This window comes from Aquarana catesbeiana, linkage group LG04, assembly GCF_042186555.1.
Source record: "Aquarana catesbeiana isolate 2022-GZ linkage group LG04, ASM4218655v1, whole genome shotgun sequence".
NCBI lineage: Eukaryota > Metazoa > Chordata > Amphibia > Anura > Ranidae > Aquarana > Aquarana catesbeiana.
The window spans coordinates 383,239,518-383,311,606 of NC_133327.1; the positions used below are offsets into that span (position 1 = coordinate 383,239,518).

General features: G+C 40.7%; 1 protein-coding gene across 2 annotated transcripts; it reads left to right on the top strand.

Moving 5' to 3' along the window:
• Positions 1-19,296: 19,296 nt before the first annotated feature.
• Positions 19,297-47,796, top strand: VGLL2 (vestigial like family member 2). Of its 2 annotated transcripts, none has more exons than XM_073627145.1 (4): positions 19,297-19,583; positions 34,965-35,268; positions 41,748-42,269; positions 46,588-47,796. In XM_073627145.1, exons 2-4 carry the CDS (start codon positions 34,986-34,988, stop codon positions 46,626-46,628), a joined length of 846 nt encoding a protein of 281 aa, XP_073483246.1. In that variant the 5' UTR covers positions 19,297-19,583; positions 34,965-34,985; the 3' UTR covers positions 46,629-47,796. The 2 variants fall into 2 exon arrangements, with proteins under 2 accessions (XP_073483246.1, XP_073483245.1); XM_073627144.1 differs by lacking the exon at positions 19,297-19,583 and adding an exon at positions 28,415-30,212 and having other exon boundaries at positions 46,588-47,795.
• The last annotated feature ends 24,293 nt before the right edge of the window (positions 47,797-72,089 follow it).

Consider the following 72,089-nt stretch of genomic DNA (forward strand, 5'->3'; position numbering starts at 1 on the left):
CAAACAAAAAGGTTAAATTTTGATCTCATCTGACCAGAGCACCTTCTTCCACATGTTTGCAGTGTTACCCACATGGCTTCTCTCAAACTGCAAACGGGACTTCTTATGGCTTTCTTTCAACAATGGCTTTCTTGTTGACATGCTTCCATAAAGGCCACATTTGTGGAGTACAAGACTAATAGTTGTCCTGTAGACAGATTTTTCCCACCTGAGCTGTAGATCCCTGCAGCTCCTCCAGAGTTACCATGGGCCTCTTGGCTGCTTCTCTAATTAATAATAAATGCAAAAAATACTAAAGCACTGAAATAGATATAGTGAGAATAAATCCTGTGAATTATATATCTAAAAATGTGACTGAAAAAATCATAATGCTGCAAACTATAAAAAGTGCTCAGACACCTATAACAAGTAATTATTTAAAAATAATAGTTGCGCTGATATTAACCCAGTCAATCTGTGCACAATTAATAGTAATCCCTCCACATTAAAATAAATATATATATGATAAATAAAAAATATATATGGGTCTGGTCAGGTCAGAAACATTAAACCAAAAAACAATGATCTTATATCCACAATGTGAATCACAAGCAACCGCCTGTGCTATTGGATCTGTATAAATATAAATAAATGAATAATAATATAAATAAATAATATCATATAGTGTAGGAAAATATCTGTTGAAAGCTGTTCTCAATTGTATATAAAAAATTAAATATAGTATCAATAAATTATATATAGAAGATGTCTGTTGAAAGCCGTTCCTAATTATATATAGTATGCTTTATAGTAAGGCAGGAGATAGGTCTATTCACAAAGATCTCCCAAATTTTCTCTGTATTCTGAGGATTTCCAGATGAATGTTCTCTGGTATTGCACACATGTGAAATAAGCAGAAAAGACATGATTGCTCAGTAACTAATTACTTTGAAATAGTAACACTTCACTGGATACACTCACATGAGCCTGGATGGTAAATGCCTGGATGAAGAGAAAAACAATCAGCCACTTTGGGCGCGGTGAGTCTTTACACCGCTCGTAACACGCCGCTGACCGGCCTCAATACCACACGTCACTGACTCCTCTGAAAAAACAATCAGCCGCTTGGGGCGCAGTGAGTCCTCACACTGCTCTTGACAAGCTGGTGACCGGCCTCAATACTGCACGACACTGACTCCTCCTACGCGTTGCGTCACACGACACGTGACTTTTTCAAGGTCAAGGTTCAAAGTGACCTTGAAAAAGTCACGTGTCGTGTGATGCAACGAGTGTTACGAGTCTTTACACCACTCGTAAAACGCTGCTGACCGGCCTCAATACCACACGTCACTGACTCCTCCAAAAAAACAATCAGCCGCTTGGGGCGCGGTGAGTCCTCACACCGCTCTTGACAAGCTGCTGACCGCCTCAATACTGCACGTCACTGACTCCTCCTACGCGTTGCGTCACACGACACGTGACTTTTTCAAGGCCAAGGTTCAAGGTGACCTTGAAAAAGTCACATGTCGTGTGATTTTGCACTTAAGGGCTGCCCTGCCGCCGTATATGTACGGTTCCTATGGTCCTTAAGCGGTTAATGTTTAAATGCTAAGACCTAAAACATGTCCATGTATTCTTTAGGTACCTACAGGCGTTACAGAATGTTTGCCAGATCTAACTGTTGTTTGGTTGGATCTGAAAGTGCTCTTATGCCTGTAAGCCTTCTATGCTGCCACCTGATGAGGTTGCTTAGGGAAGAAGTGGATCAGCCAAGATGGATTTTCCCAATGGATCGCACAAACATAAAAAACCACCAGATGCAAACTTACCTGTTTTAAAAATGAATGTTTAGCAGCCAGGTTGTGCATGTATTTCTGATGACAGCTCCAAGAATTGAGTCCTACAGTTTCTTTATTTTCCAGCAACAATTCTGCCATGATTTAAACTGAGCAATAAACAAGTTTCTGTGTTGGCCCACATAGACTCTCTGACAATGTGATGTGGTTAGATTAGCCACAGCAGCAGCAGTCCGAAAAAAACAGATGTCCTGACCACTCAGCTCTGAAATTACTTTAGACCTCCTGTATGAATTCACTGCTGAATGCTTGTACCTGCTCATTTTCATTTATTACATACAAATACATGTATGATACAAAGCATGGCAACGTTATTTATACAATAAATTAAAATGTTCTTTGTGTGAATTCCAGGTAGATATAAAATACACAAGTTCACAAATTTATGCAGCTCTGTAATCAATAATATGTCATGAAATGTATTTTTTTTTTTTTATGCAAGCGACGTTAACGTGATATTAAACCCTTTTTTTTTAATTTAAATGGCCTTTTTCTTTCTCCTGCAGCCAGTCCCCAAGCCACAGGCGCCCCCTTCCTATTTGCAGATGTCTCCCTGGCTTGCTGACTGGTAAGGAGACACCCATGCCTGTGTGCTCCTGGCAGCAAGAGCATTCCCTGCCTAGTAATGCAGATTGGAAGACCCAGTGACAGTGAAGCAGGACTGTATGGGATTGTTTGGGCTGGGGGAGCAGAACAAGGTACTGGCCATTTTTACTTAAATGCAGAGAATGTATTACGATAAAAAACGCTGAGCATTTAGTACCACTTTAGGCATAGTTCCCAACTGTCCCTGATTTTGTAGGACTGTCACCGATTGGAACAAAGTCCCTCTGTCCCTCGTTCCTCCTCATTTGTCCCTCATTTTGGTCTGATCTATATAATTGTATATAAAATGCACTATTTATCTTTCAAAAAGTGTTTGCCAGTGCTAAATCTTTCATCCAATTACTAAATTGGTTTATTTGCAAACTTCAAAAGCCAATATAAAGGAAAAGCAGTGATAAAAATAAAGCACTTGTAGATTTAACTATATTTTTTTCTATAATTCTCCTTTAAGGGGGCGTGGCAGGGGGTGTGTCCTATTCCTACATACACTTGCTAGATGTCCCTCGCTCCAATCTCAAAAAGTTGGGAGGTATGCTTTAGGTACCAACATTTGACTTGGCATCTTGTCAGGAAACTCCTGCCAGTAACAGTCGATCTAGACCTGCTGGTGCGCGTTTGCGGGGCGCCAATGCGCATGCGCGTGCGCACACCATTAGCTCCAGGTGGGCTATTTAAACCTGACTGACACAGGTGAACTTTGCTGTCTTCTCTACAGCGTTCCGTGTGTTCCCTGACTATCTGAAACCTGTTCTTGTGTTGATCCAGCTTGTCTGAAGACTATTCCTGCTATCCGCCTGCATCTGACCCCCAGCCCGTCTGACTACTCTTCTACCTGCTCCTCTGATCCTTCTGCCATCCACCTTATAACTGACCCGGCTTGCCTGACCTTCTACAAGTCTCATCCAGCCTGCTGTACCTGTTTGCTGAGCCATCCTGCTCCTGGTTCCAATCTGATGATCTAGTTCCAGCCTGCTGTGTCTGTTTACTGAGCCATCCTGCTCCTGGTTCCAGTCTGCTGATCCAGTTTCAGTCTGCTGTGCCTGTTTGCTGAGTCATCCTGCTCCTGGTTCCAGCCCACTGATTCCGCTTCCAGCCTGCTGTACCAGTTCCTACCTGAATCTCCTGAACCTCTGGACTGCTGTTGATCCTGCCAGGCACTCGTACCACTCCTCACTCCTGTGCTTCCTGTCTATCCTATCAGGGGCCTCGAGTCGGAGGCGTAAGAGAGTCCATTCTCTGCAATTCGGGCTCACCTACTAGATACGCAACACATCTGCTTGTTGCAGTCTACAGAAAAGGCTATATGGCAGAGCTCAGACTGGGGAAGGAAAAGCAGCATAAGAAGTAAATTAGTTAAGCTTCAGTGCACAAAGCATGCTGATGAGAAGGCAAAGTGACAAAGAGATGAGCTTATCCATTTGTTGCTTCTCTTTTCATTGTCCAGTCAAAATGTAGGGTTGGGGAGAGGACCTGTGAGGTGAAACATCTCTCATATTTATGTTTCATCTTTGTATTTAGCTGTTTGACTGAAGTTCAGGTTAAAAAAAAAACGAAAGTAAAAAACGGCAAACACAAGCTAACAAAAAAAGAGAGGAAAAAGTTTAAAAGGGCTGGTTAAGGTTGTCTAAGTGTTAATAGGTGTTAGGGGTTTTAGGTAAAATTACATTTTCTGGGGAGGGGTACAGATCAGTTTGGTAACTTACCTGGAATGAAGTGTATCACAAGGAATTCTCTGATTAGACGAGGTGGAGAGCATTACATCACCCCCCACCTCTCGACATTAAAGTGATTGTAAGGATCACCTTTTAAAACAATTAATTCAGTTTAAAAAAGAAATGAAAGGCAAAACATTTGTGTATAGATAATATATACACCCTTTTCCCTTTTTTATAAGTGATCACATTCCCTCTGTTGTCAGCTGCATAAGAGCTGAGGAGAGGAGAAGCAATAGCACGCTGATGATAGTGAAGGGCTGTGCAGGGAGGGTGTGTCAGGACAAGTCTGATCATTGGAGGAGAGCAACCTGAGTTCCCAGCATAGCTAGAGAACTGACCATGGTGTGTTCTCCTGCTTAGTGCGGTCCGTTTTTTTAATAAGAAAGCAGAAGTACTAGCAGGAACACCGGGCATTTCACACAAAGGAAGCATTACAAAGATAACAGGATACTTTTCTATACAAGTGCATGGTACAGCAGATGCATATCAGGAATATGAAATGCTGGGGTAACAAACACTTTAAGCAATCAGAGAACGATTTACATGCATTCAAAAAAGGCAACGCATTCTCTGAATAGCGTCCATGCTGAGCAGTTGGCCTTTTGTGTTCACAAAGCATCGAGCCGGTCACTCAGCATTGGACCAAGACATAGCAAACAAACAATCATAAATATTGCGCTCTTGATGTATCACACAAAAATATAGAATATATAAATTGAATAAAGCTGCACCACTAACAAGAGATATTTTACACAGTAATAACAATGCATATACAGTATGTGTTGTGCTAAAGTCCAAGTAAAAAGTCCATATAAAAATTCAAAAAGTGAAAGCAAAAATTATATAAAAATATATAACTCTTAAAGCGGAGTTCCACACAAAAATGGAATTTCCGCTTTAAGTGCTGGTGACCCCCTGATATGCCACATTTGGCATGTCATTTTTCTGGGGGGGGGAGCGGGTACCCTGTTTTTACAGGCACCCAACTCCCACTTCCTCCCCTGGCGCCGCGGCCCTGGAAGGAAGCTCACCTCTCCCTCCTCCCTCCCTGCAATCTTCTGGGACACGTCACAGGTCTCAGAAGATTGCCCGGCCATTCACAGCTTGCAGCACGGCTCGCTCATGCAGAGTGCATGCCCCACTGTGAAGCCACAGCCGGGCCCCCCACAGTTAGAATGCCAGCGCCGTGGAGTGGAGGGGGAGAGTAGCGAGGCTTCCTGCACCCGCATCGCTGGACCCTGGGACAGGTGAGTGTCTAATTATTAAAGTCAGCAGCTACACTTTTTGTAGCTGCTGTCTTTTAAATGGGTGGAACTCCACTTTAAGGAGGTTTTACACTACGAGAGTCTTCATTTGGGATGTTTACTACTGATACAGATGGTCCTGAGGATTGGGGTTATCCAATGGTCTGTTTTGGGATGTTTTCCATTTGGCTTCCATATGAGACCGGTGCATGAGGAGACATCTAAGCTTCCGTAAAAGGAGGTCCATACTTTGTGGTAAGAGTACATCCTGACTTATGGTAGTGGTGAACTCACGTGGTGAAGAGATTCATCTTGTTTTTGGCACACAGGATTCACTTTGTTTTTGTTTTTTACTTTTTTCACTTTTTATATACTTTTTGCTTTCACTTTTTGAATTTTTACTTGGACTTTAGCACAACACATATATGCATTGGACCAAGAAGCAAGTGAAGATCACTGAAGTAGCAATGTATACTTCAGAGATCTCCAGCTTCCAGGGACATTGGCCAGGTATGGAATATTCATAAAACATTGGTCCAATGTAAAAGTATACCACGCCCAGAATTCTTCTTTAAGTTTTAATTAGATTCAATTATATTAAAAAAAAAGCAGCTTTCTTTTATTTTCTTAAAAAAGCTGGTTTAATTGGCCTTATTCATGTAAGTAATCTACTTGGTGAAATTGAGGCTGATTTTGATGACATTTCACATAAGAAACAAAACTTTTGGAAAAGTGGATGGTTTGTTATGCTGTGTATACACGACCGGTCTTTTCGACAGTAAAGGTCCGACGGAACGAATCCGCCGGACAATTCAATTGTGTGTGGGCTTCATCGGACCTTTGCTGTCGAAAAATCAGACGGACTTTAGAAATAGAACATGTTTCAAATCTTTCCGATGGACTTTAGTCCGGTCGAAAAATCCGTTCGTCTGTATGCTAGTCCCACAGACAAACAATGACGCAAGGGCATCTACCGGCTACTGGCTATGAACTTCCTTATTCTAGTCCGGTCGTACATTCTTACGTTCGAATCAGTCGGACTTTGGTGTGATCGTGTGTAGGCAAGTCCGTTGTGCCGGAACTCTGTCGGAAGTCCGTCAAAAAAGTCCTTCGGAGTTCAGTCTGTCGAAAGTCCGCTCGTGTGTACATAGCATTAGAGGTTTTATTGCGGTCTGAGTCCCTGTTAGGGAGATTTACCCCTCTATTTGTACTGGTGATTATTGTCACTGAGTCAGAAAATGAGGGGAAATCCAAAATTTTAGAATTGTCTCTAGAACAAGCAGTAATGGGAAATGTATTTTGGACACCTGTCATGAGGTCAATTGTCTAAAAGAAGAATTCACCTCACTTTGCGAGATTTTCTTTAACTTTATTTCATGTCTCTTGTGAAAGAAGTGAAGGTAAACCTCCCCAATTGTACAAAAAATAACCTGGGATGGGATATCTAACGAAAACTAAACAAAAATAGTGGCTATAGATGCATAATAAGATAGTACAAGACACAATAGTGATGTGAAAAGCATTGTATACCCTGAGAAACAAATGAACTCCTTCTTAATGTTTCCTTACTGTCTTCTTTGCATGAGTATCATTCTTTCTGTGCAGGCATTAGGGTGACACGTTTAAATACCAATCATCAAGAGTCCTGCTGTTTCTTACTGAGGATCTTCTAGAAGTGAAGAACCCTTTTTGTCACTAAAAGAAGAGGTAGGAATGATCTGGACAAGGTGATCATTTTATATGGAATATCCCATTTAATAAAAGAAAAAAGAAAAAGCTGCGCTATCAAGTGAAACAAACTAAGACTGAAAACAACTGCAGCTGCTAGCACACAACAAACCAAGTCCCAAATAATATCAAAATAAAAAAGTGCAGCGCTAACCTATAAGTGGAAATAAACAAGTGTGTGACTCTATATATCAAGAATCAAGTGACAAAGGTAAAAAAACAATAACATTTCAGAAATGTGCAAGTTAATGTCTCTAGACAAAGTGGCACTCTCAAAAGTCTATAAACAGTGGAAACAGAAGGTCCTCTCCCAAGCAGGGGAGTATCAATGTCTTGGAGGGGCTATGGGCACTTGTAAGGGGGCGACCACAGGTTGCAATAACACTCCAATCTTCAAGAAAAAAGGTGGGTACTCTTACCGGAACAGTAGGACGCATCTGCCATATAGCAGTGCATCAGTAAGGCAAAAAGGGGGTGGTCATCCAGGATATCCAACCAGGTAGTGTCTTCCGGGTCCCGACCACCAATGGAGGGGTGGTTGGCCTGAACAGGCTGTGGATCTCCAATACACCCGATCTCCGATACCGGAATTAATCGATCAAAAGCAGATGGTTCAATTCTTAGATGTGATGGCTGCATTAGTTCTTTCCTTTATTTTCTCCTAGCGATCCTGTTTTTCAACAGAACAAGCTGTCCTGATTATGTCCCAATAATCCGAGATTTTCAGCTGCAATGCTTACAACAGGTGATGGCATTAGAACTTTTGCCTGTGTTACTAATGAGCAAACCTGTGCTTGCACCTGGAAGTTTGGAGAATTATTATTATTATAATATTATTATTATTTTTATATCCCATTTAATGCCTTCAATATAACAAGGATGTGCGAACAAAATCTATTCTCATACTTTTGGACAATGTATATGAAAAGCCTAAAGTGGCAAATTATTTTTGCTCCTTCCAGGCATTTTTTCTTGTAATCTGCTACGTAAAAAAGATTACTTAAATTGTACATGTCACATGAGGTGTATGCCATTTTTAGGTATCTCTGCCCTTTCTTTACTATTTACAATATCATTCATGCTGGATAGTATAGTTTTTGCTATGCTGTGTCTATAATTGCAACTTTTATGCCGCATACACGCGATTGGATTTTCCGACGGGAAATGTTGGATGTGAGCTTGTTGCCGGAAAGTCCGACCGTGTGTATGCTCCATCATACAATTGTCAGACTTTCCACCAACAAATGTTGGCCAGCATGTTCTCAAATTTTCCGCCAACAAATGTTTGTTGTCGGATTTTCCAAGCGTGTTTACACAAGTCCGTCCGACAAAAGTCCAAAGTACAAACACGCATGCTCAGAAGCAGAAGCGGCCGGTCTTGTAAACTAGCGTTCGTAATGGAGAATTAACATTTGTGACATGGCAAATTATGAAATCTACGAATGCAGCGTACATTCTCTTCTTCTTTAATGGGATAATAATGAAGCTGCTTTGCTGGTGATACTGATGGAGTTATCGCAAATGAAGTTTCAAAGGCTTTTTTTTTTTCTAGTGATATCAAGAATAATATTATTATGCTTTATTTATTTATTTTTGGGGAAGTTGTCATAACACCATTATCCAATAGTTTTAAGGATCAAAGAAACAACTATGTTGGTGTCCCTTGTTAATTTTACATTGTATGTAACTGCCTACTCCCAAACTGTCATTTGAAGTAAAACACATAGCCAAGTATTATTCTCCACAATTTTTTATTGTGCATTAAAAAAAAAAATAGACATGCTATCTGCCAATAGAACTTAACCAAAAAGTGCATCCAAAAATATAGAAAATATACCAAATCAAATCCTTATTGAACCAAAAAAATAATGTCAAAGCAATAACTCCAAGGCCAATAATAAATAACACGTTATCTCCTCCGATTCCGCAACATGTCTGGTTGACGAACGGCCGTTCAGAAACGAACTGAAAAGCACGAAATGAAAAGCGTGAATCAACACTCACCAAACTTCTACTAACATGAAATTAGCAGAAGGAGCCCAAAAAGGGTGGCGCTAGAGAGCTGAAAAACCACGTAGTACGTCTAGTACGTCACTACGTTCCTAATTGTTGACCAACATTTGTGTGACCGTGTGTATGCAAGACAAGTTTGAGCCAACACCCTTTGGACAAAAGTCCACGGTTTTGTTGTCGGAAAGTCAGATCGTGTGTACGGGGCTTTAGAGCTGCGGCTATCATACACAGACTTAGTACTGTTGTTTATCAGTGAACCACTTAGTTTTTTCAGTGAACTATTCAGGCAATACAAGGCTTTCTGTGAATAGATTAGCGAAGAGGAGGGGGGACAAGGAGGAAATATGCAGCTCTTGAGGTAGCAGCACCAGATTTTATTAAAAGCTATATTGTCTGTCATGAATTCAATTATAGATAGTAAATAAAGGTCGGTGATTACCTACAGTTCTGCTATAACCATTTCAGCTCTCACACCTGTACACCCCTATAGACCAGAGCAATTTTTTATTTTCTGCTATGGACCTATGTGGTTATTAGTTACTTGTCATTACTGAAGACAACAAGATAATAATTATATATACTGTATATATACAGAGGGTAAAATAAGTATTGAACATGTCATCATTTTTCTAGGTGAATATATTGTTGTTATTGATAAATTGCCCCACATGTCAGTAACAACCCATGCAATCCATACATACAAATAAACCAAAACAAATAAATTCAGAAATTAAGTTATGTGTAATAAAATAGAATACACAAGGAAAAAGTAGTGAACACATGAAGAAAGGGAGGTGCAAAAAGGCATGGAAAGTCAAGACACCAGCTGAAATCTATCAGTAATTAGAAAGCAATCCTACCCCTTGCCAATGCAAATAATATCAGCTGGGTCAGTCTCAACTGATGGCCTATAAAAAGGCATCTCATTACCAAAGTGTCACACAAGAAACATCTCATGATGGGTAAAAGCAGAGATTATCTCAAGACCTTTGCAACCTTATTGTTTCAAAAAATACCGATGGTATTGGTTACAGAATGATTTCTAAACCTCTGAATGTTCCGGTGAGCACTGTTGGGGCCATAATACAGAAGTGGAAAGAACATTATTTCACCATAAACTGGCCATGACCAGGTGCTCCTCACAAGATTTTTGACAGGGGAGGGAAAAGAATGTTGAAGCTTGTTTAAAGTTAGACACACAACATTTAGACGGGCCTGTGAAATACTGGGAGAATATAGTTTGGTCAGATGAGACCAAAATTGAACTCTTTAAATGTCATAATACACACCATGTTTGACGGTCAAATGGCACTGCACATCACCCCAAAAACACCCCCATACCAACAGTGAAGTTTGGAGGTGGGAACATCATGGTGTGGGGCTGTATTTCAGCATACGATACTGGCATATCAATGAAGGAAGGATGAACAGAAATATGTACCAAGACTTTCTTGTTAAAAACCTGCTGCCATCTACCAGGATGATGATGATGAAACAAGGGTGGATATTTCAGCAAGACAATGATCCCAAACACAAAGCCAAGGAAACTCTCAATTGGTTTCAAAGAAAGAAAATAAAGCTGCTAGAATGGCCCAGCCAATCACCTGGCTTGAATATTATAGAAAATCTATGGAAGGAACTAAAGATCAGTGTTCATAGAAGAGGCCCACGGAACATTCAAGATTTGAAGACTGTTTGTGTTAAAGAATGGGCTAAAATCACACCAGAGCAATGCATGCGACTAGTTTCTCCATACAGGAGGCATCTTGAAGCTGTCATTACCAACAAAGGATTTTGTAGGAAGTTTTAAATCAATTTCAGTTAGCATGTTCAATACTTTTCCCTGTGTCATTCCATTTTATTACACATAACTTAATTTCTGAACTTTATTTTGATTGCATGGGTTGTTACTGACATGTGGTGAATATTGCATGTCAATAGCACCTTTAGAAATATATTTGCCTAGAAAAATGGTGATGTGTTCAGTGATGTCATCATGCACTGACTGCACTGCAGGCGGCCGTGCCACCACAATACTCTGTTGTAATAGTTTTTAAGTGCAATATTTTTAATAAACCTTCGGTTTTAAATAGTAATGCATCAGTCCTCATTGTTTCTTTCCCTCGCCTGGTGAGCCTGGAGTCTATGTTGATTTGGAGCTCTAAAGAGGAAATAACCCAGACTGCTATTGCCTCAGCTGTGATCAGCAATATGCTCATTGACCTTTTAGGTCTGGTAAGCGGCCATTTAATTACCTGTGCATGGTGGTGATGCATGTAGCACTTTGAAAGCTACTGAATACTATAATATCAGCACTTTTCTACAGTTTTTCTTGGGACTGTGTCTTCTACATTTTTTTTTCTTTTATTGTTTGAAATATTTTTCATACACATTTGTATTATTTAACAGTTTCTTGGGACTGTGCGCTTACTTGTTCACTGTTGTTACCTCATACCTGCTTGGTAGGGATGTGAATGACTTATCATTCGTTATTTATATTTCAGTCTAGTAAGTTGTTGTTCACAGTTGGACTTCTGCAATTTAATTTGTGTCATGTAATTTTGCACGGACGTTAGTCCCATTAATAGCTGTGTACAGCTTTGTTTAATCATATATTTATTGTCATCACTCATATTATGTTAGTGTGATATATTAGGACAGCCCACTTCAATCACTTTCACATATCAATGCCTATTTTACCCTTTGTATTTAAGGAAAACAAGGCTTTCATTTCCTCATGTTGTCTGGACAAAATATATATCATTGTAATGTTTAGACAAAACTAAAAAACGCAAAGTTGCTAATGAAATTACGTATTTTTTTCAGTTTTGCTCTTTTTTCTTTTTCATTAAGTACACCCCTCACATTTTTGAAAATATTTTATTATATCTTTTCATGTAACAACACTGAAGAAATGACATTTTGCTACAATGTAAAGTAGTGAGTGTACAGTGAAAATGTCCAAATTGGGCCCAAAGTGTCAATATTTTGTGTGGCCACCATTATTTTCCAGCACTGCCTTAACCCTCTTGGGCATGGAGTTCACCAGAGCTTCACAGGTTGCCACTGGAGCGACGACATCACGGAGTTGGTGGATGTTAGAGACCTTGCGCTCCTTCCATTTGAGGATGCCCCACAGATGGTCAATAGGGTTTAGGTCTGGAGACATGCTTGGCCAGTCCATCACCTTTACCCTCAGCTTCTTTAGCAAGGCAGTGGTCGTCTTGGAGGTGTGATTGGGGTTGTTATAATGTTGGAATACTGTGCTAAGGCCCAGTCTCTGAAGGGAGGGGATCATGCTCTGCTTCAGTATGTCACAGTGCATGTTGGCATTCCTGTTCCCTCAATGAACTGTAGCTCCCCAGTGCCGGCAGCACTCATGCAGCCTCAGACCATGACACTCTCACCAGCATGCTTGACTGTAGGCAAGACACACTTGTCTTTGTACTCCTCACCTAGTTGCCGCCACACACGCTTGAAACCATCTGAACCAAATAAGTTTATCTTGGTCTCATCGAGCCACAGGAGGTTCCAGTAATCCATGTCCTTAGACCAATTTGATGCAGTGTGCGGCATATTGTCTGAGCACTGACAGGCTGACCCCCCATGCCTTCAACCTCTGCAGCAATGCTGCCAGCACTCATACGTCTATTTCCCAAAGACAACTTCTGGATATGATGCTGAGCACGTGCACTCAACTTCTTTGGTCGGCCATGGTGACGCCTGTTCTGAGTGGAACCTGTCCTGTTAAACCGCTGTATGGTCTTGGCCACTGTGCTGCAGCTCAGTTTCAGGGTCTTGGCAATCTTCTTATAGCCTAGGCCATCTTTATGAAGAGCAACAATTCTTTTTTCAGATCCTTAGAGAGTTCTTTGCCATGGGGTTCCATGTTAAACTTCCAGTGACCAGTATGAGAGAGTGAGAGCGATAACACCAAATTTAACACACCTGCTCCTCATTCACACCTGAGACCTTGTAACACTACTGAGTCACATGACACAGGGGAGGGAAAATGGCTAATTGGGCCCAATTTGGGCATTTTTACTTAGGGGTGTACTCACTTTTGTTGCCAGCGGTTTAGACATTAATGGCTGTGGGTTGAGTTATTTTGAGGGGACAGCAAATTTACACTGTTATACAAGCTGTACACTCACTACTTTACATTGTAGCAAAGTGTTGTTTCTTCAGTGTTGTCACATGAAAAGATATAATAAAATATTTACAAAAATGTGAGGGGTGTACTCACTTTTGTTAGATACTGTATATATATATATATATATATATATATATATATATATATATATATATATGCAGTGCCTTGCAAAATTATTCACCCCTTGGCTTTTTACCTATTTTGTTACATTACAGCCTTTAGTTCAATGTTTTTTTTAATCTGAATTATATGTGATGCATCAGAACACAATATTCTAAGTTGGTGAAGCAAAATTAGAAAAATATATACATAAAACTATTTTTAAGAAACAAAAAAATGATAATAGGCATGTGCGTATGTATTCACCCACTTTGTTATGAAGCCCATAAAAAGCTTTGGTGCAATCAATTACCTTCAGAAGTCACATAATTAGTGCAATGATGTCCACCTGCGTGCAATCTAAGTGTCACATGATCTGTCATTACATATACACACCTTTTGGAAAGGCCCCAGTGGCTGCAACACCTAAGCAAGAGGCACCACTAACCAAACACTGCCATGAAGACCAAGGAACTCTCCAAACAAGTAAGGAACAATGTTGTTGAGAAGTACAAGTCAGGGTTAGGTTACAAAAAAAATATCCAAGTCTTTGATGATCCCTAGGAGCACCATCAAATCTATCATAACCAAATGGAAAGAACATGGCACAACAGCAAACCTGCCAAGAGACGGCCGCACACCAAAACTCACAGACCAGGCAAGGAGTTCCACAGCAGAGACTGGAGTATCTGTACATAGGACGACAATAAGCCGTACACTCCATAGAGCTGGGCTTTATGGCAAAGTGGCCAGAAGAAAGACATTACTTTCAGCGAAAGTAACGTTTTGAGTTTCCAAAAAGGCATGTGGGAGACTCCCAAAATGTATGGAGGAAGGTGCTTTGGTCTGATGAGACTAAAATTGAACTTTTTGACCATCAAAGAAAACGCTATGTCTGGTGCAAACCTAACACATCACATCACCCAAAGAACACCATCCCCACAGTGAAACATGGTGGTGGCAGCATTATGCTGTGGGGATGTTTTTCAGCATTTGGGACTGGGAAACTGGTCAGATTTGAGGGAAAGATGGATGGTGCTACAAACAGAGATATTCTTGAGCAAAACTTGTACCACTCTGTGTGTGTGATTTGAGGCTAGGACGGAGGTTCACCTTCCAGTAGGACAATGACCCCAAGCACACTGCTAAAGCAACACTTGAGTGGTTTAAGGGGAAACATGTGTTGGAATGGCCTAGTCAAAGCCCAGACCTCAATCCAATAGAAAGTCTGTGGTCAGACTTAAAGATTGCTGTTCACTAGCGCAAACCATCCAACTTGAAGGAGCTGGAGCAGTTTTGCAAGGAGGAATGGGCAAAAATCCCAGTGGTAAGATGTGCCAAGCTCGTAGAGACTTATCCAAAGAGACTTGGAGCTGTGATAGCCGCAAAAGGTGGCTCTACAAAGTATTGACTTTAGGGGGGTGAATAGTTATGCACATTGACTTTTTCTGTTATTTTGTCCTATTTGTTTGCTTCGCAATAAAAAAAAAAAAAAAAAAACATCTTCAAAGTTGTGGGCATGTTCTGTAAATTGTACATAAAATATTCAAAATATATAAACTCACGCTAATGGTGCGGTAAATATGACAATAAGAATAATGCCCCGTACACACGGTCGGATTTTCCGTCGGAAAATGTGTGATAGGACCTTGTTGTCGGAAATTCCGACCGTGTATAGGCTCCATCACACATTTTCCATCGGATTTTCCGACACACAAAGTTTGAGAGCAGGTTATAAAATTTTCCGACAACAAAATCCATTGTCGGAATTTCCGATCGTGTGTACACAAATCCGACGCACAAAGTGGCATGCATGCTCAGAATAAATAAAGAGATGAAAGCTATTGGCTACTGCCCTGTTTATAGTCCCAACGTACGTGTTTTACGTCACCGCGTTCAGAACGATCAGATTTTCCGACAACTTTGTGTGACCGTGTGTATGCAAGACAAGTTTGAGCCAACATCCGTCAGAAAAAATCCTAGGATTTTGTTGTCGGAATGTCCGATCAATGTCCGACCGTGTGTATGGGGCATAAGAAGTGCAGTTGCTGTACACAAAGTGCTATTCCCTTCACAAACAGAATGAAATATAAACTACAGCGCTAGCAAATACAACATCAATGAATATAATAAAAAATAATAAAAAGTGAATGTCCATATAAAGTGACTGATGTGCTGCAATCCAAAAAAAGTGCAAAGTGCTCCAGAGTTTTCAAGGTACGTAAAACACCCCCTCCTGTGTCCCCGCTCACCGGATGGAATGGACCCCTAGCTTTTCAGTCTAGGGGTCACTTCAGGCTTATAATGGTGGCCAAGAATGGCAGCTTAACATCAAATCATCAGGCAGATTTCACTTGTTACAGATACTCAGCCAAGGTAATTAGTACCCAAAAATTAAATAAAAGGAAGGGACTATAGTGAAGTACCATTTGGCAATAGATTTATTGCGCATATATAAATGAATACTCACAAGAAGCAAGATAAAATCAGGCATAAAAGATCAGAGAGCTGTATGTACAAAACCGCCACTCATGGCATGCGTTCTACCAATAACCAGAAGTGATGTCTATTGGTCTCGGAACCGGAAATTGCGTCAACGCGTTTCACCCTCCCACAGGGCGTCATCAAGGACCTCCGGATGTTCTGTAAATTAAATGATGCAAATCCTCAAACAATCCATGGGGGAAAAATGCCAAGCGGGGTAAATACTTTTGCAAGGCACTGTATATATATATATATATATATATATATATATATATATATATATATATATATATATATATATATATATATATATATTATAATGTTTGGGGGTTCTGAGTAATTTTCTGGCAGAAAAATTATGATCTTTACATGTAGGAGAGGGGTGCCAGAATAGGTTTGGGCTGGAAGTGGTTAAAACACAACTAACAAACCAAATAAATACAAAAGTTGCCATATTAACAGTTTTTAAAATATTAATAAACAAATAAAATTAGCAGACTTTATTTAATTTTTTTTAAATCTTTTGTTTTTACTTGTCAGGTTGCTTTAAAGCAGAACTCTGGGATTTTTAAAAAATCCCCCATTAGTACCACCCCCCACACACACACACACACTCACACACACACAAAACACTAAATACATTTAATACAGTTAATACATTTGTGACATTTCTTACCGTTTAAGAGGGATGTGTGATTTAATTTTCAGGAAGTCAGCTCTGTGATTCAAAAAATGCACCAACTTTTCTGGCAGGTAGGAGGTGTTAGAACAGGGATTGCATCATATCCTATTCTCTCTCTCTAACTATAATCAGCCTACATTTCCCATGAATCCTTGGGATGGTAGTGAATGTCGGAGGTACACTAGTCTTGTACATGTAAATGTGAACTCACCCACTTCACCATAAATCACGCCCCTCTTTCTGCAGCCAGCAAACCATACATAACACACGGTATGATAGGTTACAGCCTTATAAATACAAAGCATTTTAATATAAATACAAACCAGTGCAACGTGTCAGTGTCCACCAGAGCCAAATGTCAGGGACCACCAGAGACAAATATCAGGGACCACCAGAGACAAATATCAGGGACCACCAGAGACAAATATCAGGGATCACCAGAGCCGAATGTCAGGGACCACCAGAGCCAAATGTCAGGAACCACCACCAGTGCCGAATGTCAGGGACCACCAGTGCCAAATGTCAGGGACCACCACCAGTGCCGAATGTCAGGGACCACCAGAGCCAAATGTCAGGAACCACCACCGGTGCCGAATGTCAGGGACCACCAGTGCCAAATGTCAGGGACCACCAGTGCTGCATGTCAGGGACCACCAGTGCCGAATGTCAGGGACCACCAGAGCCGAATGTCAGGGACCACCAGTGCAGAATGTCAGGGACCACCAGTGTCAAATGTCAGGGACCACCAGTGCCGTATGTCAGGGACCACCAGAGCTGAATGTCAGGGACCACCAGTGCAGAATGTCAGGGACCACCAGAGCCAAATGTCAGGGACCACCAGAGCCGAATGTCAGGGACCACCAGTGCAGAATGTTAAGGACCACCAGTGCTGAATGTCAGGGACCACCAGTGCCAAATGTCAGGTACCACCAGAGCCAAATGTCAGGGACCACCACCAGTGCTGAATGTCAGGGACCACCAGTGCCGAATGTCAGGGACCACCAGTGCTGCATGTCAGGGACCACCAGTGTCAAATGTCAGGGACCACCAGAGCCAAATGCCAGGGACCACCAGTGCCATATGTCAGGGACCACCAGAGCCGAATGTCAGGGACCACCAGTGCAGAATGTCAGGGACCACCAGAGCCAAATGTCAGGGACCACCAGAGCCGAATGTCAGGGACCACCAGTGCAGAATGTCAGGGACCACCAGAGCCAAATGTCAGGGACCACCAGAGCCAAATGTCAGGGACCACCAGTGCAGAATGTTAGGGACCACCAGTGCCGAATGTCAGGGACCACCAGTGCCAAATGTCAGGGACCACCAGAGCCAAATGTCAGGGACCACCACCAGTGCCGAATGTCAGGGACCACCAGAGCCAAATGTCAGGGACCACCAGAGCCGAATGTCAGGGACCACCACCAGTGCCGAATGTCAGGGACCACCAAAGCCAAATGTCAGGGACCACCAGAGCCAAATGTCAGGAACCACCACCAGTGCCGAATGTCAGGGACCACCAGTGCTGCATGTAAGGGACCACCAGTGTGGAATGTCAGGGACCACCAGTGCCGAATGCCAGGGACCACCAGTGCCGAATGTCAGGGACCACCAGTCCTGTATGTCAGGGACCACCAGTACTGAATGTCAGGGACCACCAGTGCTGTATGTCAGGGACCACCAGTGCTGTATGTCAATGACCACCAGTGCCGAATGCCAGGGACCACCAGTGCCGAATGTCAAGGACCACCAGTGCCGTATGTCAGGGACCGCAAGTGCCGAATGTCAGAGACCACCAGAGCCGAATGTCAGGGACCACCAGTGCAGAATGTCAGGGACCACCAGAGCCAAATGTCAGGGACCACCAGAGCCGAATGTCAGGGACCACCAGTGCCGAATGTCAGGGACCACCAGAGCCAAATGTCAGGGACCACCGGAGTCGAATGTCAGGGACCACCAGTGCAGAATGTCAGGGACCACCAGAGCCAAATGTCAGGGACCACCAGTGCCGAATGTCAGGGACCACCAGTGCCAAATGTCAGGGACCACCAGAGCCAAATGTCAGGGACCACCACCAGTGCCAAATGTAAGGGACCACCAGAGCCAAATGTCAGGGACCACCAGAGCCGAATGTCAGGGACCACCAGTGCCGAATGTCAGGGACCACCAGTGCTGCATTTCAGGGACCACCAGTGCCAAATGTCAGGGACCACCAGTGGCGTATGTCAGGGACCACCAGTGCCGAATGCCGGGGACCACCAGTGCCAAATGTCAGGGACCACCAGTGCTGTATGTCAGGGACCACCAGTGCCAAATGTCAGGGACCACAAGTGCCAAATGTCAGGGACCACCAGAGCCGACTATCAGGGACCACCAGTGCCTTGTCAGTGCCCATCAGTGCGGTGTCACCATTGCCTTATCAGTGCTCATCAATGCAGAGCAGGGATAGTTACAGATTATCTGGATGACAGAGCAGGTCTCAGGCTGACAGATCTGTATGTGAGAACACCGCTTGTCGTACAGCCCGACTCCCTGCACCGGAATTGTGATAGATAGCGCAGAGCGCACTGTTCCAATGTGCAGGGAGGTGGGGCTGTACCACGAGCGGTGTTCTCACATACAGATCTGTCAGCCTGAGACCTGCTCTGACCCGATTATCTGTAAGCTCCCCGCACTGGAGAGAGATGGTGGGCAGGCGGTGGCAGTGGGGGGATGGGGGCGGTGCTGGCAGGGAGGAGGAGGAGGGAGCAGAGGAGGAGGACACCACCTCTATGGGCAGCACAGACCAGGGGCTGAGAGACCCCCTCTGCCTACTACAGCGAGTCAGGCGGAAGTAAAACTCCCTGCTTTCAGAGCACTACAAGGGGGCGTGTCAGACTGCTGGCTGAGGTTACTGGAGGGATGTACCAGCCAGCGGTCTTGCAAGCAGGAAATCAGCAGGCAATAACGGTTTTTCAGAAAGTTCAGCAGGTTACTGCAGAGAAAACTACAGAGCTCAGAAGAACATGGCTAAAATAGTTGGTGAAGGTAGGAGATCAGCAACGAGAACTTGGAAAAATGTTTTTGCCCGGAGTTCTGCTTTAAGCATCATACATAGATTGAAGCTCATTCCTTTAAACTGCAGATGAATGGAAAAAAGTAGATTCAAAAATAACAATGTTACTTTGTATTTCACTGTTTCATGTTTGATGAGTGTTGATAAACATAAACACTGAGCCAGACTTTTTTTTTTGACAACCTGCTTTTTTGCCTGTAGAGGCTGCTAGATTGGTTGTATTCACACAGCAACTCCCAGCTTTTACTTTAATGCCTCATACATACAATCGGACTTTCCGATGGGAAATGTGTGATGAAAGGCTGTTGGCGGTAAATCCGATCGTGTGTATGCTCCATCGGACAGTTGTTGTTGGATTTTCCACGGACAAATGTTAGATGGCAGGTTTTAAAATTTTCCGCGAACAAATGTCTGTTGTCCGATTTTCCGAGCGTGTGTACACAAGTCCGTCGGACAAAAGTCCAAAGTACAAACACGCATGCTCGGAAGCAAGGACGAGCCAGAAGCGATCGGTCTTGCAAACTAGCGTTCGTAATTGGAGAATTAACATTTGTGATGTGGCAAATTATGAAATCTCAAAATGCAGCGCACATTCTCTTCTTCTTTAATGAGATAATAATGAAGCTGTTTTGCTGGTGATACTGATGGAGTTATTGCAAACAAATTTTCAAAGGCTTTTTTTTTCTAGTGATATCAACACCATTATCCTGTAGTTTTTAAGATCAAAGATACAACTGTGTTGGTGTCCCTTGTAAATTTTACATTGTATTTTTTTAAATGTAACTGCCTACTCCCAAACTGTCATTTGAAGTAAAACACATAGCCAAGTATTATTCTACACATTTTTTTTATTGTGCTTTAAAAAAAGAAAACAAATAAAATTAGACATGCTATCTGCCAATAGAACTTAACCAAAAAGTGCTTTCTATGCATCCAAAAATATACAAATAATAACAAATCAAATCATTATTCAACCAAAAAAATATGTCAAAGCAATAACTTCAAGGCCCATAATAAATAACACGTTATCTCCTCCGATTCCGCAACATGTCTGTTTGACGAACGGCCGTTCAGAAACTAACTGAAAAGCAGGAAATGAAAAGCGCGAATCAACACTCACCAAACTTCTACTAACATGAAATTAGCAGAAGAAGCCCTAAAGGATGGCGCTAAAGAGCTGAGAAACAAAGTAGTACGTCACTACATTCGTATTTGTTGGCCGTCAATTCCTTGCCGTTTGTATGCAAGACAAGTTTGGACCAATGCCCTTTGGACAAAAGTCCACGGTTTTGTTGGCCAACAATCCGATCGTGTGTGTGAGTCAGGAACTGCTGGCATGTGATGGCTGGGAAGGGGTGTGGCATCAGTGCAGAAGGACTAGATGTGCTACACATATTCAGTTTTTGTTTTTGTTGGTATTAGTAGCATGCACAGTGTCCTTAAGGCCCCTTTCACACGATCGATGTTTGGATCTGCTCGTCCATTTTTCAGGCGGATCCGAGCGGGACACTTATTGACTTCTATGGGCAGGCGGATGTCAGTGAATATGTGTCCGCTGTCATCTGCCCGCCATCCGATCTGACAAGATCGATTTAAAACAGACAGATGGCGATATGTTCACCATCCGTCCAGCGGATTGGATCGGATTTGATCGGAAGAAAACGGACAGGCTGTCCATTTTCATCCAATCTCCCCATAGAGTACAGAGGGGCTCTGACAGGTCCATCTCCGCACAGTGAGCAGAAACAGTCATCCGCCTGCTCAGCGGGCTAGCAGAGTCTGCCCAGCAGATCTGCCCCATGTGAAAGGGGCCTAACTCATATGTAACTAAACTAATTTGTACATGTTTGATATATGTGATGTATATAATAGTGTAAACATTATTGTCCACATATCATAGCATTTTAATGATTGTAAGTACTTTTATTGTAGATATTCTTTAATTTGGCCATGTGATCTTTTCCCAGGTCCTGTGCAAGTTATTTATTTTCTACTGATCTAATTTTAAAAACAAACATTCACTACATATAGGTGGGTGAAATAATTTTGGAGCAAAAGAAGAAAAATACATTTTTCAGTTTAATGATATTACAAAGTCGTTCTAAAGGTACTTTTTTTTTCCTAATAAAAAAAAAAAAAAAAATGTTACCTGCCCTATTCAATGATATTGCATAGATGGGTTGGTCGGCACTGTGCTATTTTAACTGGTAATTGTGCAGTCATGCAACACTGTACCCAAACAAAATTTATATAATTTTTTTCACACAAATAGAGCTTTCTTCTGGTGGTATTTGATCACCACTGGGTTTTCAATTTTTTGCGATATCAATGAAAACATACCAAAAAATTTTAACAAAAAACAATATTTTTTACTTTCTGCTACAAAACATATCTAATAGATAAAATGTAAAAAACGAAATTTCTTCATAAATTTTGACCAAAATGTATTCTGCTACATGTCTTTGATTAAAAAAAATCCCAATAAGCGTATATTGATTGGTTTGTGTGAAAGCTATAGTGCCTACCAAATATGGTATATATGTTGGAATTTTTTTTTTATATACTACTAATGGCGGTGATCAGCAAATTATAATGGGACTGCGAGTGCAGTGGGCAATCTGACACTAATTGATGCTGGGGGGGAACCAACTCACTGCCACTGACATCACCAGTGACATTAATACAGTGATCAGTGATAATACTATACAGTGTCACTGTACTAATGACACTGGTTGAGAAGGGGTTAACATCTAGGGCAATCAAGGGGTTAAATGTGTGCCTAACTATGTGTAATATGTGTAACGTGTGCTGCTTTTACTAACAGGTCTCTAAGTTTCTCATGCCTTCACAGGTATGAGAAACAGAGAGATTGTTCTCTCTGTACAGAGCTCTGTGTTGATTGTCAGTGTTTATGAATCATTGGATGAGACTTGCTGACAGGCTCCTGCTGTGTACAATCACAGTGAGTGCTGGCGGAGGGGACCCTAAACCCAGAAGCAGGCATCGACATACAGGTAGGTTGATCTGCCTGTGCGGGCCGCCCATCCGCAATACATTGCTGGCAGGCAGTCCGCAAGTGGTTAAGCTAAACATACATGTTACACATCTGGGTGTACAATCTCTATACAGTATGTAAATGATTTTATAATTTTGGGAAAATCCTTGTACTATATAGTTGTTAGTAGATCTAAAGGAGATTGCAAAAGTGGGATTTTGATGGGTGTGGTGCGTAGAAATGAACAGCCCTCAGGCTGGTTGTTAGGAAGCCAGCAGCTGCCAGCACCCTAACAACCACGATTCATCGCCATCTGGTCCATTCAGCTGTCAACCAGGGAATTCTGGCTAACAGTGGGATGTAAACGAAGGGGTAGGGGTTGTGGTTGTTGTGTACATATCTGTGTGTCCCCAATATTCATATTAGACCCTTACCTGAGCAATTTGCGAACACCCGCAAAAATTAGCATTTTTGCACGTGTTTGTGAAACACATGAAAAATACAATGTGTGCTTGCAGTACCATTCATTCACCCCAAGCGTGGCAAGTAGATGCGCATCAAAAGAGTTAAAATGCACGGTTAAAAAACATGATATATACGAAGTCAATGGGGGAAAGCCCTATGCAAAAAACAAAAAAAGAATAAAGAAAGTGTCCTCCCCCTCCCCGAACATCGTTACTACATCCTTATCCAAGCATGTAGCCTGAATTATACTAGACCCCACACCCTCAACTTGGGGGTGCCTTGCCAGGGGGGAACTCCCTGGAAAAGCACCTTGACCCGATGTTGATGAGGATAAGGGCCTCTTCCCCACAACCATAACCTGGTTGTTGTGAGGTTTTAAAGGCAGGGGAATTATTAGAATATGGAAGCTCCCTTTAAAAATAAGGGGCCCCCGTATACTGCCTCCCATGTGAATGAATAAGGGGTGACTGGTACCCTACACCAGGGGTCTCAAACTCAAATTGGCCGAGGGCCACATGACAAGTTTTCATATCCCATGGGGGCTGCATGCAAACTTTCAAAACCTCAAAAAACAATAAACTATACCAGCAATAATATACTATACCCAGCACTGATGTCAGCAAACGCATTATTAACCTCCAGCACTGATGTCAGCAAACGCATTATTAACCCCCAGCACTGATGTCAGCAAACGCATTATTAACCCCCAGCACTGGTGTCAGCAAAGGCATTATTAACCCCCAGCACTGGTGTCAGCAAACGCATTATTAACCCAGCACTGATGTCAGAAAACGCATTATTAACCCCCAGCACTGGTGTCAGCAAACGCATTATTAACCCCCAGCACTGGTGTCAGCGGACGCATTATTAACCCCCAGCACTGGTGTCAGCAAACGCATTATTAACCCCCAGCACTGGTGTCAGCAAACGCATTATTAACCCCCAGCACTGGTGTCAGCAAACGCATTATTAACCCCCAACACTGGTGTCAGCAAACCCATTATTAACCCAGCACTGGTGTCAGCAAACCCATTATTAACCCCCAGCTTTAACCCCCCATACTTCAAAAAAAAACCCACACTGCACACATTTCTACCCCAGTCACCCCACTAAGGACTTTGCTTAAGTGTGATGGCTCACTCACCTCTCCTGACAGTCAGGATCATCCAGCTCCCGAGTCTTCTCCTCCTGGCTTCCACACATGCCTAGTGACAGGGGACCCAGAGAACACAATCTCCCGCCCTGAGGTCAGTGCCTAGGTGGGCGGGGTGATGGGCGGATCCTTCCTCCGCTCTGTTCTCTCTCTGGGCTGTACCAGTGTGCAGCGGAGACGACAGAGCAGATGAAGAGGTAAAGCTCTTCTGCGCCTCCCCCTCTGTCAGCGCAAAAAGACATCCTGGAGCGGCCCTGCCTGCGGGCTATTTTTAACCGGTCCGCGGGCCGGTACTTTGAGACCCCTGCCCTACACAGTCACAAAAAAGTAAACAAATAAACACACTTTTTGACAAGTCCTTTAATAAAAAAAAAAAATACCAAAATGTAAATCCATCTTCAGTTCACATGTTTTGCAGCTGACCACTTTACTGCCATTTTGGGTAGGGTTGCCACATTTTCTTCATCCTAAACACAAACACTTTAGCGGTGCATTGCAAATTATTTTTTGTAGTATACACTATACGTATATTTTGTATATAGCATTTTTAATTATATGAATTTAACCACAAGAGCCCCCCTTACATCAGAGTCCACAGAGGTCCCCCTTTACATCGGAATCTGCAGAGTTCCCCTTTACATTGGAATCTGCAGAGTTCCCCTTTACATCGGAATCTGCAGCATTCCCCTTACATATGAACTTATGGAGTTCCGTTTAATTGTAAGGGGGGACTCTGCAGACTTTGATGTAAGAGAGATATCTGAGGGCTTTGATTTAAGGGGGAACACTAAAAATTCTGATGTACAGAGGGAACTCTGATGTAAGGGGGAATTCTGAGGACTCTGGTGTAAAGAGGAACTCTGATATAAAGGGGTCTCTGGTAAACAGAGCCCTCACGTACATCAGAGTTCCCAACATTCCCCTTCAATGTGGGGTTCCCAGGGCCCCCCTTACATCAGAGTCCACAGAGGTCCCCCTTTACATCAGAATCTGCAGAGTTCCCCTTTACATCGGAATCTGCAGAGTTCCCCTTTAAATCTGAATCTGCAGCATTCCCCTTACATATGAACTTATGGAGTTCCGTTTAATTGTAAGGGGGGACTCTGCAGACTTTGATGTAAGAGAGATATCTGAGGGCTTTGATTTAAGGGGGAACACTAAAAATTCTGATGTACAGAGGGAACTCTGATGTAAGGGGGAATTCTGAGGACTCTGGTGTAAAGAGGAACTCTGATATAAAGGGGTCTCTGGTAAACAGAGCCCTCACGTACATCAGAGTTCCCAACATTCCCCTTCAATTTGGGGTTCCCAGGGCCCCCCTTACATTAGAATCCACTGAGTTCTCCCATTCATCAGAGTCCACAGAATTTCCACTTACACTGTAAGGGGAAGCTCTATGGACTCTAATGTAAAGGGGAACTCTTCTGTAAGGGGTGCTCTGTGAACCCTGATTTAAGGGGGGGCTCTGATGTAAGAGGGAATGCTGTGGACTCTGGTATAAAGGGTAACTCTGATGTAAGAGGGTCTCTGATCACTAAAACCCACTTACATCAGAGTCCGCAGAACACCCCTTACATCTGAGCCCCCTTACAATAGTATACCTACTCAGAGGCAAGAGAGAGAAGGGAGGGAGGGGGAGACTTCAGTCACAGTGGATGGTGAGCTGACTGACCTGAGGATGGAGGCTCAGGCAACAGTTGTCGGCGCCTTTCATCTCCATCATGCATCATTTGGCTGCTGGGCTTCAAACCCAGAGGCACTCAGGTGACTGCAGCAACAACCCCGCTGGGGAGACCTTTGCGACCCTAGTAGTTCCTCCATCGGGTCTGGCACAAATGAGGGGAATCACTAGCTGCTCTGTTTGCAAACAGAAGTATGTGGCACAACAGTTGTCATTTCCTATAGCAATTTATCCACTTGACCTCTGGAAGGTTTTACCTCTTCATGACTAGGGCATTTTTTGCTATATTAGCACTGTAATACTTTAACTGCCAATTGTTATGCAACATTGTATGCAAATTAAATTGATATCTTTTTTTTACACAAATAGAGCTTTCTTTTGGTGATATTTGATCGCCACTGGGTTTTTTATTAGGTCAATTTTAAAAAAAAGTACCATCAATTTTGAAAAAAATATATATATTATTTCTAATTTTTGTTATAAAACATATCCACAAAAAATTAAATTTCTTTAAAAATTTAGGCAAAAATATATTCTGCTACATGTCTTTGGTAAAAACCATACTGCATTTTTGGAGACACTATATTGGTAATAGCGGTGATCAGTGACTTACAGGGAGACTGTGATAGTGTGGCGGGCAATCTAACGCTAACTGACACTGGCTGGGAAGGATGCTAACTAACTAACTGACATTGCTAGTGACACTAATACAGTGATCAGTGATAATACTGTACACTGTACTAATGGCACAGGCTGGGAAGGAATTTAAAAGTATTTAGCATTTTGAATGTGTATTTAAAGCATTGTTTAAACCGCTACTCCCCGGCAACTTGAATTTTTTTTGCATTGGTACAATTTGCATGTAGAGACAGATCTCAATAAATATGGTACAACATCAAAATGTAAATGAAAGAAACAAAAAAGTTAAGGATTTTGAAGGTTGCCATGAATAACCTCAATATAGAAGGACTTTTAAAATTATACAAAAGTTTACTTCATAACAGTGTAAAAACCATAAAAACATGTGCAGATTACATAAAATTATCCTGTTTGCATTTCCCAACTGGCTAAATATAGCACTCTGTGAGCAGAATAGAACCGTACCGGATGACCCAATCAACTTATTGAAATAATGAATAAAGATTTCCACAAAGGTAAATGGCAAGGTAAATGGAAACTAATATTAAAAATGTAGTAATGTAAAGGGTGCATGTCAAACACTATACTTAAAGCGGACCTTCAGTCATTTTTTCATCTTTCCATCTATTAAAGTTTCTGCCCTTGTTGTTTTAACTTTGGATAGCAAAACATTTTTTTTTCTGCCAGTAAATACCTTATACAGCCCACTTCCTGTTTCTTGTCTGGTAAAAAGCCTAGGCTTATGACATCATGCACAGATCTCTCACTCACTCTTGTGAGAATTTGCCAGGAAGGGAGGGGGATGAGTCATAAGAGGACCAATAAGAGCTGCAGGGCTGCAGAGCTGGAGGTGTGCCTCTGTGTGTCTGTGTTAATCCAGGAAGTGAACAGGCAGCAGCTTCAGCTGCCCAAAGTTGAAATGGCTGCAGCCAGACTCAGTGAAGGAAGATTTCTGTAGCATATTTGGCAAGTACAGAATCACAGTATATATAAAATAATATGCAAAGTGGTTGGAGGGAAGCTTCAGAATGGCAAAGATGTTTTTATTACAAATTATGTTAGCAGACTGCAGTTCCTCTTTAAAGGAGTTGCAAAGGTAGCAGTTTTTGTTTATCGTAGCCTCCCTGGCGGTATAATTATGTCAGATTTTTGCGTCTCAAAGCGGTACAATTGTTTTACATAGAATTTTGGCCTTTTATATTGCAGGCCTGTAACACTTAAATCTGTCCAAAACAAGAGTCTAGTAGATATCCCGGGTATGATAAAGTTTGAAACACAAAATCATAAATTATAATATAATAAATAAATATAAATAATTTTAAAAAATAATAATATAATAATGAGTGCAGCGCTAATAATACAATAGCAAAAAAACACAAAAGTTTAAAAATGTGTCAAATATTCAGAAGTAGTGAAAATTCTGAGTAAGCAAAAAAGAAAAAGTAAAGCAGAGTCCCCAATGTAAAATATATGATATTACATAAATAGTGAACCTGATTGGACAATACGTAATCTATAGATGGCAAATGATATGAACAAATACCAAATATTGTAACAAATAGTCCAAAAAGTATATAAATGGTGAAATCCACAAACATGATTCAGATGAATGAAAACAGGTATCCGTGGAGCATCACATAAACTTAACGGTGAAATAATACAATCAGAAAGTGATATAGAGATGTGTATATTGAAGCTTCACTAAAGTCCCAATAGTAATAAACAATAATTCAGATGGCATCCATGTGGGTGTGAAGATGAATTGTAGCCATAAGCTTATAAAAAAGAACCCTTTCTCCAAGTAGATAAATACACCCGAAGTGAGTTTGTAGTCTCCTTACCCCAAGGAATGACCACAACGGCGGTCTCACCAAGCACAGGGAATATGGTATCCCAGAAACCTAGCAGTGGATGTCTCCAGCTCCTGGTTCTTTGTCACTCAAAGACATAAACAAGAATTGCGCCCATAGTGCAGTATTTAAAAGAATATTTATTAAGCTCAATCAAATTGCACTTACAACATGGAGCTGATAAACGCGCGGTGTGTCAATGTGTATTATGGCGGCGTCTCCTCGGGCTTCCTCTGCCTGCTGCTCGCTGTACCATCGATCTCCGTAGAGAAAAACGTGATGACGTCAGTATCACACACCCACTCTTCGCTGTCAATCAAAGTCAGTCAGGCAAGGAGGAGAGAAAGAGGGCAGGGGCTCCATGTCTGAATGGAAACAGGGAGCTGTGGCTCAGCTCGGGTGCCCCCATAGCAAGCTGCTAGCTGTGGGGGCACTCAGCAGGAGGGCGGGACCAGGAGCGCCGAAGAGGGACCAAAGAAGGAAGATCCGAGCTGCTCTGTGCAAATCCACTGCACAGGGCAGGTAAGTAAAACATGAAGAAAGAAAGAAAGAAAGAAAGAAAGAAAGAAAGAAAGAAAGAAAGAAAGAAAGAAAGAAAGAAAGAAAGAAAGAAAGAAAGAAAGAAAGAAAGAAAGAAAGAAAGAAAGAAAGATTGAAGCCATCTGATAAGCTACAAAATAAAGGACTGATAAGATTGCACTCCTCCTCCTATGGAAAGAATAGTTGCAGGAAAGAAAATCACATGATTCCTCCATCAACACAGTCAATGATGATGGGGAATCCCTCCTGCGAAGCTATTGTGTTTTTTTTTGGGGGGGGGGGGTGCACTGAGCCTTCCCTGCTGGGAGAACACAAGGATTCCTGCTAGCGGCTATAGTTTCTGGCAATAATCGTATGCTAAAAATCCGATATGCTTATTGTGCTTAGGTACAATTAACCTGCCCATATGACTGGCTTTAGTTATGTTCACTGAACCTGACTCAGACTGAATGGTCGTTTTGGCTCATCCCTAGTGGTAACCTACAAAGTATCAGAGTACAGAGTATAAAAAACAAATAAAAGAAAATCAAAGAAAAGAAAAAGGGGAAGGAAAGAAAAGCAAAAGAAATAAAAGGAAAGAGATAGATAGAGAGATAGAGAGATAGATAGATAGATAGATAGATAGATAGATAGATAGATAGATAGATAGATAGATAGATAGATAGATAGATAGATAGATAGATAGATAGATAGATAGACAGGAGCCATGTGATTAGCTACAACATACAGAAGTGATAAGAATGCACTCCCCCTCCAAGGTATATGCAGTGATGACACCCTGGGACAAGCCTAATAATAATAGTATGTCCATGACACAATGACAGCAGACAGTGATTGGTTTCCTCTGTGCCCACCTCTCCTGGACCCCCCTTCCCCTTCTCCTGTCCAGTCTAGAAGGAACGTAATGACGCGTACGTGAGATTTAAATCCCCAATGTTCAGACAGGCAGCCCGTGCACTGAGCCAGTCCGATGTGTAGTTGTTAGTCCTCCTCCCCAGTGACAAGGATCGCACACAGCAGCAGTAGAGGGACATCGCTGCCAGGTAGATCGCGCATGCTGCTGCTCCAGCTACATACTCTAAGGGACTTTTCCATCAGGACATTGAATTTCTTTGCAGCCCTGGACCTTAATGAACAAATACAGCAAATTATCAGAGATTACCCACAAAAGCACTAAAGAATCAACGTGGTCTCGCCATGAGCTGTTTGGATGTAATGTACCAAGTGTATGGTCCTCCTCAGCCTTACTTTACAACAGCTTATAGTCCTTACCACCAGGTGCGTTCTGCCAGGATGATCCGATCCATATCTCTGCATGTATAGTACTAGCAACCATATAAATGGAATACTACGTTTTATAGATATAAGTGATCATTGTATTTAGCTAACTCTTAAACGGTTTAATACTGTATGTACTTATACTGGGGGGGGGGGTGCATGGAAATGGCCGTGCTGATCTGAAAATGCTAGTTGCCTGGATGTCATGCTGATCCAATGGTGTGGGTACTTTCTGAGGCACCGGCTTGTAACAAATCCGCAGATCAGTGGCTTTGACTTTCTAATGGGCATGTTTGCAGCCAGAGACAGCCAGGCAAGGAGGGTTTGTAGGATGCCAATTGTCAATGTTTTATTTGCAGATTAAACTGGAGCTGTCATTCCCACTTTGCTGCTGCAGACTTTATTTACAGAGAGTGCAGGGAGCCGCTAAACTCATACACAAGTGATCTATTGTACACCAAGTAATAATTATTGGACATCCAGTACATAAATATATCTCATGTGGTTAGAAGAGGGTGGCATTGAGTGTCTGGGAGGACCCCATACATTGCCCCCAATATATGAATGTATACAGACCATCCTGAGTGTGTCGGACTGAGGGGCCGCATTTCCCACACTCTGCACCTGTTCTAGTCTATTTCTCCTCTTAGTACATTCACCAGAAACCCTGCAATCTCCCATTGTTTGCTCCCTGGGCGAAACCAATCGCTCACCAGTTTCCCATCACTGGCTACTAAGGGTGTCTAATGCACTTCCAGACGGGACATTTCTTCTGTGCTCTATAGTATGATCACTTCTCTGCACTCTTCTCTATGAATTCTCTGCACTCTTCTCTATGAATTCTAGGCACTCTTCTATACTATGTAGCATGCTCTCTGCACTCTCCTGGATTAATTCTCTGCACTCTTCTATACTATATGGTATGCTGACCTCTCTGCATTCTTCTGTGTTTGTTATATACGGTAGAATGATCACTTCTCTGCACTTTTCTGTACAAAGTAATATGTTCACCTCTCTGCACTCTTCTGTACTATATACTGTAGTATGATCGCTTCTCTGCACTCTTCTGTGCTATATAATATGCTTGCTCACCTTTCTGCATTTTTCTTTACTATATAGTATGCTCATATGTCTGCACTCCTTTATACATGTAATATAGTATGATCACCTTTCTGTACTCTTTCGTGCTATATACTGTAGTATGCTCACCTCTCTGCACTCTTCTGTGTTATATAATATGCTTACCTCTCTGCAAACTTCTGTACTATATAGTATGCTCAGATCTCTGCACTCTTCTATATAGTAAATATGCAATATAGTATGATAACTTCTCTTCACTCCTCCATATGAATTCTCAGCACTCTTCTGTACTATATATTATGATCATTTCTCTGCGCTATTCCACACTATATAGTATGATCATGTCTCTGCAATCTTCTGTACTATATATATATATGAGCATTTCTCTTCCGTACTACATATTATGATCATTTCTCTGCGCTATTCCGCACTATGTAATACGATTATTTCTCTGCACTCTTCTGTACTATATAGAATGATCATTTCTCTGCACTCTTCTGTACTATATAGAATGATCATTTCTCTGCACTCTTCTGTACTATATAGAATAATCATTTCTCTGCACTCTTCTGTACTATATAGAATGATCATTTCTCTGCACTCTTCTGTAATTAAATAGTATGATCGCTTCTCTATACTCTTCTCTATGAATTCCCAGAACTCTTCTGTATGAATTCTCTGCACTCTTCTGTATTAATTCTATGTTCTCTTCTGTACTTTATACTGTGATCACTTCTCTGCACTCTACTGTACTTTATAGTATGATAGTTTCTCTGTACTCCTCTGTACTTTATAGTATGATGACTTCTCTGTGCTCCTCTGTACTTTATAGTATGATGACTTCTCTGTACTCCTCTGTACTTTATAGTATGATGACTTCTCTGTACTCCTCTGTACTTTATAGTATGATGACTTCTCTGTACTCCTCTGTACTTTATAGTATGATGACTTCTCTGTATTCCTCTGTACTTTATAGTATGATGACTTCTCTGCAATCTTCTGTACTTTATAGTATGATGACTTCTCTGTACTCTTCTGTACTTTATAGTATGATGACTTCTCTGTAGTTTTCTGTACTTTATAGTATGATGACTTCTCTGCACTCTTCTGTACTTTATAGTATGATGACTTCTCTGTACTCTTCTGTACTTTATAGTATGATGACTTCTCTGTACTCTTCTGTACTTTATAGTATGATGACTTCTCTGCACTCTTCTGTACTTTATAGTATGATGACTTCTCTGTACTCTTCTGTACTTTATAGTATGATGACTTCTCTGTAGTTTTCTGTACTTTATAGTATAATGACTTCTCTGTACTGTTCTGTACTTTATAGCATGATGACTTCTCTGTAGTCTTCTGTACTTTATAGTATAATGACTTCTCTGTAGTCTTCTGTACTTTATAGTATGATGACTTCTCTGTAGTCTTCTGTACTTTATAGTATGATGACTTCTCTGTACTCTTCTGTACTTTATAGTATGATGACTTCTCTGTACTCTTCTGTACTTTATAACCTGAAAGCGTGACGTTGGTGTACTATAGCTGGCTGCTCCGCACTCTACCACTCTTTATAGTGTGGCTTTGTACTATATAACTGTACTTCTCTGTACTCATAATGCTTTACAGTAAGTCTTCTCAGGACTCTGAGTTTATAGTACAGACGAGTCACACTATATAGTATAGAGAAGTGCATAGAAATAAGACTATAGCCATGCTATTTAGTACGGAGGAGCGCAAGGGACAGACTGCCAAGCACTCCTCTGTATGTACCATAATTTGTCTGAACTATATTTCTGTGAAAGTCTCTATACTATGTGACTTGTCTGTGTCATAAGCTTATTTCTCTGCACTCTTCACTGTAACATGTCTATATATGTAGTCTCATTTGCAAGCTTTTATGCTGGGGATTTTCTGTACCATATAGTCTGATTTCTCCTCTGTACTTTATAATTGGATGTCTCTGCACTCTTTTGTACTATATGGTGACTTGTCTATACTATATAGTTAATTCTCTAGTGTGACTTGCTATATAATATAGTCATTTCTCTGCACTCCTCAATACTATATAGTCATTTCTCTGCACTTTTCTGTACTATATAGCCATTTATCTGCACTTTTCTATACTATATAATCATTTCTCTGCACTCTTCTGTACTGTATAGTCATTTATTTGCATGTTTCTATACTATATATCCATTTCTTTGCACTCTTCTGTACTATATTGTCATTTATCTGCATGTTTCTATACTATATAGCCATTTCCCTGCACTCTTCTATACTATATAGTAATTTCTCTTCTGTATTATATAGTCATTTCTCTGCACTTTTCTATACTATATAGTAATTTCTCTGCACTCTTCTGTACTATATAGCTATTTATCTGCACGTTTCTATACTATATAGCCATTTGCCTGCACTCTTCTATACTATATAGTCATTTCTCTATTTCTGTACTATATAGTGATTTTTCTGCACTTTTCTATACTATATAGTCATTTCTCTATTTCTGTACTATATAGTCATTTCTCTGCACTTTTCTATACTATATAGTCATTTCTCTGCGCTCTGCTGTACTATATAGTGGGACTATTCTGTAACGTATAGTCTTATTTCTGGTCTGTACTTTCCAGCCTGACTTCGCTCTGCACCTCTTTGTATTTTATAGGATGCTTCGGAGAAGTTACTTTGTATCAGCTAAACTCTCTATTCTAAACTTTGTATAATAAATGGGTCTTATCTGAATCAGTAACATGATACATTCTGACGAATACAGATCACTAAGTAGATATGATAACTGTGAACAAGAAAGCACAATTAAATCGATAAGACCATAGACAGATAGATAAACAGACAGAACAATAAAAAAATAAATAATCGTTTGCTTTAATTTGATCATTTTCATCGTTTGCTTCCCGTTGGTTCACCTTTATGTGATCTTGTTATATTATCCCTGGTTTGGCAATCCTGTCTACACATTCATTCTATTATTATGATATAAATATTAACTGATTAGTTTATCTAATGTAATCTTGTCTAAACTCACTTGCTGTCAAGGAGGTTTATATCCGTTTATGATGTGAAATAAATACTAACCAATTTTCTGCCAATAATGTACCCAATGCCACAATCTACAAACTCATCAGCTGTCAAGCAGGTTTATATATTGGTTTATGATAATCTGATATTAACATTAACCCCTTTGCCGCCAAGAATCTTTGGCTATTTGTTTATTTTCATGGGAAATGATCAGTAACCCCTTTGATGAAATGTGTAGCGATCGGTTTGCATCCATTTGATATTAACCCTTTGCTGCCAAGAATGTCAATGGCTTTCTCAGTGTAAAGAGCTATAGAGCCACAGACACTAGTGCGACAAACAAGTCTTGGCATTGGGTTCACAGAGCTGGTGAAGGACTAGGGAAATGACTATTGGATGTGAACATTTGTTGTTCCATGTGAGATGGACCATAACAAGAGCGCCTGGCTGTCATAGCTCTCAGCTCAGGAGATCTGTTGTTGCATAGAGTCATTCTACATGTGGCTGGTGGGACAGGGGCTGCCTAATCCATCTCAGTACATACTGTACATCTCTCTGTTACTCTCCTGATCTGTACTGTTCCTTAATGAATTAAAACTTGGCTGATGGTCGTTGTCTGTTTATATTACACAGAAACTAGCCTTTTACTCCAAGATGCAGGAAGCCCCGGAGAGTGGCAGCAACAGCAATGGTAGCAGTGGCAGCTCCTTCTCCAGCAATACCCCAGCCAATATTAAAGAAGAGGACTGCAGCCCAGAGAAGGAGAGCCCTCCAGAAGCTGAATACATTAGCTCCAGATGTGTCCTGTTCACCTATTTCCAGGGAGATATCAGCTCAGTGGTGGATGAGCACTTCAGCAGAGCTCTCAGCCAGCCCAGCAGTTATTCCCCAAACAGTGCTGCTGCCAAGACTGCCAGGGGTGCCAGCTCATGGAGGGGTGAGTGCAGCATCACAGTGCCCGGATTATTGGAATGTCCCTTTGTATTATGCTTCAACCTATTAAATGAACATGTGTAATAATTTTATCATTTATTGATAGCTTGTCAAAAATAAAAAAATACTGTATCCTGATAACTGTATGCAGATAATATGTATTGATGTATTATTGCAAGTATTTATATAGCTCTGACAATTTAAGCAGCACTTTACATGCTTTGCATTCACATCAGTGCCTGCCCTCAAAGAGCTTACAATTTAATCTAAGGTCCCTAATCACACATGCATACATACACATAGAAGGACCAATCTAGTAAAAAGAGTCAATTAACCTATACCATATCATTTAACATCCCCCCCCCTTTTTTTATTCCACATGTCTATATTTGTAGACTATGCCATATATATTTTGCAGACTAATCTGTCCAGCAAAAGTCAGGAGCAAGGACAAACCAGACCATAACACAGCCAATAATGTTTTTTTATCCACATAGTGTACATTTAACCCCCCCCCCCCACCACCACCACCCCAATTCAACAGTTACAGCAACTATTTAAGCACCCCATAGCATTGTTATGGTAATCTTAACCATGCCATGTACATGAGCAGAAAAATATCAATGCAAAAATTATTCTGTTGAAAAGGATTATTACATGCATTAGCTGCATGCAGTTATCAGAATAAAAAACAGTTTCCCTTTAATTTAAAACATTCAAGTTATTAAAACTGGAGTGGTGAATGGAGCAGAACAATTTGTGCAAAGGGTTAGCTGTTTGGTTATTCAGTGTAGGCATTCTGAAAATGATTTGATAGTATCTATTAAGTAATGAAAATTCACTTAAACTTTCTATCTGTATGTCAGAATAAGCGCTAATGGATTTAAAGAAATACATAATCCTTACTACAAAAATAGTACCTTTTTTTAATATGTTATTAGAATACATTCCTTGTTATATTTAGTGTATAACTATACAACAATACATTTGAACATATAGAGAGAGGAGGACTACATATGTGGAAAAATATGTTTAAGCCAGTAATCAAGTTTATTTTTACCATTTATCTTTGTGCTATAAAGTTTGCATTTTGAATAATAAGGTACAACTTTATGAATATGTACCTTGCTGCATGTATTTATATCACAGATGTGCATGCATTATACATATGCAACGGGGTTGTTTTACTAAAAGCAAATAGACTCTTTACTGATTACTTTCCAAGGGAAGTTGCACTTTGCAAGAGAATGTTCCCTGGAGCTTAGTGTTTGAGGTGAAGCTCTGCTGGATCCCATCATCTAATCATGAGAAAGCAAAAACAATTTTTTTTTAATTTCTCTTGCACAAGATTGGGTATTATTTGCAAAGTGAAATGTAACTACATTCATAAAGCTCTGGGGAAAATTCCCCTGCAAAGTGCAACTTCCCTAGCAAAGTTAACAGCCTATTTCCTTTAGTAAATTAACTCCAAACTATCTTAAGCTGTCTTGCATACATGACAAACATGTTCAATAAAACTATTCTGTAATAATACAACATTTTAATGCTTACGGTTTTTAATATGTGCTTCTCAAAAAGAGTACAAAAATCATGGTAGGTTACTTAGGAAATATATGTTTACAAATGCAGATGTTAGATATTATAATTGAAGAGAATGGTATATCAAGGACTGAGGCAGGGGCAAGAGAAGCATTTGCCTTGGGTAGCATGCCACAGGGGTGCAGATGTGGTGGTTGCCTGCCCTATATCTACTGTTTTTGGTTTGTAGACCATTTCTTTTCATGATATTTAAAGTCTGATTGTTTGCAGTTAAATGCATTTTAGCAGTATTAATCCTCCTATATTATAATATTTCTTACATATCTAAATAGGCGTTTCTACTAAGAGGTCATGAGTTCCAACTTCATTTGATATATTTAAATGAAACAAATTTGGATACTGTTGAAATGAGTTTGACTGATTGACAAAACAGTTTACAGCCAGTAAGAGACATTTGTTATGTCTGTCTTGGATGAATACTTAGTACTCTGGTTTCAAACATGCACAGAAATGCAGGACATTCATTTTTATGGCAGAGGACACCTCAGTGAGTTTTAAAAAGGCTAAGCTGTCCGTTAAGACAGATTAAATCTATGATGCTTTGCATGCTGTCTTGATGAATAATACCAGCACCGAACCTAGAGGAGAAGAAAAGTACAACTGCAACAGGCTACAGTAATGGTGTGAATACAATAAATGTAAATGTGGTATAAGTCATGCAAACAGCTGCTGCTCACTTAAGAGTTCAAATAATAATAGTTAACTTATTAGTTGTTGTTATTATTATTATTTTTGTTGTTACACATTATAGTGGCGTAATTGGGAAAATAAGTTTGGTGCCCATTTGGTGGCCCATGGGTATACTACATGATAAATCATGCCATTTCCTATATATATAGAAACACTGTACTAAAAGCTCAAAATCATGGACTTTAAAGGCACACATGCATGGGATGAAAAAATTCCAAATGTTATTAATCTACATTAAAAGTTATTATTACACACCACAATTTAATATAAAATATTATCTAATATAACATTGGATACTGTAAATTACAGGCAGATTGTGAAACCCCATTGGGGATGTATACCGCACACATGATGACCGGGGTGTGCATACAATAATTGAAAATGTGATAATGTGATACGATGTCATGCAAACAGCTGCTGTTCAAATAATAACAGTTACCTTTATTGTTGTTATTATTATTATTAATATTGTTGTTACACATTATAATGGAGTAAACTATTATGCAGTGTTCTACTAAGGATATTTAAGGACCTAAACCTAGTTGTAGAGGTTGAACTAATGATAATTGTTTTTTCCCCACTTCTTGCATAAATATGCATAATAGCATCTTAAAACTAGGTATGTTTATATATGCTTGTGTACTGCAGGCTCCTGCTGCTCTATTCTTATCACATTATCTTATCACTGGCATACAGTAGTCCATGCTGACAGCCTTTTCATCAGTTAAGCTCTAGCAATGGTATATGCTAAAGCCATGGGTATTCTATACATTTTTAGTCATTTTGTTCTGAAAAAATTGCTCAGATCATATGTCAAAAAATTGCTCAGAGAATGTTGCTGGACTACATTTAAAGTACATGTAAAGGTGATTTAAAAGTACACCCTTGGAAAAAGTTATACTCTTTCATGTGCCCATCACATACAATCTATATTTACATTATCGGTTGCATGCATGCAGTAGGCAATGTTACTTTTTTTTTTTAGGTTTTGATTGTGCTTTTTTTAAATTACATTTGTAAAGTAAATGTCCAGTTCCCCAGACACGCAAAACTAAGTAACAGCACATATCACTGTACACTAACGAAGGGGTTGGTTTACAAAAGGAATCATTTTAGCCTTTGTTCATGTCAAGGCAGCTTCAGGTTAATTTATAGAAAAGAATGTTTCCCTGAATTTAATTGGGGATTTAACTGAGCACAGGCTGAATGGAAAATGACTATTTTACTAGATCAGCTTTTATATGGGATAATTCAGTGCAGAGTTGTTAACATTAAATTTGTATTCTTAACAACAAAACAACTTATAATTCCCTTGGGTGAAATCAGATCAGTACATGATTAGTTCTAAGTGGCTATTATGGGTTACTGTACTTATGGATTACAATGTAAGAATCAGGAACTCTAAACAATATAAAGCTGAAGGTGATTAGAACAACACATATGACTAGGTACCCTATATGTTGAGGCCCTAATTTGCCTACATTAAAGGGAGTCTGTCATAAACAAAACAAAACAAAAAAAAAATCATGGACTCAGCAATCATTAATTGCATAAAATAGCATATTTTTGCTGAGTCTGTCAGTGTTCATTGTGAAATTAGACTGAAATTGACCCTCCCTCTTAGATTGTAAGCTCTAATGAGCAGGGCCCTCTGATTCCTACTGTATTAAAGTGTATTGTATTTGTACTCTCTACCCTCAAGTTGTAAAGCACTGCAAAAACTGTCCGCGCTGTATAAAATCTGTATAATAATAATAATAATTTTGAATGCACTGTGGGCACCATTGTGTAATGCTGTCCAGGCACATAGCATTGTCAAAAAGTCCAACTCTCTGTTCACAGGCTGCTCCCTGTGAAAAATTTTGGAGATTTCAATTCCAAAATGTCTGACTTTCCACTGCAGGCAGCTTGAAATTGCCATCCTGAATATAGACAGGAATAGCAATTTCTGCATTGTGTCAAGTCTCTATTCTACAACACTAATGTTTGCTCACATATGACTCTTGATATGCTTAGAATAACAAAAGCAGCTATTGTTTGTCTCTTAGTTTTATAGAGCAGATGCTTTTTCTGTAGCTTTTAAATGCAGAAACCATTCACATCAGTCCTTGACAGAGATGCTTCCACCCCAATTTCCTCTGTCATGCACAAAGACACACAGTAGAACCAGTTACTTAGTAAAAGCTAATATACTTACCAATATGTTTTTCAATTGTGGAAGGAAATCTAAACAACTGCAGGAAACACAGGGAATACATCCAAACTTCATGCAGATAGTAAACAAATAGTTTCCAAAGTTTTATTCAGTTTTACTGCATTTTACTGTTTTATGCAATTTTACTGCATTACACAAAGGATTTTAATGAATTGAGCAAAATATGTGTCATGTTAATTTCTGTTTCAAAATACAAGAGCTCAACGATATTACAGTATCTAACTAATTACAGGCTGTCATTAGAGTACTTTTAAAAGTCAATCCAACTGGTTTTAGAAATATATTGCATACAAATGTTTTAATGAAAATAACACTGGTAACAATATTTAATTTTACTGGTATGTATGCATTCAGACCAACATATTCACAGTGTGGGTGATGTGCTCAAACAGGTAAGTGCAAAATCTGGTGCAGCTCTGCAGAGAAACCAATTAGCTTCCAGGTTTATTGTCAAAGTTTATTTGAACAAGCTGAAGTTAGAAGCTGATTGGCTACCATTCCCAGCTGCATCAGATTTGTCACTCTCCAGTTTTAATACATCAACCCCAGTGTGTTTTAAAAATGGTTTCCTGAACACATTGGGGTTTTTTCCATACGTTTAATGTATTTTCCTTGTAACATTTTACAGAGGCACTCTAATACCAGTTTCACCTGCAGTGGAGGTGTAGCTGAAACCTTAGATGGCCTGTTTAGACCTAGCAAGACAAAAGGAGCTAGGAAAGGTGATCAATAAATGTTGGCATATTGAAGAGAGTCATAATGGATTTCCATGTATAAGACTGTGGTCTGAAGATCTGACTGCTGCAATATCATTCAGAAAATGGTCATCCCAATCTGAAAAATAGTGGCCCTTACTATAGAAATATCATCAATAGATGTGTGCATCTAATGCCTTTTTTAAATCCCCATATTGCTTTGGGTAAAATAGAAAAGAAAATATATGTACTGATGTGGGCTTTATACAGTTGTTTCACCCATTTTTCAATTCAATATCTATGAAGATATTGCTCTATCTCAAAAGGGATATCAGGCATAATAAACAGATTATTGGCCCAGGTATTAGCAGGATGCCTTTCATTGTGCTTTAACATTAAAGTTGTTTTGCATAAACATTTTGGCTGTCATTTACCTTATATTTTCTATATATTAATCCATAATATCCAATAATTAAAAACAAAGTAAAAGGACGTATATATTTTAGGCACACATTCATTTGAAGGGTTGTTTTAAGAAGACACCAGTATGCATAGGGTTGAGTTTAAGCAGGTTAAGTAACTTCTAGTTCTTTACGTTAGTTTTGCATTTGCTCAAAATTAAGTTCAAAATTACGTTTACATTAGATTCTGCAATGCAATGTTTGTGTGAATTTTGCTTAGTAATAAGCAGTTGTAAAATAGCTGTGAGTGTAAAAATAAACTATGAGGCAATCATCTAAGAGCTAATAAGTCTGTTCTGTCTTCTGTGTCACCATGGATGGGCAGAAAAATCATAGGTCCAGACTTGACAAGTTTCATAGTAATTTGTGAGGCTGACTGTTTGCATCAATTAATATTGTTATATTTTCTGAAATATCAACATCATAAGCGCACTAGGTAATATTAAAAGAGTGCTCTGTATTAAAATGGATTTATTAAGACTGGAGAAAGGTGGATTTGCTGTCCAGAGCAATCAATCAGATCTGCATATCCAACCTGCACTTTATCATCTGGAATTTGGTTGCTTTGGGTAGTCATTCTATTTCTATAGTTTTTATCAATCAATTAAAAAACATAAATGCATTGAAAACCTCACCTAAGTAATACTGTAGGATTGTAGACAAACATTATTTTTGCCCATTTCAGAACTGTTTTTCAATGTATGAGGCGGTATGAGGTGGTGCTCCTTTGTTTCGGAGAGTATTAATAGCATCATTAATTATGACGAAGGGGTTTATTTGAGTTTAATAGAATGTTTATGTTTTTTTTTTTGTCTCTTAACAGAAACGACTTTTCCTATGAGTCAAAGAAGTTTTCCTCCATCCTTTTGGAACAGCAGTTACCAGCCCAATGCAGTTGCTGCTCCCTCATCGCTGGGCAGCAGCCTAGGCAGTCCTCTTACTGGTCCTCACAGTGAAATTCCTTTTGGAGCAGATCCTTATTCCCCTGCTTCTCTTCATAGTCACCTACACCAGGGTCCACCTGAGCCCTGGCACCATGCCCACCACCATCATCACCATCATCACCCATACTCAATCGGGGGAGCAATAAACAGTCAGGGTTCAGGTTATCCCCGGCCTGGCATGCATGAAGTTTATAGTACGCACTTCGATCCTCGGTACAGCTCTTTACTTGTTCCTGCATCAGTCCGACCCCACAGGATCACTCCTGCAGGTTCAGCTCCTCCTGCAACACAGTGTGATTTAGGCAAGGGAGAAGCAGCAACCTCTGCTTGGACAACTCCTGGACCTTATCCAGGACCCGCAGGAGACATGGGACAAAGCCTTAGCCTAAATGTGGATGCAGGTAAGCAGTGTCTTCAAATTTAAACTGACCTACAACACTTGTGAGATTTTACATGTAATTATTATTAGTATTTCGTGCAGGACATTTTAGACATATTTTTCAAGTGCTTTTTATTAACAAAAATACATATCGAGTATAGCACACTTTTTCTCAATAAATATCATTCACTGTGCCATCCTTCTCTGCCATACATTGTATGTGTAATTGTAAGTTTTTACATACATATGCTTGAAGGGGCATATGTGGCCATGATATTTTAGGGCAGTGAGGGTTTATACCCTTTTTGAATTTCTCACTGTCTCTTTTCTATGGTCAGTTTGACAGTAGGCAGCTATCATTTAAACACTTGAGCAGAACAATCACCATTTACTAGTGTTAAGATGTTACAAAAGGTAAAAGGGTTTCATAAAGGAAAGGGATATTATTCATTACTCATAAACAGTTATCCAATTTTCCAGATGGGGTGAAGAGAAGATTAGGGTGCATTTAAAATTGCTTTCACACCACTGGGTTCAGAAAGGTTTTAAATTATTTTATACAAGATCATAATCCTTCAAAACCAGTAACCTATGTGTTAACCTTCCCATATATTCATACTGTACTTGGTAGTCCTGCAACAGATTATAGAACTGTTGTTTCTGCTACATACTAGCCACACATATGGAAGTTTACCTACATACCAATCATGACTTTAGTGGCCCTGAGGGTCAACGTTCATTAGGCATATTTTACATATACTGTATACTTTTGCTTTATAGAAATGCTACACAGGCCACCAGTTTCATAGGCTAGTTATCCACTAAATGACAATTATAAAAAGCACACTAGCCATTCGTTTGTGGTCTTGTTATGCACTGCCATTTGTTAAGAGTCCTTGCTAAACATTAGACCAAAATATAATGATTCTTTTAAATACTCTGTACTATTTACATAATAGTGTCACCTAGTCAAATTGCTTTACTAAAGGCAAACAGGTTTACCACTTTGGAAGGGAAGTTGCATTTTGCAAAGGAGTTTGGCCCAAGATCTAGTGAGCAGGGTGTTTCATTTGCAAGCATTTTTGCTTGCATATGATTGGATGATGGAGGTCAGCAAAGCTTCACCTTGTTCACTAAGCTCTGGGGCAGATTTCCTTGCAAAAAGCAAATTCCCTTACAAAGTGAGCAGCCTATACCTTTAGTATATCAACCCCTTAGTCTTCCCGTGTCCAAGACCTGGGGAGATGTCCACTAACACACTGAATACTATCCATAAAGTCTTTCTGTAGGTTAGTGGACCAGAAAGCTTAGCAATATGCTAATGAACAGTTATCAAGTCCTGTTACACTAAGGCCTCATGTATACTGGATGTTTTGCTAGTCTCCTTTTCTCTTGGCACAGAATTTTGACAGAAAAAATGCTTGGCGCTTGTAAACTTGTGTAACACATTCAAGAGCATTTAGGTGTGTCAAGCCCTTGAGCATCAATTAATTTTATTGGCCAGAATAATATTATATTCAGGCCATTGAAATTAAATAATGCTTTGGCACTAAACAATGTGGCTGTGGGTTGTTTTTTTTCCAAATGCCCCTACCTCTAAACTCCTCTGAACACCCATGTGTGCATGGACACATAGGCTAACATGTAGTGGGCTTTTAGAGGCAGGGAAAAAAAATGCCCCTAGGAGCAGCAGAAAAATAATCCAGTGTACATGAGGCCTAAACAGTCAAACCAAAGGTTTTTATGATTCCCTTGAAGAATTTTAAATATATTCAATAGGCTGCAATTCTGGCTACCAATCAGCTAAAATTAGCAAAAATAAGCTCCATTCTTTCTACTGTTTAAGAAAATGTTTTGTTTAATTGTAATTAAAAGCAAGCATTCCAATCAATGACACTAAAAGACTTACAAAAGAGGTGATACTTAACTATAGTCAGTAGATGTATCTCTGAGTGCCAGCTGACTGTTTTCTTTCTACTGAATTGTTTATAAGTGCTTGTGCTTCACCTTCATGTTATTAATGCAGTGCATTCCTATCCTTCTCTCAAGTCTCTGTTGCCTTTTTAAAGATATTCTCAATTGTTATGTGAGTTAGGATTTGATTTGTTGATCAGCTCATACTGGGAATGGTAAACTAAGCTCTTCTTTTTTTAGATTACTACAATGTCTTGGGCACAAGACATATTAATATTTATGACTAATAATTTATCTGGGAATAATTAGCAAAATGTCTCCAATACTTATGTTTTAATTTCTAATAATCCTAATACTATAATTTAGAAGAGCAGGTGTAAAGAAAGAAAGAAAAAAACAGTAGAATAAGAAAAAGGTTTTTAAAAAAAATGCAAATAAAGTTAGAATAATGGTGGCCATACGCCACACGATTTGGCCTGGATAATGCAAACACTTAAAGATCATTCAAGTGATCACCAACGATGTGCACTATTTTTTTCAGACCATGGAAACTGTACTCACAGAGAAATAATTTCCATAAGTCGCAGGGGAAAAATTTTGCATAGAACACCTATATCAAATGATGATATAATAACAATTGTGAGCAGCTAAAAATGTTTAACTCAGCTGACTCTCCAATGTGTTTTTTTTCTTTCTCTTGCCTTCTTTTACGAAAGCTTACATCTTAAATCCTCTATTTTTTGAGCAGGGGTCTCCAAACTATGGCCCTCCTGTTGTTCAGGTACTACAATTCCCATCATGCCTAGTCATGTCTGTGAATGCCAGAGTTTTACAATACCTCATGGGATGTGTAGTTTCACAACAGTTGTAGTGCCATAGTTTGGAGATCCCTGTTTTAGAGGCTGACTGTTTGCATCAGACATATCAATCTGATGGTGCAAGTATAGTAAACAAGATGAATAAAAAGAACATGACAGTGTCAAATGGGAGTTATATGCACTGCTGACTTTTTTATAACAAAAAATATGCTTGTACATTCAATGTTAAACAGCTATGCCAGCCTAATATCAAGAAGACAAGAAACTGCTTTAAGAGTGATTCACTAAAGTCGTTTTTTTCCTCTGGAGAAGCAAATCTTGCTTCTGTTCAGATGCCTCAGACATGTTCAGTTGGTGGAGTTTAAAGAGCTTTAGTGGTTTAGCCTGTACATGTTCAAGGTTTTATAAATTTGGATGCTTTGTCAGGTAGGAGCTATTCTTCAGGGGCCCCGTTAACAGCACAAGGAATTTTATGCTATATAGAGCGTCACAGTTGTTAGAGGGAAGGACATTGATAACAAAATATAATTTCTTCAACAACTGAATTATTCAAGTTTAGTGGAACTAGCAAAAATGGACGCACACCTTAGCTTTTCTGGAGGACAGTTTGATTTTGTCCATGTTTTGCTTCATATAATACATAGAAGTCACAATCCTAAGAGCCATTATGTTCATTGAAACCTAATACTAGAGCTTGAGAATTATAAATACATCACTGAGGATGTCCATTATATTTTGGATCGTAAAACCCAGTGCATTGTTAATTTCAAAGTTTTATTGTTTTTCCATGTATAAATGCAAAATTATATTTATCTCCTCATCCAAACTTCAATACTCTTTATTCACTTCAACATGACACATAAGGTAAGAAAAAACAAAAGGGAGATAGGTCCCAATGGACCTATGCTTCCATCATACCATACCATAGTAAAAAAAAATAGTGGATCATTAAAATGCGTTCTCAAATGCTATAATCCAACACGAAGTATAGGGGTTGATTTACTAAAACCGGAGAGTGCAAAATATGGTGCGGCTCTACATAGAAATCAATCAGCTTTTAGGGTTTTTTTTTGTCAAAGCTTAATTGAACAAGTTAAAGTTAGAAGCTCATTGGCTACTATGCACAGCGTCACCAGATTTTGCACTCTCCAGTTTCAGTAAATCAACCACATAGTAACTTGCACTGTATACAGGTAATATTTCATTTAAAGAACAACACTTTTTTAGCACAGGAATCTTTGCCCAAAACATGTTTTATCTGGGCTGCTTTTATCAAAAACTTTTCCAACAATTCAAACATCTTCTAATTACCACAACATAGCTGTTTCTTAAAACATGCTGGTGCTTGCTTTTGTTTCATCCTATCTTTAAACAGCTTGTGCCTTTATCTTGCTCACCTTCTCATACACCTCTTTCTACTTCATTCTCCTTCTCTGCCTCCTCCATTCCCAGGTTTACAGCCTCAGGATAAAAGCAAGGATCTGTACTGGTTTTAAAACTTGTTGCCCCCCCTGCAGATCCTTTCCACCTTGTAAAATTTGGTGGCTTTCTGAGCTGACATGGAGTTGCTTTGGTTTGGTGGTAACAGCTTGTAATCTTGGTTTTCAGCTCGACGCTACACCTTCTGCGGAGGACCTCTCCTGAGCTGATCTTCCTAAAGACTCTGAACCAAACCTTTTACACCAAGGCCCAGAAACGCATGTGCCCCAGCACTGAGACTGCAACAAGAGGATGGGAACAGGACTCCACTCTACAGGCCAAGTGAGAGGAGACATGCTTATTTCCTCCTTGCTCAGAGACTCATATTTTTATTTAAGATGTGTTCAACAAAATAATTGATGCCACCAAAAATATAAATAGATATAATTATATATTAATATAAATCCAATTGTTTTCTTATGAGGAAGAAAAAGACTATTTTTGTTGTGAATATTTTTTATGCCAATGTCAAAATGTACTTTCCAAACTAAGCTGCCTGTGAACAAAGATCCAGTGTATTTGTAGTATTCCCTTTCTGACTGCACAGACAAAGCACACCCAACACACATACAGACAATGGTAACAAAGGAAACAAATAAACTTTGGTGGACTAAAAGCCCATGTGTGGACATACAATCCAGTCTGCTGTGAGTAGCAAGAATTTTCCAGAGCCACCTGCCCAAAGCTTATAGAAATGCAGCTGTTAGATGGACAACTGTTCGAACTCCAGAAATATGACAAGCAAGGTGGCACTTCTCAGGGTTTAGCCCAACAATTGCATCTGATTTTTTTTTTTACATGGAGAATTTTATGATGAAAGAAGAAACGCTTTAGAACACTGACAGCCTCTACATGGATGGAACAACTGCAGCAGGTGAAAGGAGATACTTTGCAGAAACACATTTCAGAGTGGACAATTGATCTCCTCAATGTGTGTATGTGTGTATATGTTGCTGTCATCCTGTCACTTTAATTTGTTTGAGATACTGTGAGAGATGTATTTAATTGTAGGGATTCTGCATTAAAATATTTTCATGTCTTTAGATGCGTTAATAAGCTAACCAAAACATTTTTTTCTATTCTGCTGACCAAGGCAACTCAACCAACTTTACAGGTTAACTTATGATGAAAACAAAAGACAACAACCTTAAACACATAGGTGATTTATGAAAATGGAAGCCAAGAACACTGGAAAAAAATTGAAAGTTGCTGCAATTAACATTCATGTTTGAAATTAAACGTTACATTTGATTGGCTGGTGAGCAACGCCTTCTCTTTTGCTTTGGCTTTCTTTGCTAAAGGTTTCATAAACCATCCTGTGTACAACATATATTCAAAGTGATTCTGTCATGTGTCATGTTAAAGCTTAATGTCCTAGAATAATTTGAAGAATAATGAATCACTTTACTTTTACAATTGTTTTTTGCTAACAAAATTTGAAATTTATCAAAATTGATGTTTTGTAATAACATTTTAGACTTTATATTATAAATCTGTATGAAATCAGGAGCTCTGAGTAGTTGAAATCACCAATTTTAAACCAATTAACATTTTAACTAATGTACAGTTTGCGAAGATTAGGGACCTTTTAGGCTCTTGGACACAAAATATTATAAAAGTACAAATTTATTAAACAAAAAATTAATCAAAACCAGCAGATGGGCAACCATATGAATATGTTTACAAAGATCATCCTCACAAATAAAGGTAAAAATAACCACATGTGAATAGATGAAACCCCAACACATTTACATTTTTTAAAAACACATCATCAATGGGAACTGATGGTCGATAACATATGCATAGAGATTACAGTGAGATGCAACTGACTGCCACCATGTGTCAACAGAGAGCAACGTTCCAAAGGGGTGTTTAGCCAGGGAAGCACAAGAGGGCGCTATAGATCCCGAAACTGTCTGTCCACTGGATGAGGTCCTACAGGGTCTGGCAAGCCTGATTTCCAACATAGGAGTATATATGGATTTCTTCCATATGGAAAGATGTTACTTCCAAAAAATATCTCCAAAAAAAGGGAAGCAGTGGAAAGTGCAAGTCTATATAGTTTACTAAATTGGTAGGTTCCTTCCATATTTACAGGCGCATCTCAACAAATTAGAATATCATCAAAAATGTATTTCAGCAATTCATTTGAAAAAGTGAAACTCATATATTATATAGATTCATTACACACAGAGTGATATATATCAAGCATTCCTTTCTTTTAATTTTGATGATTATGGCTTATGCCATGTACTCACGGGCGGACTTTTCGACCGAACTTGTCCGCCGGAACGAATCCATCAGACAATCCGACTGTGTGTGGGCTTCATCGGACTTCCGACGGACATTTTCGGTCAAAAATCAGACGAACTTTAGATTTGAAACATGTTTCAAATCTTCCTACCGGAACTCTGCCGGAACCAGTTCTTATCGGGAAAACTGTTCATCTGTATGCTGGTCCGACGGACCAAATACGAGAATGTTTCCAGTGCGATCCTATCATGCTGGTTCTCGGCGACAGGGTACTGTACATCTAGCGCTCGCTGCAATAGGAAAAACACATTTTCCTATTGCAGCGAGCGCGAGAAAGAGGCGACAATGTCCCTTAGGTCTGGTATGGGTTTTAAGGGGAACCCCCTATGCCAAAAAAACAGCGTGGGGGTCCTCCCAAAATCCATACCAGACCCTTACCTGAGCACGCAGCCCAGCCAATTAGAAGAGGGGGTGGGGACGAGCGAACGGCCCCCTCTCCTGAACCGGACCAGGCCGCATGCCCTCAACATGGGGGGTTGGTTGTCGGGGTCTGCGGGCGGGGAGCTTATTGGAATCCGGGAGTCCCCTTCCATAAGGGGGCCCCCCAGATCCCAGCCCCCTGCCCTATGTGAATGAGCATGGGGTACATCGTACCCCTACCCATTCACCTGGGGGGGGAAAAAGTGTCAATAAAAAAACACACTAGACAGGTTTTTAAAGTAATTTATTAAGCAGCTTCGGGGGTCTCTTCCGACTCCTCTGCTCTCTCCTGCTTCTTCTCCTGCTCTCCGGCCTCTTTTCCTGCTCTCTGGTTCTTCTCCTGCTCTCCGGTTCTTCTGCCGCTCTACGGTTCTTCTGCCGGGCTCCTCCACTATCTTCTGTTCTTTTGCCGCTCTTTTGCTAGCGGTGGCCTGGTCTTCTCCGTCGTCTCCTTCCCAGTTCTCTTCTTCCGATGTTGACACAACGCTCTCTGCCGTTGTAATGTGAGCAGTGCCCAATGACTTATATAAGCATGGGGCATGGACACCGCGTGGACACAATGGGTAGGGGTACAATGTAGCCCATACTCATCCACATAGGGTGGGGGGCCGGGATCTGGGGAGCCCCCTTATGAAAGGGGGCTCCTGGATTCCGATAAGCCCCCCGCCCGCAGACCTCGAAAACCAACAGCCAGGGTTGTCAGGAAGGGGCCCTTGTCCTCATCAACATAGGGACAAGGTGCTTTGGGGTGGGGGGCTGCAGGGCACCCCCTTTCCCCAAAGCACCCACCCCTTTTCCTGCGTGCTCGGATAAGGGTCTGGTATGGATTTTTGGGGGACCCTCACACCGTTTTTTTGGCGTAGGGGGTTCCCCTTAAAATCCATACCAGACCTAAGGGCCTGGTATGCTCTTGGAGGGGAACCTATGCCGTTTTTTTAATTTAATTTTTAAATTTTTGGCGTGGAGTTCCCCCTCAAGATTCATATCAAACACAGTGCCTGGCATTGGCGGGGATCCAAGTTGGATCCCCGCACCAGTGTGAACCCGGCCTTAATGTCAGCAATGCTTGTCGCACATTGGGAAAGGAAAAAACATTTTTCCTTTCCCGATCAGCGAGCCAGCTCGGCGCTAGCTCCCGCGACAGGGCTCGCAAGGTGTCAATCTTGCGGAAAAAAACAGGGAGATTGACTTCCTTTTCTAGTCCCGTCATACATCATCACGTTCAAAATGAATGGACTTTCGACGGACTTTAGAAAGGACTTTAGTCCGTTCGTGTGCGGGCAAGTCTGTTTGTTCGGAAGTCCGTAGGAAAGACCGCCGGACGTGTGTACACGGCATTACAGCTAGTGAAAACACAAATTTCAGTATCTCAGAAAATTAGAATATTACATAAGACCAATAAAAAAGGATTTTTAATACAGCAATGTTGGCTTACTGAAAAGTATAGTATAGTATACACTCAATACTTGGTAGGGGCTCCTTTTGCATAAATGATTGTATCAATGCAGCGTGGCATGGATGCGATCAGACTGTGGCACTGCCGAGGTTGCTTTGATAGCGGCCTTCAGATCATCTGCATTATTAGGTCTGGTGTCTCTCATCTTCCTCTTGACAATACCCCACAGATTCTCTGTGGGGTTTAGCTCAGGTGAGTTTGCTAGCCAATAAAGCACAGTGATACCATGGTCATTAAACAGGTATTGGTACTTTTGGCAGGGTGTGCAGGTGCCAAGTCCTGCTGAAAAATGAAATCAGCATCTCCATGAAGCTGCTCAGCAGAGGGAAGCAGGAAGTGCTCTAGAATTTCCTGGTAGAATTTCCTGTGGAAACTTCACACTGTACCTCATGCAACTTGGATTCCGTGCATTTCCACTCTTCCTCCAGACTCTGGGACCTTGTTTTCCAAATGAAATGCAAAATGTACTTTCATCCAAAAAGAGGACTTTAGACCACTGAGCAACAGTCCAGTCCTTTTTCTCCTTAGCCCAGGTAAGATGCTTCTGACATTGTCTCTGGTTCAGGAGTGGCTTGACACAAGGAATAGGACAGTTGTTGCCCATGTCCTGGATATGTCTGTGTGTGTGGTGGATCTTGAAGCACCGACACCAAATCTAGTCCACTCCTTGTGAATCTCCCCCAAATTCTTGAATGGTCTTTGCTTCACAGTCCTTTCAATGCTGCAGTTATCCCTGTTGCTTGTACACCTTTTTTCTACCACACTTTTTCCTTCCACTCAACTTTCCATTAATATGCTTGGATACCGCACTCTGTGGACAGACAGCCTCTTTAGCAATGACTTGTGGAGCGTGTCAATGACTGTCTTCTGGACAACTGTCAAGTCAGCAGTCTTCCCCATGATTGTGTAACCTACTAAACCAGACTATGGGGGTTATTTACTAAAGCAAAATCCACTTTGCACTGCAAGTGCACTTGAAAGTGCACTGAAAGTGCACTTGGAAGTAAAGTCGCTGTAGATCCGAGGGGGACATGCAAGGAAAGTAAAAAACAGCATTTTAGCTTGCACATGATTGGATGATAAAATCAGCAGAGCTTCCACTCATTTCACATCTACTCCTTAGATTTAGAGTGACTGCATTTCCAAGTGCACTATCGGTGCACTTTCAAGTGCACTTGCAGTGCAAAGTGGATTTGCCTTTCGTAAATAACCCCCTGAGTGTGATTAAAAGCTCAGGAAACCTTTACAGGTGTTTTAAGTTAATTAGCTGATTAGAGTGGGAAACGGTCTACAATATTGAACTTTTTTCACAGTATTCTAATTTTCTAAGATACTGAATTTTGGGTTTTCACTAGCTGTAAGCCATAATCATCAAAATTAAAAGAAAGAAATGCTTGAAATATATCACTCTGTGTGCAATGAATCTGAATAATATACAAGTTTCACTTTTTGAATTGAATTACGGAAATAAATTAACTTTTTGATGATATTCTATTTTTTTGAGATGTACCTGTACAGTACATCAAAACCAAAGAGGACTTGCTCACACTGTTTATATCCACCATCTATAGTATACCACAAAATGGCTGCCAGATCAACCCATGGGTTTTGGTTTTGATCTATTTATGGAACTGCACTTTCCACTGTCCCCCTTTTTTGGAGATATTTTTTGGAGGTGACATCTTCTTTCCATATGAAAGAAATTCAAATGGACTCCTATGTCAGAAATCAGCCTCACCTGGCCCTGTAGGACCCCTTCTAGTGGACAGACCTGTGAAGATCTAGGGTCCCCTTATGCTCCCATGGGTAAACACCCCTTAGGGATGCTGCTCTCTGTTGACACATGTTGGCATTCAGCTTTATCACGCTGTGATCTCTATGCATATGTTATTGACCTGTGGCCTGTATTACCTGTTGATGTGATGATGGTCTTTTTAAACATAATCATGTGGCTGATCAGCTGCTGATTTTATATGATGGTTTTAATGAATTTGTATTTTTAATAAATTTGTAGTTTTATAATATTTTGTGTACAATTGTCTAAAAAGTCCCTAATCTTAGCAAACTGTACATTACTCTATATATGGGATGTGGTATACAGCAAGATCAGACTTATACTGTAGAATTATAACACTTTAAATCTCGTTCCGTCAGTGGGGAGTAGCTATTATGCAAATCCAATGCCCATCAAACAAATAGGGTATATCACACCATATCTTTTCCAATGTAAGGTTTTATGGAAGATAAGACACAATCTGGCATGGTCCTCCAATTATTTTCTTTATTTGCCTTTTTTTCTTAAAATAAGCAGGGGAATGACTGTCAAGCCTTTTTTTTTTTTTTTTTTTAAATCTAAAGTGGATGTAAACCCTCACATATACCCAGTGAAGTGAGCAGCATCTGTGATACACAGAGATGAAACAAATCTGCCTATACAAGTTTTACATCTGTATATCTGTTGCCTTCAGCTTGCTATATTCTTTAGAAAGTGAACACCGTGTTAGTGATTTTTTCTTGTTCAGCACTGGGAGTGAAGTCTTGGCATACGTTGTGTGACAGCTGATTGGAGGAAAGGCACACCCCCCCACTCCACATAAGCAAAAGAAGGACAGGATGTGCAGAGCTGTGCTGTGAATAGACCAGCTTTCTGCTAATCTATTTATAGCACACACCCCGACACAAATGTCAGGCTGGTTTTAGTTCGGTTGTTGGAGGACTTGTCAGAAGTTATCATGCTGACAACAGAAGGAGCAGCAGAAAGACACAGGACTTAGGGATTTGAAGAGAGATAAAAAAACACTGCAGATATATGTGCTTAGGTCAAATTTCATGAATCAGGTTTACATCCACTTTAAAGTCACTAATTTCACTCTTTAGCCACTCAAAATAAATCCCAGTAGGCTGCAGTATCCCCAAGTTTGTGTCCCAACAAACACAAGTCTGTCAACACTGGAAACTATTGTCTGCCTGATGTCACACCATGAAGATCACTCACGGGGTATGTTTTCCTTAAAGCTGAACTCAAGGCAAACAGCTGAAACAGGTAACATCCAAATATGGAGTTGTTTTATGTGCCAGAGGAATTGCATTTCTGTCCATCCATACCTGAGATTTTTATATTTCTGCCACACAGTACAGCCTTGTCTGCCAAAGCAAGTGTTTTGATTTTTCTCTGCTGCAGTTTAATAACATAGCACCCCCCTCCCCCACCCCCCACCCCCCCCCATCCTGAAACGGGAAAAGAAAGGAAAAAGTATAATCAGCACACTAATGAGCTCCCCTCGCTATTACTCTATCCTCTTAGCAACATGCCCCTTGTTAGCACATGAGCAATGCAACTGATTGGCCCCTTGTGCTGCTGCTCCAGTGAGCTCTGCTGCTGAGAGGATTGCATGAGGTTCATATCTAATCTAAAGCCTCATACACACGATCGGATTTTCCGATGGGAATTGTGTGATGACAGGCTGTTGTTGGAAAATCCAACCATTTGTACGCTCCATCGGATAATTGTTGTTGAATTTTCCACGGACAAATGTTGGATGCCAGGCTTTAAAATCTTCCACGGATTTTCCGAGCGTTTGTACACAAGTCCGTCGGACAAAGGTCCAAAGTACAAACACGCATGCTCAGAAGATCTTGTAAGCTAGCGTTCGTAATGGAGAATTAACATTTGTGAAGTGGCAAATTATGAAATCTCAAAATGCAGCACACATTCTCTTCTACTTTAATAGGATAATAATGAAGCTGCTTTGCTGGTGATACTGATGGAGTTATTGTAAACAAATTTTCAAAGGCTTTTTTTTCCCAGTGATATCAAGAATAATATTATTACGCTTGTTATTTTGTTACCACAACACCATTATCCCCTAGTTTTTAAGATCAAAGATACAACTATAACAAAAGTGGAAAATACCGCGCTAAGTAAACATACAAAAAAAATTATTAAATTAAAAACGACACACAGCAGCAGCTCAACATGGGATACACATATAAGTAAACAGAATTAAAAGATGGAGCTGCGCTACAAATATCACACAAAAATTGCAACTAGTGCTCACGTGTATTGAAATTGCTCCCAACAACAAGAAAAAATAAAAAAATATTTTTATATCAGTCCATAGATATAAACATATGTGCTCTTCATATGACATCTGATAGCACCACAGACTCGTGTTCCTCCACCACATAGATTGCGTGCTTACCAGAGGCAAGCTTAGTATGGACTTGCGGCTAATAACCCCGCCAGGGCCTTTTCCACAGGGATGAGCATGACAGTTCTCAGGTACAGCAGGAACACACAATAAGCGATCACAGGGATTCGGTCATTCAATGGTCTCAAGCGAAATCCAGAAGGTAACCCATAATGAAGAGGAACTCACTATAGTGTAAATCGTATTAGGAAAACATTTATTAAAATTTAAAGGTTACACTTACACAGGTATGAAGTATATTTGCAAAGATAAAAAGCCGGCCAGCAAAACAAACACCTGTGCACTACGGTACACAACGCGATGACTCAAGCACGTTAATCCTCCTGACGCACGTTTTATCACAGGCTGATGTCGGCATTGCCCCTGGACGACGTCAGCCTGTGATGAAACATACATCATTATGGTTTTTAAGGGGAACCTTGTACCAAAATTTAAAAAAAATGGCGTAGGGGTCCCTCCCAAAATCCATACCAGACCCTTATCCAAGCATGCAACCTGGCAGGCCACAGGAAAAGAGAGCGCCCCCCCTCCTGAACTGTACCAGGCCACATGCCCTCAACATGGGGAGGGTGCTTTGGAGTAGCCCCCAAAGCACCTTGTCCCCATGTTGATAGGGACAAGGGCCTCATCCCCACAACCCTTGCCCGGTGGTTGTGGGGGTCTGCAGGCGGGGGGACTTAACGGAATCTGGAAGCCCCCTTTAACAAGGGTACCCCTGATCCCGGCCTCCCCTCTCTATGTGAATTGGTAAGGGGTACATTGTACCCCCACCAATTCACAAAAAAAGTTTCAAAAATAGTAAAAAAGACAGGAGACACAAGTCCTTTATTAAAAAAAAAAATGTCCCACGTGACGTCAGAGGAAGGCAGGGTTGCCCATTTACATCACGGAGTGGCCCCTCCCTCAGCTATATAACAGCTGTCATCGAGAAGAAGCGTCACTCGGCGGGAGCCTCCCATGGAGGCAGAGCTGTTGCAGCTTTTTTCTTTTTTTTTTCGACTCATTGGGCGACGGAGATGGATCTACATCGTGGGACATTTTTATTTTTTTTATTTTTTAATAAAGGACTTGTCCCAAAGTGTCTTTTTTACTATCTTTGACACTTTTTTTGTGAAATGGTAGGGGTACAATGTACCCGTTACCAATTCACATGGGGGGAGGCCGGGATCTGGGGGTCCCCTTGTTAAAGGGGGCTTCTGGATTCCGATAAGCCCCCCACCTGCAGGACCCCACAACCGCCGGACAAGGGTTGTGGGGATGAGGCCCTTGTCCCCATCAACATGGGGACAAGGTGCTTTGGGGGGCTACTCCAAAGCACCCTCCCAATGTTGAGGGCATGTGGCCTGGTACGGTTTAGGAGGGAGGGGGGCACGCTCTCGCCCCCTCTTTTCCTGTGGCCTGCCAGGTTGTGTGCTTGGATAAGGGTGGTATGGATTTTGGGGGGAACCCCTACACCCTTACAAATGTCCAAACATTTATTCAGATGATCAAATCACAAAGGTAAAGTGCAATGTTTCAGGGTCACGCAGGATCCCTTCGTTGGGCATGTGATCATCAAATATATTCTTTGATGCCCATAACTATTGTGTGACTTGGACAATCCTGTTTGTGATACCAAGTTTAATAAATTAGGTAATAGTCAGAATAATAAGACAGGGAAAACTGTAACTTGCCATTTACCAAATAGGTAAAAGGTTAAAAGCGATAATGCAAAACAGGTTCAAAATGGCTAAAACATGCATATACTGAAGATGAGAAAACAGATTACATGTAATAATCCTCATTAACAACATCCTAACAGCATCCTTCACTGTAAAGTTCAGGGTAGCTATGGTAACACAGGTGAATAGCTGGAGGCACCCAAGGAAAAGGGCCATCTCACTGGAGCTATAGTACTTAGTAGCAATCAGGGAGAGTTCCCAACAGTAGCTGGGCCTTCTGGAGAAGCTGTGTGCTATTAGGCTCCAGCCAGGCTGCTTGCACACCAGTTCTTACGGTGGAGGATCTCTCATCTGGCTGCAGATCAGAGGCTGCAAAACTACTACTGCCTCATCAGATGTTTCCTCTCTGAGCTCCTGAGGGAGGAAAGCAGTTCAGGAACCCATGGAGTTATGGGAAATGGAATTAAAGTTGTCTGCACTGCACCTGAGCATGCTAAGCAAATAATTACTGCATTCAATTCTTATCTACCTTCCTTCACCTTCCCTACTGCCTGCCTTTGAGTTTAGGTCTGCCCTAATCATTTTGCAATTTTCTGCAGTCAAGGCTGGTTGGCAAGTTCATCTGGGTATGGAACATGCAATAAGACCTCATTCTTTCCATAACCATTTTAAAACTCCTGGCAGTGCATATAGTTGTCAGGATGGATAAATGTTGTTATTACATTCAAGTATCTGCCTGGGTGAGATGTGTGTGTGCCCAGAAATATTTCAAGAGAGCAACCGCTTCATGATTTATTGCTCAGATACTCGATACCTTTGCCTTGCTTGTCCAGGTAATTTTGGTGAAGGAGTGTCTAATAATACACGATGAACGGATTAAATTAACATACTGCTTAATTTATATGTGACACTATGCCGACACTTTCCAGTATGTCTAGGCTTCTGGTCTTTAATACTGTGAATTAAAAACCCAGAGAAGTGTGAAGAATTACATCAGTAGATACACAGTACATTAGTAGATTGGCTGCTGAATGTACTACAAACACTATGGTTTCTATTTTACTACAGTTGTGCACAGTGTTATGACCTTGTCCAGAGTCCAAAGTGCAGTAACTCATTGATCTCTATGAACTCAAATAATGTATGGTCAGTGGACTTCACTCTGTTAATTTGTGCCTCCAGATAAAGCTTATTTTTAATTTTTGGATGGAGTAAAGGCTAAATTATACCTAAACCCAAAAACAAATATTTATTTTTTGTATACATGTATTCCCACTGTAAGACAGCCTCTCTTACCCTGTATGGGTGACAATTGTTTGCATCACCCCTCACATTATTTCTCATTGACAGTCAACCAGACAAATAATGACCATGAATCTCTCCAATAAGGACAGAGACAGCATCAAAATCCTAAAGGGGTATCTGACCATTTTAAATTTTGTTTAAGGCCCCTTTCACACGATCAGACCGTTCAGGTCCACCTGTCAGTTTTGATGGCGGACCTGAACGGGCGATCCATGTTAGCCTATGGAGTGTCGGATGTCAGCGGAGACATGTCCGCTGACATCCGACCCCGTCCGATCCGCTAAAAGCAGACGGATGGCCCTACGTCCAGGTCCGTCTCTGGCGGATCAGATCGGGTGAGATCTGACGAAAACGGACATGCTGTCCGTTTTCGTCTGATCCCTCCATAGGCGGCAGCGGCGCCTGACAAGCCCCTCCCTGCTCAGTGAGCAGAGAGGGACCTGTCATCCGCCGGCTCAGCGGAGATCAACGGACTGATCTCCCGCTGAGCCGGTGGACAGAGGCGGGCTCCGTAGAAAAGGAGTACGCCTCATGTGAAAGGGGCCTAAAAGTTAAAAAAAAAGTTCTGGATGGTGTTTCACTTTAAACAGACACAACCGTTTTGAACAGCTTAGTGGATTCTAACACTCCCACTCAACAACTATAACTATGTTATATTAGTCCCATTTTGGATCTCAGTTCTCTAAATCTGTTTCTTGAAAAGCAGTTTTGTCAAAGCATCTGCAATCTTCCTCAGCAGCTCTGATCCACTTCTGTTTTTTCTTTCAATAGATTTTTATTGAGGTTTCAGCAAAATTCAGGAAAAATAACATGGTACAGCAAAAAGAAACATCAATCAGATAAGAAATAAGTTGTATGTTGCAGAGGTGCTGCAAAGCCATAATACTTCTGTTTTTTCATGAGTTGGAAATGTTTTGCATCTCATCCCATGAATCTGGCTCCGGTCTTTATTTCTATGCGAGCATCATAGGACTAGAGATGGGAGGGGGTGTTTGGGTGTTGGTGGTGCCTTCACCCCGTAACCTTCTAGAGGTACTCTTGATGAAAGCAAGAGTTGGCCTTAGTGTAAAAATTTTAAATTTGATGCCCCTGTCAAACGATTGTTGAAAAATTGGTCCTTGGGTGTTGGTGGTGTCTTTGCCCTGTATCCTTCTAGAGGTACTCTTGATGAAAGCAAGAATTGGCCTTGCTGTAAAAAATTGAAAGTTAATGCACATGTCAAACAATTGCAGAAAAATTGGTCTTTGGGTGTTGGTGGTGCCTTCACCCTGTAACCTTCTAGAGGTGCTCTTGATGAAAGCAAGAATTGGCCTTGCTGTAAGTACCGTATTTATCGGCGTATAACAAGCACACAAAGTTTAGGAGGGAATTTTAAGGAAAAAACTTTTAGGAGGGAAGTTTAAGGAAAAAAACGTACATTTAAATGCCCATCAATGCAGCCTTATCAGTGTCCATCTGCAGCCTTGCCCAAGTGTCATTTGCAGCCCTGCCCAAGTGTCATCTGCAGCCTTGCCCAAGTGTCATCTGCAGCCTTGCCCAAGTGTCATTTACAGCCTTGCCCAAGTGTCATTTGCAGCCTTGCCCAAGTGTCATCTGCAGTGTGATCGTTTAAATTACCGCCGCCGAGATAGACAGTACCGGATGTCCTGTGTACTCGGCTCCTCACGGCTCCTCTCGGCTCATCTCGCAGTCCCGCCCAGTCCAGCCCCTTGACCCGGCTCCTATAATGGACATAACATAGGTCCAATGGCGGGGCTGGGCGTGACTGCAAGCGGAGTACACAGTACACTTGGCTCGGTCTATTTCAGCGGCGCTCGGTCCCTCCTTCCCCTCAGAGGCAGCAGTTCGGCGTATAACACGCACCCACAATTTTCCCCTGATTTTAAGGGGAAAAAAGTGTGTGTCATATGCTGATAAATACGGTAATTGAAATTTGATGCACCTGTCAAACAGGTGTGAAAAAATTGGTCCTTGTGTGTTGATTGGCCCATGAAAACTATACCGAAAATGACTTCAAGTCAAAATCAACATCCACAAAGCTAGGCAGCCTAGACAGTCTTGCAGAGATTCCAGATTACAATAACACTTAATGATCGACATTGGCATCAGGGGCTTGATAGCTGCTGCCAATCCAGGATGCAGGGCAGCCCAGCAGCTCAATGGTGGTCAAGGAGGTTTGCCAACCAATAATGATCCTTATCCTTGATTCCACAAATTCTCGGATCCTTTTGCAGGCTTTAAAGAACATAAGAAGCCCATGCACTGCAAGTTTGTGGTGGGCATGAGAAGCAGAGTCCTTGGGGTCACTAAGGATTACAGTATCTGGAACTGCCTCCTGCCAGTCATGTACTACTCCCAAGGTTTCTGGGGACTGAAAACCATCTCTTAAGGTTTTACATATGTCTTCCTTTGCTTTTATGCCTCCAAAACTGCCAGAATCCTCCTTCTCCTCTCTCTCCTCTTGTGTGTTCTGTGGCGTTGAAAAAATGGTGTCTGCGTAAAGTAGACCTTGAGAGGAAAGGAAATCCTCCTCTTCCTCCCGTTGCTCTGCCTCAAGTGCATTGTCCATAATGCCACACAGAGTATGCTGCATGCATTGTCACGGCTCACTATCCTAGTCGCCTCCTCAAATGGTGACAATACAGTGCATGCATCCTTTCTTAGCAGCCATTGGCATGGGGAAAAAAGCAAAGGTGCCTTGACCCTGTCATTGTACAATACTCACACAGGTACTCGTTGACGGCCCTCTGGTGCATGTGCAGCCGCTGCAGAATTGCCATCTAGTGGGCATGTCAAAAATTAGGCAGTTTACGGGCAGGTGGAATTCCTGCTGAATTTCAGCCAACTGAACACTGGCTGTGCGTGACTGCCTGAAATGGCTACAGACTCTTCTGGCCTGCTTTAGAGGATCTTGCAAACCTGGGTACCTGTTTAAGAAATGCTGTGCCACCAAATTGAGGACATGTGCCAGGCATGTGTCATCTTTCCCTGTCGAAGGGCAGACAGAATATTAGTGCCATTATCACACACCACCATTCCTGGCTCAACTTATATGGCGTAAACCACCTGCCCCTCTAGAGCTGAAAGAATCTCTGCTCCGGTGTGGCTCTTGTCTCCTAGACAGGACAGCCAAAGCACTACATGATATCTTTTAGCCTGATTTGTTGAATGGCCCTTTGAATGCTTAGGGTGGTTCATAGGAAAATCCAACAGAGGAGGGCATGGAGAAGGAGGAGGGGGTGGAGCTGACAAATCTCACATCATCATCAGCAACTGTATGGAGCCGTGGGGGCAAAACAAGCTCCAGCATTGAGCCCTGTCCTGCATCCATCCTCGTTGCAAGCAGAGTTACCCAGTGTGCTGTAAATAAAATATATATCGCCCCCGACCAGGCTTGCTAGACCACGCATCAGCAGTAAGGTGTGGACATGTGCAGTTCATTTCATTCCGAATTGAAATTACAATAGTACCGAATTTAAACAAATCTGAAATAATGAAAAAAATTCAGATGAAATTCGAATTTGAATCGATTTGAATAGTTTTCTAATAAATTTTGAATAGTTTTCGAATTTCCAATGGGATAAAATAGAAAAAGATAGAATAGAATAGAAAAGAATATAACAGAAAATAAAAGAATAGAATATAATATAGTAAAACAGAACAAAATAGAAAATAAAGGAACAGAATAGAATAGAATAGAAACGAATAGAATTTTAAAAAAATAGAATAAAATAGATTGAATATAACCATCTTCCGAAATTCGAATTTCAAACAGAATACATTCAAATTGGAATACATAAGAAAAGAATAGAATAGGAAAATAAGAATAGAATAGACTATAATAGAAGAGAAAAGAATAGAATTAAAAAAACAGAATAGAAAGAATATAACCATTTATCAAAATTCAAGTAGAATCAATTTAAATTTGAATAGAATAGAAAATAATAAATTAGAACAGAACAGAAAATAACAAAATAGCATATAAGAAAAACAACAGAATAGAATAGAAAGAATAAAACCATCTTCTGAAATTCAAATAGAATAAATTAGAATTTGAATAGAAAAGAATAGAATAAAATAGAATAAACAAATAGAAAAACAATAGAATTAAAAAAAAACAATAGAATAGAATAGAAATATAATAACAATTTCCCAAAATTCAAATAGAATCAATTTAAATTTGATAAGAATAGAAAAGAATAGAATAGAATAGGAAGATGGTTATATTCCTTCTATTCTATATTTTTTCTATACTATTCTGTTATTTTCTATTCTATTCTTTTCTATTCTATTCAAATTTGAATTGATTCTATTTGAATTTTGGGAAATGGTTATATTATTTCTAGTTTATTCTATTTTTTTAATTATATTCTTTTCTATTCTATTCAATTCTATTCTTTTCTGTTCAAATTTCAGAAGATGGTTTCTATTTTATTATATTTTTTCTATTCTATTCCTTTATTTTCTATTCTATTTAATTCTCTTTGGAAAATAAAAAACTATTTGAATTAGAAAACTATTCGAATTCGAATTTGAATTTCAAAACGATTCAAATTTGAAAACTATTTGAAATTGATTTGAAAACTATTCAAATTCAAATTCCAAAAATTCTAATCAATTTGAAATGAATGAAACGAATTCTGAAAATGAATTAAAAGGATTAAACAAATTTAACAACCTAATTTATGTAAATAGCGAATCGAAATGAAACAATTTTTTTCATTCTGTACATGTCTAGTAAGGTGGGCCTCGGAGCTCACTGCCTTGCCCAACGATGCCAAAACATTGCCTTCCACGTGATGGTACAGAGCTGGAATGGCCTTACATGCAAAGCAATAGGCACTGTAACCTGCCATTGTGGTACAGTGGGCTGATGGGCTGAACGACCCCCTATTCGGTTCGCATCAGAACTCTCAAACATAACAAAAGTTTGGAGGACAACAACGAACCCCATTAAAGTTTATGGGACCCGAACTGGAAAAATGAAAGTGCCCATTTTGAAGGCTGATATGCAAGTTATTGGGCATACAAAGGGTATGGGGGTCTGGGTATTGCCCTGGGGGACATGTATCAATGCAATTTTTTTTTTTTAAAAGATCATTTTTAAATGAGCATTGATTTAATGATGCTTAAAGTGAAACAATAAAAATTCCTTTAAATATTTTGCCTGGGGGGGTCCTATTAGTCTGCCTGTAAAGTGTAAACCTTAGAGTCAGAACCAGCATCAGAATCAAGTAATGCCTGTGTATCATCAAGAAGCAAGTGGCTGACGCTGTTTTCAAAAAGCTAAGCTGACTCCTTCATGCATAATCCTGGGGCTATAGCAGGTGTAGAAGGAGGCAGAATAAGCCACTCTGTCAGCTGCGGTGGACTGCACACTAGTCTCTGCTTGGGTGACGAAGTATGACGAGGATGAGGATGGTTTAGTAAGCCAGTCCACCACCTTCTCTGCATGCTGTGGCTGGATAGCATGATTAACATCACTGAAAAGAGAAAATGGTGCCCTGCCTGAGGACGGACCACGTCTACCTTTGCCTGTGGACACTTACGCTGCTGGCCCCCTCATAGGGACATGGGAATGTCTGCCTCTCCTTGTTGTTGGTATCCCAGACATGATGGTGGGCTTACATTATTACCCAAATGTAATAGAGACGTGGAAATGTGTATTTGGATGCACTTTAATCAATGGAAAGTGTTGTTTGGTGCACTTTAACCTTAGGACTGCAGCTGACAGAAATGTCAAAACTATAAAAAAAATTAAAAAGGGGTAAAAACAGTGCCACAGTCAAAAACTGCGGCTCACAATTTTAAAAAAGGAGCCAGGCACGGGACAAAAAGAAAATAACACGCAGCAACCAAATAAAAAAAGGGGGGGTATACGGCACTAAATGATATGTAATGCGGTGTAAAACACTGCACTACACAGACACACTCCACAGACACACAACAATGTACTGCAGTAAAACTGCACTGACGCACTACAATATGCTGCAGTAAAACTGCACTGATGCGCTACAATATACTGCAGTAAAACTGCACTGATGCACTTGAATATACTGCAGTAAAACTGCACTGACCCACTTCAATATACTGAAGTAAAACTGCCCTGACACACTAAACTGACACTTCAATATACTGCAATAAAATTGCCTTGACACACTTCAATGCACTGCATAAAAATACACGTATGCACTACACTGACACTACAGTAAAACTGCCCTGACACACTACACTGACACTACAGTAAAACTGCATGGACGCACTACTATGATGCCAAACTATCACTCTATTCACACAGCACTGACACTCTACACTCACAGTTGTGCTCATAAGTTTACATACCCTGGCAGAATTTATGATTTTCTGGCAATTTTCAGAGAATATGAATGATAACACAAAAACTTTTCTTACACTCATGGTTAGTGTTTGGGTGAAGCCATCTATTATCAATCAACTGACATTCCAACATGACAAAACACAAGGCCAAGTCGAGCAGAATAAAGTGAAGCTTCTGGAGTGGCCATCTCCTGACCTCAATATTATTGAGCCACTCTGGGGAGATCTCAAACGTGCAATTCATGCAAGGTAGCCCAAGAATTTACAGGAAGTGGAGGCTTTTGCAAAGAGGAATGGGCAGCTTTACCATCTGAGAAGATAAAGAGCCTCATCCATAAATACCACAAAAGCTGTTACTGATGTTAAAGGGTGCAATACACGGTATTAAGAACTGGGGTATGTAAACTTTTGATCAGGGTCATTTGGGTAGTTTCATTATGATTTAAAAAGAGTAAACACAGTTGTTTGATAATAAATGGCTTCAGTCAAACACTAACCTTCAGTGAAAAAAATGTTTTTGTGTTATCATTCATATTCTCTGAAAATGGCCAAGAAATAAAAAAAAATTCTGCCAGGGTATGTAAACTTATGAGCACAACTGTATCTCCACTCCAATACCACACTGCAAATGGCTCCTCTGGGAAGGAACCTTTTATTGTATGGGGTGGGTCTATGAGCAATGAGCCATAATTGGCCTAAGTCCTCATGACTTTCTCCCATCATGGCTCTGCAAGTGTTCTGTGCCCTGATTGGGCAAAATCTTGCTTCAGCCAATCAGGGCTTAGAATACACTGTGCAGCACGCAGTGCTTTTGTGGAGCACTGCGTGCTGCACAGTGCTTTGTGGAGTGTTTGGTGGGTCGAACAAATGGTCGAACGCCCTGCCAATTCAGGTGTTCGCCGAATGGGTGAACAGCCAATGTTCAGGCTGAACTTATGCTCTGCCTGAACCCTTCGCCCAACACTATGGTACAGGACATTCTGCAAATTCATGGGAGGGGGAAGAATCCACCAAATGAAAAGGCAGGAGTTGTAAAGCCAACAATTTGGACAAAAGCAGCTGGGGCAGAGATATTTGCCAGCTATACTCTGCAGCTAGTGGTGTTGCTGGCAGATGTGTTGCAAGGACCTGTGACACCCTTTGCTATACCATCAACACTGTCAGTGGAGGCTGCTGAGAGGTCATGAGATATAATGGGGGTAGACATGAAAGGTGAGGAGTGAGGAGAGGAATTGTGTTCCTTGTGTGTGGCTTTCAGTTGCTCTTGCCAACGGACTGAGTAGTGGGAGGTTAAATGCCTTGTCATGCATGTGGTACCCAAATAGCTGGTGTTTTTGCCATGCTTGATCTGCTTGTGGCAGAGATTGCAAATTGCAACAGTGCGATTGGCTGCACATGTGCTAAAAAAGGCCCACACAGATGAGTTGTGGGGAGTGGGCCGACAGATAACAGCTCCACAATCTGATGTAATAGGGTGGCTGCTCTCTACTCTTCCATGATGGCTGCCTCTGGAGGACATCCTGCCTCATTGGGGTTGTTTCTCCCCCTCACTTTCCTTCTCTGCTCTGTCTGGCACCCAAGTCATATCAGTGACTTCATCATCATCCCCTTTATCCTCATCATCACTGGAGCGAACTTGGCAATACGCTGCGACTGAGGGGGACATGACTGGCACTTTGTTGTTTACCAGTGTTCTTCTCTCTCTGTAGGCTCATGTTACTCCCTTCCTCTGCCTCAGAACCAACATCAGAATCAAGTAATGTCTGGCAGGAGAAGCTGTGGACAAGGAGGCAGAATAAGCCACTCTGGCAGGTGCGGGGGACTGCACGCTAGTGTCAGCTTGGGTCATAGAGGATGAGGAGGATGAGGATGGTTTAGTAAGCCAGTCCACCACCTCCTCTACATGCTGTGGCTGGATAGTACTGACAACATCACTAAACAGAGACAAAGGTGCCCTGCCTGCTGACGACCATGTCCACCTTTGCCTGTGGACACAGATGCTGCTGGCCCCCTCACAGTAGCATGGTAATGTCTGCCTCTCCTTGTTGGCCTCCCAGACATGATGGGGGACTTATTACCCAAATGTGATAGATACTGGGATAGATACTGGGATATGTGTAATTGGATGCACTTTATTAAATGAAAAGTGGTGTTTGGTGCACTTTAAATTGAGGACTGCTGCTGACAGAAATGTAAAAACTATTAAAAAAAATAAAAAAATAAAAAAGTGGGAACCCCAACATTGCAGTCAGAAAAACTGCGACTGACAATTTGAAAAAAAAGGGGGGGGGGGCAGGCAGGGGACAAAAAAAAAAAAACACGCAGCAACCAAAAAAAGGGGGGGGGGTATATAGCACTGTAAACAGCACTAAATGTTATGGTATGCTGTGTTAAACACTGCACTACACTACACTATACTGACACACTATACTGACACACTATTTAACACTCTACACTTAGAGTCAAATGTTATGTAAAGCTGTGTTAAACACTGCACTACACTAACACACTACACTGACACACTATACTCACACACTATACTAGCACTACACTAACACTCTACACTCAGAGTCACAATAAGTGAACACACTAACTGCTAGTAGCAAACTGAGCCCTGCTCTATCTATTTCCACTCCAATACACTACAAAAGATTTATATGGGAAGTTACCTTTTATAGTGTGTGGTGGGACTATGAGCACTGAGTCATCATCACGTTGTCCAATCAGGGCTCTGACAGTGCTAATTGGCGAAGCCTTGCACCTGACCAGCAGTCAGGTGCAAGGCTTCATCCAATTAGGGCACTAGAATGCACTTGGAAGCACACAGTGCATTGTGGGTTGCTTGGCGGGCGAACATCCCGCTGAGCTACCCGCAAATTTGGGTCTTCGCTGAACGTTTTGCTCAGCTTGAACTGTTCGCCCAACACTACATAGTACAGATGTTTGGCTGGGATGCCTTTATTGTTTCTGGTGGATTTCCTGAAAAATGAATGACCAATTTGAGGGCGTGAGCAGAGGCAGTGATGTAAGTAGCTACTTTTAGCTGTTATATGATTTTGTTCTTTATGGTTTTGTATTATTATTACGTTATGTATCATTCACCGATATTCATTCCACTCACTTGATGATTTTTAATTTATTTATTTATTTGCAGATTTGCACATTTTATGATTGCCTGATTTGCACCATTTTTGCTAGCATGTTTGCACAGATATAAGAGACTGACTTGCATAATTTACACAATGATTTTTGCACACATTCCAGCAGTGCAGCACCACTCATTATATATCATTCAGTTGCGAAGGACGTAGCGGCCGGCTTCCTGGACCACTCCTTAACAACCAGCTATTCTTCACACAGAATTTAGATTGATCGATCATTTTTTGACTGATTCGAATTCGAAAATTTGGAATTTGTTAGAAAACGAATAAATGAAATTAAATTAAACAAATTTCAACAAAATGTGTTACTATTTTATTCGGAGATTCAGATACATACAAATCTCAGAATAAGCCCATAAATTCCTCTGAATTTACATTCAGACCAAAATGAATTGCACATGTCTAGCCCCCGGTATGTGGTTGGCATATCAAACAACATGATTCTTTCACTCTCACATAGAGTATGGTTCATTCTTTCTGCAACCTTGTTTTGTTCTCAGTTGTATGGTACAGTAGTTTGAATTATTATGCCATGCTTTCTGAGAATAGCCTGTGTGTTATCACCTGTATATTCAGTTCCATTGTCTGTGTGCAATACACTTGGCATTTTGCCAAGTTTGTTGTTTACTTGAGCCAAATACTGTTCAGGTTTCTTTGGTACTTCCCTTTTGTTGTGTAACAGATATAGTGTAGTATACCTGGAGTAATCATCTATAAAAGTGAGAAAATACCTTTTCGCTCCTGAAGTTAATTTTTCCATTGAACCGCAAAGAGCTGAACGAATTAGGTCTAGAGGTTTCTTAGCTCTGCTGTTACTCTGCTTTGGAAAGGCTTTTCTTGTAATTTTTTCTTTTATACAGCATGTGCATTTCACTGTTTGATCACTTGGACTAATTTTTATTCCACTTGCATAGTCATTCTCAGTTCTTTTCTTTATTATGTCAGGACTTCTGTGCCCAAGTAGTCTGTGGCATGTGTGAATGCAGTTTGAATGCTTTTCCTCCTTGGCAGTATTAACTACCTCATTGCAGTTCAGCTGATACAGTTTATAAATAAAAACATTTCTGTCATTTGTCATGTGACCATAGCTCCTAAATCAACACACCATGCTTGCAAAGATGAGGTGCAACTTTTGGATTGAAAAACATATTCATTCTCTGAAGCAAAACCATTTTTTTCCTTCACACATTTGGCCATTTGTAGTTTAGTTTATTTTTGCATTCTAGCTTTCCAGATTCTGCAATCTGCTTTTAAATTACCTTGTTTCTGGAACACAAAACATTTAAGTGTTTCTTGTTGCGTGTTGCTGTTTTTATTCCATTTTTCGTCTTTAAAGCAGACTCTGCAACAGAAGCATCGTCACTGTTAATGCTTTCTGTTTTACGCTTATATTCATCCTCAAGCTTGCTCCTAACATATTCCAATGTCAGTTCATCACCTGGACATGCATCAAGTGCTGTGACTAGCATTTCATAACTTTTTGGTAAGCCACTGAGTAATAGTGTTGTGACATGAAAATCATTTATTTCTTCCCCTTATGTGCCTTATGTAATCCTGCATCACCTGGACTTTCATCTACATGGTTTGGTATAGCTTTCTAATCAAATACAGTTTATTGCTGAGATTAGCTCTTTCATGCACCTTTTATAATACTCTTTAGCAAGAGCAGTTTCACACTTACCTATATGTATGATTTGGTCACTTTCTATGATAAGAGAGATTGTGCTGTGAGCCTTTTGGTCTTTATCCACTTACCTGAAGGGTATCCTGGCCTGATTTAATTTATACATTCCCACATAGTTTTTATTATTAGCAGCATATTCATCTTGAATTTCCAAGACTGGCAGTTCTTGTTTGTCAGATTTGCAAATGAAAGCTTTGTTGCGGTTGTGTTACAGCCCATTTTCTTTTATTATGTTGCAGTCTTCTTTCTGTTGCTGTATCTTGCACTTATTTGCTGTAGCTGGTGTTGACTGGGTTATTAGCTTTTCTCTGGGTGTCTGGGTGCGTGTCTGGGCCCATAACCCGTTAGAAATTCTGTAGATAACCCTACAGAAAAGTCCACATGGGCTTTGCTGCTTAACTGCAGACAGATAACAGGAAACTTTATTCAGGGAAAAGACAAAGAGCATATCATACATGCAAACACTGCCATCTACTGGTTGAAGAATATATATATATCTAATAAATGTGTGTAGCGCTGGTAGATTTTAATCTACCGCTGAAAGGTTAATCTTATGGGGTTACTTGTTAGAGGAAGTTAGATTTGCCTCTGTTCCAGCTTGGCTGAGTTGCATGTGGTTCCACACTGTGCCGGTGCGTGTCGTTGTCACCATTGGCTGGTGTTGGAAGAGCAACATGTTGAAGTGTATGAGTGCTCCTCTGTCCCGGAGACAACTCGGTGGAGGCGGTCCTCCGAGTTGCATTCTGGGAGAGGGTATTTATGGGACAGACGCCATGTTTGGGAGTTCATTTCCAGCCACCTGCTGGCCCTCCTGGCCGACAGATATGCGTTAAGAGTACCACCTCGTGGTCCTCCGTTCAGGAGGCCCACATCGCTGCGGCGTGTGGGTGGGCCAAGAAGCCTGTCTGGGGCCTACCACAGCAGCAGAGGAATGGTCCTGAGCTGTCTATCCTGAGTGAAGAAGCTGGACAACTGAAGAGATCCCAGGGGAGGACCCGTCATGGAAGGATCATGCAGAGTGCTGGTCTGGAGAGGGGCCTGGTGACTCGGTTGGAGGACGTATCATGAAGTAATCTTACTGCATAGTACTGCCGGGTTGGCTTAAAGGTTCAAGTACTGTGTCTGACATTCATCTTAAACCAATACATCCTGTGGCAGAGGATTGTACGGGTTTTACTCCAAACAAGTCTGTGGCAGAGACTTTTGTTCATGCTACGTACTGGCTGCTAGACAAGTGAGAGAGGTCTATCCAGGCGGGCAAAGATTGGGTCCCACAAGGGGGAACGCATTCAACCATTCAACCGCAAGTGTTCAACTCCAGAGAATGTCCTAAAGAATACTAAAAAAAGGTATTTGAGCTTCCCTGCGACTTTCCTTCTGTCTCTTTCCTGCTACTTCCTTTATTGTTTGTTCATTAAAGCATTGGAAAATCTACTCAAGTGTTAGTGCCCACATCGTCCAGAGGTAAACTCAACGGGACCCTAGACCCGGTGCGGTGAAACAGAGGTGTCAAGAGTAAAGGTAACAGCCCGCTTTAAACCAGCAGCTCCACCGAGAGTTAGTGCTACATATGGATGTACTTATATTTCAACATACATACCCCCCCTCCCCCCACAACACCTATTCTGACTAATCTGTATACTTACCTATTTTCAGGCCGCTCTGGTCCGGTCACACGATCTTGCTCCCCTGTGTCAACAAGAGGCCGCTGCACGGGAAAGGAGGGAGCACAGGCAATAGAAGGGTCATAGGAGCATATTTGCTCCTAGGCATAACCAGCCATTGTCAAGTGTTCTCTCCTCTTCCTTTCAGCAGATGCTTGCTGACACAGGGGAGATCATGTGAATGGACAAGAGCAGCCTGAGAATTCGTAAATATAGAAAACTTTCTTACATAGTTTAGTTAGAATGGGTGTTAGGAGGGGGGGGGGGGGGGAGTATTTTTAAGAGTAGAAGGTTTGCCTGGAATTTTACTTTTACTGCCCATTTGAAATATTTCTCCCCCATGTAATATACTGTATCTCTATACATTATAACTGCATACAGCAATATATTTATCCCTACTGCATATCATCCCACAACTGTACATCTCTTCCACAGCAACATACCTTCTCCATCTCCCCTTTAACGGTGCATCACCCATAAAAATATTACATCTTCCCAGCATTACAGTATAACTAAAGGCAAAAATGTTTTTGATAGTTTTGGATGGCGTGGAGTGGGATTAAAATTGAATTGTTGGGTTTTTACTGCCGACTGTGTCCCCCAAGGGAGGTTCACCCTCTCCCCCACTTATTAGGTTGGCTATTATCAGCAAAAGTGAAAGTGAAAGAGAGTTAAAAATTTTGAGTTGTCACCAGAACAGGGATAGAGGGGAAATCTAATGTTGACAGTAGTTCTAGTGACAACCAGGGATAGCCTTACTTTAGAGGGATTTTCTCTCACTTCCTCTTGTGGCTATCTAATGGGAAGTAAAATGAAATGGGATGTAAAAAAAACTGACAGGTGTTATAACCCTCTATTACTCTATCCAAAATAAAAAAAGTAAACATAACAAAAAAAAAGTTTTGCTTCCACTTTAAATATTCCTCCAACAGTACATAGCCTCTCTGGCAGTAAATGCATCCCACAGCACTACATTTCACAAAGTGTTATATTATCTCTCTACACACACACACTATAAGTTATGTATATCCCCCCCCCCAGCAGCACATCTTTTTCCTTGGGGGCAGTGACCTTCCCTCAAGTGCCTGGTTCCACCTGGGATGGACAGCCATATCATCCAATCAGAAAGTAGGGAATACAGTACATGCAGGACATTTGCTGATTAACTACTTGCAGGGTACACAATAGCCCAGGCCAGGTTCCAGAACAGCTTTATACTTTCCTGTTATAAACATTCATGTTTCTTTCTCTTGTATAGAAATCACTATATTTTATCAGCAATGTATTACAGTAGTGTTTTACTAAGACAGTGCATATTTAGAATTCAAAAGAAGAACATTAGTTTCTATTTTTTTTTTTTTTTCCACATCAGCAAACTTTTAGAGAGATTTTAAGTCAGCTGCGTCATTTACGCTGCGCC

Excerpts from the sequence above, each read along its gene's own strand:
- VGLL2 (XM_073627144.1), top strand. The coding sequence starts at position 30,132 with ATGAGCTGTTTGGATGTAATGTACCAAGTGTATGGTCCTCCTCAGCCT. Across the intron at positions 35,269-41,747 it reads GGGTGCCAGCTCATGGAGGG|AAACGACTTTTCCTATGAGT; the intron begins GTGAGTGCAGCA and ends GTCTCTTAACAG. Across the intron at positions 42,270-46,587 it reads TAGCCTAAATGTGGATGCAG|CTCGACGCTACACCTTCTGC; the intron begins GTAAGCAGTGTC and ends CTTGGTTTTCAG.